Source organism: Vigna unguiculata, chromosome 6, assembly GCF_004118075.2.
Source record: "Vigna unguiculata cultivar IT97K-499-35 chromosome 6, ASM411807v1, whole genome shotgun sequence".
Lineage (NCBI taxonomy): Eukaryota > Viridiplantae > Streptophyta > Magnoliopsida > Fabales > Fabaceae > Vigna > Vigna unguiculata.
The window spans coordinates 4,855,027-4,927,115 of NC_040284.1; positions in this window are offsets into that span (position 1 = coordinate 4,855,027).

Sequence of the window (72,089 nt, forward strand, 5' to 3'; positions counted from 1 at the left end):
CTTCCCAAACTTCTTGACTAGTAGATTCAAGTTCTCATTATCACTAGATTCAACAACCTCTTCCTCGATTTCATCACTCTTCTTAGAGCTAGCCTTCAAGGCTATGGATCTACCTTTTTCTCACTTGTTTCAAGCTCACATAGCCTTTGCATTTCAATCTCATACTCTTTAAGCTTGCCAAACAACGCAGTTGTTGTGATGATGGATAAATCTTTAGATTCAGATATGGCAGTCACCTTTGGTTGCCAATTTCTATAAAGACACTTAAGCACTTTGATGTTTAACTCCTCTTTGTCTAATTCTTTGCCTAGACCCATGAGATGGTTGACTGTGTGAGTGAACCTCTTTTGCATCTTGAAAAGCTCATACTCTTGAATCAAGGCATGCTTCCTTGCTCTCTTCACTTCACTTGTTCCTTCATGTGTAACCTCTAGGACATCCCACATTTCCTTTGCATTCTTACATTAGGAGACCCTAAAAAATTCATCCATACTCAAAGATGAAGTGATGATGTTCTTGGCATTGCAATCATATTGAGCTCTTCTCCTTTCTTCATCAGTCCATTCACTCCAAGGTTTGTCCACCTACTTATTTTCAACAACACATTTAGGAGTATATGGTCCATTAACTATTGCATCCCAAATTCCTTTGTTTATAGATTCAATTAAAATTTGCATCCTTATTTTCCAAAACTGATAGTTTAGGTCAGAAAACATAGGTGGTCTATGAATATAGGCACCTTCAGCAAAAGGAAGTTTACTTTCAGCCATTTCAAAAGATTTTTTATCAAACTTGAATACCTTTCAAGAACCTTGCTCTAGATACCAATTGTTAGTTTTGAAATGGTGAGTTTAGCCAAGAAGGGGCGGTTAAATTGGCTTTATAAAACTTTTTCAAAAGCTTAAACCTCTGTTCAATTGAATCTAATAGACTGGAAAGTTTTGATGTAAATGCAGCAAACCAGTACACTTCCAGTCGATTAAAATTTAAAACAACAGACTAAATTGTTCTTGATGCTATGAAACAGTTGATTAAAAAGACAAATGAGTCGGCTAAAATACTGCAGAATTATGCAGAATGCAGAATTCGCAAATTCAACTCAAACAACAATCTTTTACATACAAGACTTGTTCCAATCAGTATTTATAACAAGTATAAAGCCTCAGATTACACAAGAACGCATTAAATCACACCAAAGATCAAATTACTTGGTTTTCTTGAGTTTTTAAAGAGTTTCAAAGAGAGTGAGATGAGGGAAAGAAGAATGCACAACTATGTTTATACTGGTTCACTCAATCACAGAGCTACATCAAGTTTACCAGGACACCCTGAGCCTGGTTTCCACTATATTCAAAAGTTTTACAAATCACACACCAAGATTACACTTTTGAACAACAAAACTCACAAGATTTTTGACTCACACAAAAATCTTGACAAACACCCTACAAGAATCACACTTGCAGACCTAAAATCACATAAGGCAAACCATCCAGAGACACAAGAACATCCAAACCTGATGGTGACTGTCCCTAGCCAACCATACATGTGTTCTTCAAGCTACTCACAAGCCAAAATGCCTCCAAGATCAACAAAGATCAACCAAGATCTTCAAAACACGAGTTCCAACTGTGTATTGCAGAGAGAGAGAGCTTTCCAGAGAAGAATGACAAAATTTCGTGCACAAAACCTCATATTCGCAACTTTGCTCGCGAAAACATATTTTATATAGTCTGGTTTAAGTGAAAACAGTCGATTGAATTTTTGTACAGTCAGCTGATTTCACCTAACTTAAGTGAAATCAGTCGATTGAAAAATAATTCAACTGACTGAATACATTCATACCAGAAACTATATACAACAAGTCTTTTAACCTATTAAAACCCATTTTAACAGATTAAAAGAGACACACTAAGGCACACAAGACATCTAACATATGTAATATAGCCTACCAATAAGATATAACACTAACACATTACATTTAACATGTTATTTACAGATTTAACACACTAAAACTTAATCTTCAAATGAATCTTCATCAATCTTCATCAAACACCTATGATCTTCATGTGCATGGCTTTATCAATTCTTTGCTTCAAGCTTGCTAGTGCCAACACCCAAGTCCTCTCACACAATCAAGTACTCTCAACCATTTGAGCTAGTACTTTTCCACATCACAACAATCAACATTTAATGTCATAAAGGCTCCCACTACCTGCCTTTATTATTTAATTAATTAAATTTTGGGGGTCTTACAGAGCATGCTTTGGAGAGTTGAATGAAAGGTTGATCCTAACAAGTTTTGTAAACATTAAGTTAAGACCATTAGGATTCCATTTCATTGATTTGTAAGACTTGTACTAATCTTTTTATTAAGTGGCTTTTGTTTTGTGCAAATACCTTGCGTGAGATCATATCTAACCAATACTATTTTCGTCATTTTTCTCATAGACATGCCAAATTGTATGAAAAAGTGGAAAAACACAACAAAATTAACCACTCACAAGCCACCTTACAGAGGAATAAGGGAAGAAAACATAGAACAAAAAGAAGAAGAACTCTTTATGAAGATAGTGATTGATTTCATGAAGATCAAATACTAATGTATAGATCGAGAATAGTATGTTGTGACTTGTATCAAGAAATAATATCTAAAAGTCATGTAAAAGGTTCATAGTTTTTAGGAGAAAATGATCCTAAAATGTATTTTGAATGGAAGCTAAAGGAGTAATTTTTTTCAAATGTGTACACTTTTGAGGACATTATTAAAGTTAAACTCGTTACTCTTGAATTTGAACAATATACCTTTGTGTGGTCAGACCTAAAATAAAAAAGAAGTGCTTAATGGTAGAAAGCTAGCCATTATTACATGGTCTAACCTTTAAATGTGTATGGGAGATATATTTGTTCATTCCTTTTACAAGAATGAATTGTGCTTGAAACATTTTGTCCAGTAGATAAGGAGTGTAGAAGAGTACTACAAAGAATTGAGAAGAGAAAATAAAGCATTGAGAGAAAAAAGAAAACATAAAAAGAAGTTAAAGGAAGAGAGGAGAAGAGAAGGAAAAATAAGAATTACTTTCCAAATCACATTTTGAGATTATTGAAGAGGAATCCTTAAAGCGAGATTTCAAAACTTTTACTTCTTCTACTACTACAAATTAAGAATGATAAGAGTCCATCTTAGATTTTTATAATTGTAAGGTGTTTAAGTTAAAGTTGCTCAAGAAAACTCCTTTTGCTTTATTCTTTATGCTTTTTACTTTCCACTCTCCTCCCCTAAGATCCACATCATCTTCACTCTCCAATAATATGGCGCCACCTAACTTATGCTCTTTAATCCTAATCAATCCTACAAAACACATAAACTTAGATTAGCATCCTGGCTTAAGTCAAGTCAACTTTAGTCAATAAGTCAAACTTAGTCAAAGTTCAACAAGTCAACTAAGATTAAGTCAACTAAGTCAAATGAAGGAAACTATAATAATCAGGTGCAAAATAAAGATAAAGATGAAGGACTATAAGCCCTTCTAGACATACTCATTGTGATCCTTTTAGGGAGAACTTCCATGGCATCGTGTGTGGTCAAGCCTTCATTATCCTCCCCTTCTTGGATAGAATCCGACCACAAATTCTTATACCCTACATTGAAAGGAGAAAGATCACACATACTAAATGAGTTACTTATGTTATAAGTAGGAGGCAAGTCTAAATCATAGGCAATGTTATTGATCTTCCTAATGACTAGGAAAGGGCTATCCCCTCATGGGAGGAGCTTGGACTTCCTTTGAGTAGGGTCAAGCCTTCATTATCCTCCCTCCTTGAAGATGTCTTCCCTTCTCCCTTTATTATCAACCTCTTGATGTTTCTTGACCATTTTCTCAATAGTTTCCTTGAGTTGTGCATGCAAGTGTTGGATCATCTTAGCTTTTTTTTCCCATCTTGGCAAGTCCATGCCTCATGGGTGGGGAGGGGAAGAAGATCTAAGGGAGTCAAAAGATTAAACTCATAAACAACCTCAAAAGGAAAGTGGGAAGTAGTGGAGTGCACCACCCTATTGTAAGCAAATTCAATGTTAGGAAGAAGTTCCTCCCACTCCTTAATGTTTTGGACTATCATGCACCTCAACATTTAACCCAAAGTCCTATTCACCACTTCGGTTCGGCTATCACTTTAGGGGTGACAAGTTGTAGAAAATAGGAGTTTGATTCCAAGCTTCTCCCATAATGTCCTTTGCTTTCATATTTTTGCCCATATTTAATTTTTATTTTTGGGTATTTAATTGAACTTTAGTGCTTAAAAGAGTGATTTATTTGACAATTATGATAATTAGACTATTTGAGCTTGTGTGATAAAAACGTCTTAAAAAGTGATTTTTAATTGCATAAATTATTTTTGGATATTTTAACGTTTATTGATGTAGTTGAAGTTAAGATTAAGATCATTTAAAGGTGGGAAAATAAATTGATTGAAGTTACAAAACACCTTTAAATAAGGCTAAAATCAGCAAGTTCTGAAAAAATCACTTTTGCATCCCATACATTACTTATACACTCCCCTATTTCCAAATGGGCCTCACAAAACCTTCTTCTACACCTCTAATATGTCTATGTTCACTCATCTTTCCACTCATAAACTAAGGGGCACTCAAATCATGCCATGTGGCAATCCCTAACTTTTAAATCATGTCATTAGGCTCGTCGCTGGTAGCCACCGCGCTGTCAACCTTGCACTTGTGTCAAGAGCCACCACGAATAGAACTCCTTCGCTAGAGATAGCGCGGATCTATACAGATCGTCATCGCGAAAGCACCAGCCAACTTCGTCCACACAATGCAGATCGCCACCATCTTCTCTAGCGCAACGAACATCCACACACAATCACTACACCTTCACGCCGTGAAACACCATGGTAGTGCCTACACCTGTACCATGAGCTTTAAACGCCACCGCAAAATTAACTTAGATCTGCAAACCCAGATGGCATCAATGGCAGAACCCTAGCACCTAGGCAACCAACAACCACCATTGCAGAAACGTGAGCTCCATTCTCACATCAGATCTCGTCCACCATTGTAGCAGCGCTTCCATCACGTTTGGAGCGGCAACTACAGCCTTCATGATGCAGAAGAAGCACACCTTGGCAACTCCTCATTAGACAGTCAACGAGTCAAATATGGTCAAACAGTCAAAGGCTGGTCAAACATTGCAGATTCTGGTCAAAGATAGTGAAATCGTCAAACAAGAGGGGCAAAATTGGAAATTGGACAGAGGTAGTCAAACAAGTGGGAATGGCTACGAAATCGATGCTCATATTCATTTACGTTGTCGATCATTAAGGTTTCATGTTTCCTTTCTCTTTTCTATTTCTCGGTTTGAACTTCATGGTAGGAATGAAGTAACTTGTGCGTTTGTACTATTGGGGTTTCATTGTTCAATTCTTGATATGTATTCTTGTTTCATAGTTCTAGTTGCTTTTCTGGTTTGTGTGTTATCATTCCAAGTGTTGTTGTTACACAAGTTTGGTTACGTATTGCATTCATGATTCCATTGTCTGGAATAATGTTTAAAAGGTTAAAGTTTGCACATGATAGAATGAAGAATTTGTTTTCGATTGATTTACTTGTGATTATAATTTATGCTTAAGGCTATTTGGGAAACTCTGTCCGAATGACTGAGTTTACTCCTTGTTTAAACTGTTTCAAATGAGTCCTACTATGGTATTGCAGGTTTGAAGCATAAAGGAATTAAATCTTGAAACTTGAGGGAAATGATTGGGTTTATTTTTATATTGTGTGTTAAGTTTGTGGTGTAATGAATAGTAATATAGTTGGATCGCTCATATGCATACTGCGATTTTTTGTTCTAGAAATAGTAATGTGTGATTTGATAAAAGGAGTTATGAGATAGTTCTCAAAATAGTTAACAAATTTTATCAGGTTCTAAAATATTTGGAAAAATTTTTCTGTTTATAATTTGAGATATATCAAAGATAATTAATTAAAAATCTTTATTTAATTATTCAGCAAATTAATTCTGTCCAATTTCCAATTATGACCCTCTTGTTTGACCATTTGACCAATCTTGACCAACTTTGACCAAAATTTGTCCAGTTGACTATTTGACCAGATTTGACAATTTGGCTTGTTATTGGCCAATAAGAGTTTGACATGTGTCAGATTTCTCTCTCTTCCAAATCAGATTTCTCTTTCCTTCATTAGGCTTTTGCTGTGTTTCATGAAGGAAGGCAACTACAATGGTTTGCTTCACGTGTGTGTGGTGGTTGTATTTTCATGGTTGGCAACAACGTGAAACTGGATATGCATTTTTTATGGTTACGTTAAGATGCGTTTTGCACCTCCTTTTGTGATGTTCTTCTTCTCCAGCGAGGTTTGTGGATGGCAACGGAAGTTCATGGTCGGAGAATAGTGTAGGTGGCCAGCGTTTCGTATCAATGGAGACGACGTAGTGGCTATCGTGGTTGTTGGTCTGGTTCGTTGCTTCCAGTGAGAATGGTGGCAGATTTGTTCATGTTGCAATGATGAAGGATGGAGGTGCAGTGGTTGCCAATGGTGGTCCGGTGACGTGGCTGCTGCCAAACGTAGTTTCTACCATCAATGGTTTGCTCCGACGTGGCTGATGGTGGCTCCATGGTGAGGTGCGTGAAGGATGGTGCCATGGTGGTTAGGGTTTCTGATTAGTGAGGGAGAGAAGAAGATGATATGTGGCACCATTTGGTTGGCTGAATTTTGAGTTATTGGATCATGACACGTGTCAACATGTGGTTGGACAAATTTAAAAGTTGGGGATTACCACATGGCAGCATCTGAGTGCATCTAGTTTATGAGTGAAAAAATGAGTAAAACTAGACAAAGACGGGAGTATAGAAGTAGGTTTCGTGAGACCCATTTGGAAAGAGGGGAGTGTATAAGTAATGTATAGGGTGCAAAAGTGATTTTTCCAAATCTTGCTCATTTTAGCCTTAGCCTTATTTAAAGGTGTTCTGTAACTTCAATCAATTTATTTTTCCACCTTAAATGAGCTTAATCTTAACTTCAGTTGCATCAACAAACATCAGAATATCCAAAAAGAATTTATGCAACTAAAAATCATTTTTTAAGACATTTTTATCACACAAGCTCAAATAGTCTAATAATCAGAACTGTCAATTAAATCATTCATTATGCACACAAATTTAATTAAGTACTCAAAGTTAAACATCAAATGAGGGAAAAAATATGAATTCATCAACTCTCCAAGCGCAAATCGCCTAGACTCTACCACATGGCACGCATTTATGAATGATAAGACAATGTAATCATTACGACAATGCAGAAAACCCCTCATTAATGCTCCACAACTCCCAATAAAGCCTACCTAGCACGATAGCATCTCAAGCCTACCCAAGCCTGCCTAGGACGACAACACTTCACCAAGCCTGCCTGACACGGGGCAACACCCCAATAAGGTATGCCTAACACGACAACACTTAACCAAGCTTGCCCAACATAGTAGCACCTCATCAAGCATGCCTAGCATGGGACAACACCCTAATAAAGCTTGCCCAACGTGGTAGCATCTCAAGACTCACCAAGCTTGCCTAGCACGGTAACACTTCGTCAAGCCTGCCCAACACGACAACACTTCATCAAGCCTGTCCAGCACAACAACACTTCATCAAGCCTGCCTGACACATCAACACTTCATTAAGCCGGCCCAGCACGACCAATAACAAATACACATATTCTAGCCAACGACCAACTGGAACATTACACAACCATCTACAACTCGGCAGCGTGGTTAACCACCATCGCGAGTAACACATCTTACGCGCAAATCATACTTCCAAGATTGGGGATTTATGTACCTGCCCGACCTAATAGATAATACGGTCAACAAAGGCTCAATTTGCTTCACTATTAAAATAGGTTACAAGATACATCTATTAAAGGAAATATTCACATACTAGCAAATATTGGTAGTATGATTATGCTCTGATACTAAATATTCACAAGATATTTAGTATATCTAGTAAGTTATCACATTATAATTGTTCTTATCATATCATGATAAGTTATTATTTCATTGATATTGGTTAATATTTTGTTACCTGTTCTATCACACGGGTCTAAGGCCTAAAAGGTGTTATAAATACACTTACTATCCTCCAAGGAATACTCATTTAGAAATACACTTTCATGTGCTCATATTCTCTCGAAAAAATATCTCAATTCTCTTATTGACTTGAGCATCAAAGAATCTTTTATAGGTGAATCTTTTCCTATATCTCAATCCTTGGAGACATCCCAATGAGGTCTGTCAAAGCTTCCTGATCTTGCCACTTATTCAAAGACTCGTCTCAAGATTCCAATAAGAACAATTTTTTTTAAATATATTTTAAAATATTAAATTCATATAATTTGAAATTACCGTAGAAATAATTATAAAACATTAGAGAAAAGAAAAATCAAAATTATGGATAAAGTTAATTATATATAATTTCTAATTAATTTTTCAAGACACAGAGGACGATAAACAAAGTTTTAGAGTAAACTATATTCATACACATTGCATATTATTTTTTTTAAATAATTCTACATAAACTTCTCTTTCATTGTAAAATATTATTTTCTATTTTATACTCCATATTTATTATTCTAAAGTTTTAAAAACATTACCCTTAAAATCTTTTACGAGAAAGATCATTAAAAAGAATAAGAAATGCAAATGTGGTTTCAAAAATATGTGCTCCAAAAATATTATCATAAAAATTTACACAACATTATCACAATAATTATATTGTTAGTGTTTAAAAGAATTCAAACTTTTTAGTCTTATGATTTATGGTTTTTTTGAAAATTCTAGTCTTATAGACGGAAATGTTTTATAAAATTGGAGATTTCTAATAAAATGTAGGTTTAATTAGTCGGACGGTACTCATCTTTGTTTAGATGTGTCAGTTTGGTACCTGCTCTTGAAAAGGTGTAAATCGAGTCCCAAGTTTTGAAAAAGTGTCTCAATTAGGTCCTTCCAGAAAAAAAAATTAACGTCTATAACTTTATTCATTACTTTTATTACTAAATTTTAATATAAATATTAATACTTAATTTTATAAGTCATTTTAAATATCATTATCGTTAACGGCATCAATATTTTTTTCTGAAAAGAACCTAATTGAGACATTTTTTTAAAAGTTTGGACTCAATTGACACCTTTTTAAAAGAAGGTACCAAACTAACATATTTAAACGAAAATGAGTATCATCCAACTAATTAAACCTAAAATGTAAGTCGTAATTTAAATGTAAAACTTACGATGAAACGTCTATGATTACTAGGCATGTTAAAGCGGGTCAGGCTCGCCAGCCCGCCAAGAAAAGGGCGGGTCAGATTAGAATATCCAACCCGCCAACTTGTTATGGTTCAGCCCGTCTAACCTGCCAACCCTTTTTTTTAATGTTTAAAAATAAAAAATAATTTAAAAAATAAAATTGATATATTATATAAACAAATTTATATATAAAAAATTTTAAACAAAAAATTTTAAAAAGTTAAAAGAAAATTAAAAAAAATTAAAAAATTAAAAGAAAAAATGGTAGGCTAGCCTTTTGACCCTCCCTGAGAGGGACTAGGGGTGGCAAAACGGGCCAGCCCGACCCATTTTATCCCGACCCGTAGGTGGTAGTAAAAAATGGGGCGGGTCGGGCTGGCCTGTCAAACAAAAACAGGCCAATAATCACAACCCGCCTGTATAGGACGGGCTAACGGGTCGGGCCGGGTTGGCCCGTCCAGTTTTTTTTTTCTTTTTTTTTAATTTTTTAAAAGTTTTTTAATTTGTTTTCAAATTTTTTAAGTTGTTTTATTTTTTAAATTTGTTTATATATACATATAAATTATTATTAAAGTCATATTTAATCAAATAAAATATTTTTTTAACTTTTAATTGATTAGTTAATGTTTTTAATTAGATAAGTTAAAATAATTATTAAATTTACATATTAAATTATTAAATTATAACTAATAATTCAAACTTAATTTGTAGGTGTTAATGATTTAAATTACAATACTATTATATATTTATACATTTAAAATATATAATATAAAAAATTAATCTTTTTAATTACTTTTATTTTATTTTATTTTTTTAAACGGGTCAGGACTGGCTGACCCGTACTTTGGCCCGTCAAGTTAATGGGCTGGATGAGACGGGTCAGAACGGGCTGACGGGTTGAAATCTTTAACTCGACCTGTCCTTTTAACACGGGCTAACAAGCTGGCCCGTTGGGCTCAACACGTTTTGCCACCCCTAAGAGGGACAGATTGCAATATCCAACCAATTTTGTTGTGATAGCCAGCCTGACCCAACCCGTTTTTGACGGGTCAAAACATACTAGAATTATCGTTTTGACACCCTAATGATTACTAAACTTTACTGTGTTGTACTTAAATAAAATATATATAATAAATTTTCTTAAAATTAAACTAAGTAATTCTAAAAATAAAAATTTATAACTATTATGAAAAAGAGGAAGACGACATTTGATATTTTAGGTCGTATTTTTTATAAGTACTTTAAAGAAAAATATGTTCGAGTTAAAATTATCTATAAGTTGTTTAATATTATTTTCTTTAAAATGTATATTAAGCTTACTCGCATATCCACACAGGAAACAAACACCTAGTATCTTCCTCGTACAACATCCTAATACAATCACGTGTAACTCGTTCTTATATGTATGCAAATTAATGTGATTTAAATGAGTGGTTGTTGTATGAAGTAATGAGTATTGAACATACTGCATTCAAAATTTGGGGACCTGTGGTAGTATAGCAAGTATTTCGCACATAACTAATCACTAGCTTCATCCTGTTTCATTTTTATCTAGTCGTATAAAATACTTTTCATTTTTAATTGTTTATTTGATTTTATTTACTAGAATTATTATATTATTTTTAATTGATTCTTTATCCTTTAGTATTTGTATATGTTTTGTTTTGTTATTTTTTATTATTTGTCTTCATTATTAAAAAAGATCAGATTTTATAGTTAATATAAAATGATATCGTTAGTAACATTGGCGGAACTACATGTTGACAGAGGGGAGCCATGGCTCCCCCAATTCTTTTTTTTGAATTTTTTTATATATATTTATATATCTTTTAAAATTATATTTATATATTATTTATATTAAGTTTATATTATGAAAAATTATAATAAAAGATAAAATAAAATAAATTTAATGGAGATATTGATTTATAAAAGAGATTATCTTTTCACCATGTAAATTATCATGAAAGTGTAAAAAGAAATAAATACAAAGAGATAGATTAGGAAATAGAGGTCGAGAAACACATAGATTGATATTGAAGTATACATTCTGGCATGATATTATTTTATACTAATCATAACTTCATATTTACTAATACTAAATGTGATAATATCTCGTCAAATAAAAATTCAAATAGAAAATATAAAATTTTAAATACTCAATACTACAAAAATTTCATACAGATTTAATTAAAAATACTTAAATTTATAATAGATTTATAATTTAATTAACTTAAAAAATATAAATATTTTTTTAAGACAATATTAATTATTATTTTACATTAATCATAATATCATTTTATATTAAAATAAAGAAACTAGATAATCACCGTCAGGTTAAAATATTAAATGATATGAACTTATCAAAAATATAAAAAATTTTAATAAAAACTTAAAGAATTAATAAAAACTTAGCTGAAAATATCCAATTTTATAATAGAATCTAAACTTAAAAAAATATATAAATTTTTTTTTTCTAGAACAAACCGATTTATAATATTTTTTAATAAATTCAAATCTTAGTTCATTTTGTTGTGAAAGTGGTTTCTCCAGCTAGACCCAACCTTTTCTTCCATCTTCATTCTCAAATAAAGTTAGAGTCAAATTAAAAGAACTAAAATATATTACAATACATTTTCAGGCTTTTAAGTGCATCTTTTTGTTTAATTTAACAAATCTAAATAATAAGTACCTAAATTACCCTTTACATTTCCCTTGTTTATTTTTAAAAATATTTTAACAAAGAATATTCAGTAAAACCAAATTTATAACTTAAGTAGTTAGCCTTCCTTGATATTGTAGTATGTTCTGACTACAATAACAGAAATAAAAAGTATTTGGTGAGTCAAGTGTATTAGGCAAGAATAGATACATGGAATTATGATGACATTCAAAACTCAGTAAGTTTGCTTTTCGAAGCAACCAAACAATCTTACAAAGAACTGAAGCACACAGCCACAGAAATTGAAACTTTAGTCATAATCTAAATCATTTCCTAAAACAAAATCTTCATAAGGATGAATTAATCTTAAAATATTTTCTTGATACAGAGAAAATGTACAAAACTAACCACTCGTACCAGTCCAATATCTGATTTCTATTCTCCATACAGTTTCAAGCATTCAGAAGCACAATTTTCTCCTTACCCTTTTTTTTTCTTCTTTTTATAGCAAAATCTCTTTAACTTCTAGCTAACTCTGCACTCTTTCTGATATCAGATACAAATACAACACCGATTTGAGTCTCTATCATATATCAAGCATAAGCATATACATTGACGGACGTACATTGTTCACGAGGTACACTCCTAATTTTGTTAAAATTATTAAAAATATCTGAAAAAAATTGATTTGAACTCACCTTTCTATGATAAATATGTGCAGTTAAAAGTGTACAAATACACATTTTTATTTATTTATACTGACTTAGGATCTTAGATCTGGTAGTGAGAATATATATGTATATATATATATGTACCTGTGTATGAGACATATGGGGACCCAAAATCTATCTCTTATTGTGTAAAGGGTTGGATCCTGTGGGAACTGTTCTCTTCTGAAACTGAAACTCTGGAACTCTGGTGATTGGAGAGTTGGGCCATGGATGAAGAGGGGTTGAAGAGGAAGAGGATGAAGAAAACTTGTTGGTCCTAATGGCATGAGATGTTTTGAGGAAGAGAAGAACGGCGAAGAGAAGGAGTAAGTGGGCGTGCTTCATCTTCACAATTTACCAATTCTTTTGAGGGACAAAATGATGGGAACGCAAATTTGATGTGTGCTAAGATCGTTGTTTTTATAGACAATGACATGTGAGACATTGCTTGGTTCACTTCTATTTTTGTATGCCAAATGTGGTCATGTTTATGAAGAATCATCAGTTCCTGTGTGCATTTCACTGCACTGTCATGGAATCTCTGCCCCATGATTAATCAAACGGTTAATGACCCTTATGTGTTTGTGAGGATGCACTATTCAAAAAGAGAGACATAAATGTATTTTAATTATTATAAAATATTATATTTCATTTATCAATTAAACTACAAAATATTTTATCTATACACTTTTAAAAGTAATTTAACAAATAAAACATCTTTTATCTACAAAATATCCTTCCAACACATAGCAGATGATATATTATAGTTTAGTACAGAAATCTGATCGTTAAATAAAAAACATCTCACATATCTTTTACGAAAATGATATTTCACATAATTTAAAAAAAAATAAAAAGTAAATATTTTACAATTTAATTTAAAGATAAAATACAAATTTTTATAATAATTTAAAGACATATTTAACTAAAATAAAATTGTGATTATATGATTAACTTTTACTATGGAAATCACCAATAAAACATAGCTCAAGCAATATTAACTTTTTGTTAGTTGGATAAATGGAATCGATGGCCTTTTTTTTTTTTTCTTTTCTTCTGACTACTGGATCACTTTATCACGTTACATAAACTAAAAATAATACACACTATAATATCTAAGAAAGAAATATTCTTTAACTATAAAAATAGAAAGTATATTTTATCTTTTGTTGTTGAAAAACTCATGTTGATGTATACTTGGTCAAATGTGAAAGCATTTTGCAATGTATTTTGACTTCTTGGGAGGACCAAAACATAGGTGTAATTAGTTTCCTTGCATGTTGTCATACACATTTTGAAGTCACTTAAAAGGCAAGGCACTGCAACCCACTATTCACAAAATCTAGTTGACAAAAACTTAAAATAAAACAGAGAAAATAAAACTTCACTTGATTCATTTTCATAATAATAATTTTTTCCAGTAATATGAAAAGGTTATATGTTAATTTTTTTATGATTTCTAAAAATTATTAAATTTAATTGAGTCGATCAACAACTTAGAAATATTTTTAATTTTTTTAGAAATAAAAAATATTGTTATTTTTGTTAAATTTTTTATTTATTTTTAAATAACTTAAATAAGTATAAAATGTATTAAAGCTTCTATTTTAATTCAATAAAGTTAGATTGATATCTCTCAGGAGAAGTTTTTGTGCAAACTGTAGTTAAAAATCATTTCCAGACATACTACTTTGTAAAATGTAAACAGAGACGTGTAATAGTAAATATGAAACTTATTCTTAATTTTGGTGTAATAGAAATGAAAAGTAGGAGGGGCGTTTAGGTCATAAAAAATAAAGATGGTAAAGAAAAAGCACGTGGAAGTTAGAATAGTAATAAATGGTGAAGTGTGGGATTTAACTTATGACAGGAAAACCTTTGTACGAGATAGGAATTAGACCAATATGGGGTGGTCAAGCAGATCCGAATTTGGTGGGTCTAAGCAAACGCGTGGATTTCCAAGGTTCCACGAATTTCATGGACTCTGGTTCCCCTATATAAAAGAGTCTCCTCCAAACCCATGTTAGTTGAACTAGGTCTTTTTATTTTTTGTTTTATGTTTGACAAAATTAGCTAGATAGATGGCTGGAAGTTTAAAAATTAGTTGATTACTAAGTTATTGTACTAATTTATTGAATTATAAATATGTGATGAGTTATATATTATTGTTGTAACTAATAATTATAGGAGTCACCAATCTTTTAGATATGGAGATATGAATATATTTAATAACAATTTAATTAATTTTGAAAAAATCATATAATTCAAATATTTATGTATATGTGTATGGTTATAATTGATCGAGTAACAATTATTTGGTAATTAATTATTTTTTTTTTATTTTGAATGTCTTTTGAATATTTCAGCTTATATTCAAAACGAACTATAAATAAATTGATTTTATAAGGAATACTACTTAATTCAGATACTCAATTATGTACTCATAATTTTTTTTTTGCTCTTACTAACTTTAGCATCGGATATAATTTCATCCATATTATACACTCACAAAAATAAAAGTAGGGTAAACTAGAGCACAAAAGATCTCATCCATCAAATCAGGTATAATTTCACAATATCATACACTCAATTCAACCAAGCATGTTATGACTTTTCAGGCAATACACTACGACACGACTCGACTCATCCGGATACGTATAGCCTGGTCGGATTCAGCGGATGCTTGCACTTGTGGTGGATACCTCTGCTCACCCCCGAGCTATGTGTTACAAGTGTTACAATGAATCAATTTCCCTCACCACAATGTTAGCCCTTAATGAATTTCAGGCCTTCTACTACGCTCACCACAGGAGTCAGTCCGCTCTAAGTGAGACTAACTGGCTCCTTAGAGTGTCAGGATGCAATCCTTACCTAGTTATACATATGGGGCACCACCATGGACACCCACTAATAGGGGCCATGGAATTACGTCTCGACCACTGAAGCGCAACCCCAGAGGTCTCACCTAGAGACTCCAAGGAATTACACACTAACACAGACCAACAATCATAAATCAACAATCAGAGAATACTAATCATGATTACAATTCCATAACAACACCTGAAAATAAATCCTCATTCATATCACATGTTGAATCCATACCACTGGTCATTACCACCCATGAGTATAGGGCCTCATCTCATATCAATACCATGTCTCTTTAATTCCAACCCACTCATTCATTTCACATGCCAAGTTCCCACAATATCCATCATTCACCATTCATGAATTACGTCATGCATACATAGCGATCCATTATATATATTTCTCATCATAACAATCATACCCAACAAATACCAATCATCCAAGAGAAATCAAGCAACCAAATAGCACACTGCCTCGTCCAGCCCCTTGCTCAGGCTAAAGGGTCTTGCTCAAGCGAGACGTTCTCACTCAGGCGAGTCCCCTTCGCCTAGGCGAGGGCTAAAAAAAGGAAACAGGAACCAACACGGGATCTCGCTTAGGCGAGACCCCTCTCGCTTGGGCAACCTTTCGTGTAATAGGGTTTGGGCGAGTCCCTGTCCATCTCGCCTAGGCGAGCTGGCTCCGTTGGGCGAGATTAGCAAGTCTCGCCACTGTTTTCTTGCAACAGTCACCCACACCAAAACTAGAACAAAGCATTCATCCGTTCACAATTAACATATCATTGCATCAACCACAGGAACTCGAAATAATAGCCAACAACATGGAAACCAGTAATATAGTAGTAAGCCAGAGCTTCCCTACCTGGAAAAGGGTTAGCGGAGACATCAACGGCACTACAGTGAGCATTGCAACTCTAGGAATGAACTAGAGGGCTGAAAACAGAAGAGGAGACGGGACCAAGGGGTGGATTAGTACGAAACCCTAACTGGAAAAGTCAAGGACGATCAATGGAACCCATACGAGCTAGAAAGAGATACTTACGCGGAGTAGGAGCTGGATTTGAGTTAACTCGAAGGGGACTTAGGGCAAACCCTAGCAGAGCGTTCTGTGAGGGAAAGGAAAGGTGACGAATGCTGATTCTTCTACAAGAGTGAAAAGTGTGAGTTAGGGCAAACTGGAAATGGTTTTATCATTTGTACCAGCCCTAGGCCCAATTACAAGGGGCAACCCTTTACTTTACGGCAGAAAATAATAAAGCAACTTTAATGGGCCTTACATCTATCTTATTATGGTATTTATGAGAAGTAAAATCATTCATCATCAATTCCCGATATAGATTCATTAATTGTCAAAGTCTTTAAAGCTCATTTGGAGACTCTCCTTTAGGAAAACAAGGAGAATGCTTAAAAGGTAATAACCAACATACAAGACAAACTTGATAATATGTGGAGCTCTTGAGGGACTAGTATTGAGCTGGGTTGATTCAATATCGAAACAAGTTGCAAGTCGTCAACGAACAGCTTGACATTCTAAACTAGGATCAAACAAGACACCAACCACGTATGACCTATAGGCATGAACTCAACAAATCGAACATGTTGCTAAGTCTTAGGCCAACCCTGACATCAACACTTGCTAAGAATGGATGATGACTTTTTTTGTGATATTTGGTCCTAGAATGTGGCTCAATGATGAAAAGTTTGATGGGTCGACAACCTCTTGCCTCAAGACCTAAAAGTCATTGTAGGCTTTTCCTAATTACTCTCAAGAGACCAACCCTAAAATGGTATTATTCTTTACCCAAAAATTTGATAGATTCTCACCCTAGTTTGTTGATTGCAAACCCATAATTGCAAGATCAACCCCTCTACATAATGTTATACATGGGGATATCGTGTCACTAGAAGAATACCACACAAACCTTTGAGAGAAAGCATGTAAGTAAGTATGAAAATACACCCTTTGAATTATAGTCGAGATGTTATCCTCCAAGAGGCATTTAATCTCAAATTAGTACAATTCCAACAACCTGCACTCCCCTATTTGTTGATCCAACCAAGATGTTTAGTTATCACCAAAACCAAAGTCATAATGCAGAAGAATATCATAAAATACATGACCTCATAGAGGAACTTGTTCGATCAAGGGCCTTGGGACACTTTGTGCAACATGGCCAAGCCAAACAAGACCGAGGGTGAGGGTGCTGGAAAGCAAGGTAAAGGATTTTGTGGTTCTTCCCATGGTTGAGGGTGGGGGGTGGAATCACCAAGGTCGGGTGACACTAGAGCCTGGGCAAGAATAGAGGGAGTAACCTCGACAAAATTCCAGTGATGATAAAGGATGTAACACTATGGCAAAAGAATTTGTTAGGAGAGACATCTTTGTCTCTGCAAGGAAAAAGACACATTCGAATATGATAAAAGTTACTATTGTTGATTTTAAGAGGACAATGTGTTTGTGTTTATGTTGCTTAAGAAAGTCTAAAGAAGATCTACATTGGACATTAAGATAATGAGGTTATTTAGATATGAAGGTTCACATCAAAAGACTCAAAGAGAAAGAAGAGCTTATGGCTTCAAGTTAACAAAATAAAGAACACAACAAACAAAGATAATAAGCTGAAAAATGAAGTAAAAGATGAAAAGAGAAATGGATGGAAGAATGGGGAAGGAAACACCCCTATTTTAGGGATGGATGATACATTTTCTTAACAATCATTTCCAGCAAGTGCACTAGTGCGTAGTAGTATCAACAAATGTCGTATCCATAAGGATTTTGCAAGTATATTGAAAACTAGTTTTTAGATTTTTTGGATTTTGATAGAGAGTGTATGTAAATATAGATAATAGTAATTATATTGATTGAGTGGGGTAAAGGCTATGATTGGATTTCAACTCATTTTCTTCTACTACAGTACTACTATCTTGTCTACTTAATATGTAAATCATTCAATGTCTTAGGAGTACTCTTTCTATGTAGATTTAGGCCCATTTCTACAGCCTAGAACCTAAGGACTTCAAATCCAGTGTGATTCCTCCACTTCTAATTGAATGAATCATTGCTTTACTATGAAAGACCTTTTCATCCAGCACACCCTCTAGCTCTTGTGAAAGCCTCTAGCAAGAGTGTGATAATTTGATTGAACCTTAGTTTGAGACCAGTCTTTGAACTCAATCTAAACTAGTGAAATAGGATGAGTTGTCAATTCCTCCAAAAGTTGAGACCATTCTTCCAACTCAATCCAAACCAATGAGTAAGATGAGTGATCAAGTCATCCAAGCAATAAACACAAATCAATCCAAAAATTATTGAATGAAAGCATAGATAAATACCTAAGAAGTAGGAGTGTAGAGAATTAGAATTGATTAAATCCAACCTGGACACGAGAGACTTCAACTACTCATAGAATATTGCAATACAATTTCAGCAACATCTACACACACAATTTATAGTAAGAGCATCTCTTTTGTGCCTCACAAACTCATTTCTAATCTATTATTACATTTCTAACTCTCCATTCAAATGCTTAGCCACAAAGGTTTTCTTCTCTATAGGGTTTTCTTTTATCTTTGTCGCCTTTGTGGCTCAACACCACCTTCTTGTCGCACATCCATGCATCGCCTTAAGTGCTATAGGCACCATTCTCTTGTTGCCCAGCCATGCATCACCTTAAGTGTTAAGCACCATAGCCATGCACCGCCTTACGTGTTAAGCACCATTTTATTGTGGCTTAGCTCCAAAAGTTACATTCTAAATCTTTCCTTGACTGCCTTACTAGAGCTCAACCACGAATTTTGGGGCTCAACTGCATCATCTTTAATTCTCTGGGAAATTGTTGCAAAATCATTAAAAATTCATCAATTTCCTTTTTTTTTCTTCTTAGTACCTCATTCTTTAATTATAAGATATAAAGAGTTGCTCACTTACAAATATGATCAATTAAAGCATGATAAGTGTCAAATTTATATGGAAATTTTACATATTCTAGACACTTATCAATGGACCAACCCTAAGATGAGTGGTGGTTTCACCACTTGAACCTTGGTTCAAGATAAGACTTAGGGAGTTCAAGAACACTCAAATATCACTCATTTAACTCACTCTGGAATGGTTGAAACATAATTACTTTACTCTAAAATATTCAACCCTTTACAAGTGGTGATAGGTCATTTTAAATAGGCATCTTTGGCAAAATCAAAGAGTATCTTTCCAGAAGCCTAAGGATTAGGGAGAGGGAGAATATTCTCCACTCATTACAAAATCATCAAAAAAGTGAGTCCTCTCTCCTTCAAGCGTGCATGGTGGCCCCCATTCACATATGCTCTCTTATCTACTTTTAAGATGCCTCTCTTTCCACTTCCAAGGGGTCTTCATGGTGAAACTACGGGTATGGTGAGAACAATCCCTTGGGATAGGCTCCTCCTAATCCCTTCATTCTTCTAGAAGGTGACATCCTCAATAAGGGATGTGCTACTAGCAACCCTACAAAAGACAAGAAACGACTTGAGTCTAGTTATTTAAGACAAAAACTTAAACAAACTAATAGAAGAAATGTGAAGAAACCTCCCTGCTAATCACACTTATTTTCCTTGAACACTTTCCTCCACCTTTGGTAGGGGTTAGGGGCTCATCATCCTCCCTTCTTGGAGAGAATTCGACCACGAATTCCTTGAGCTTTTCTTGATTGAATTTGACTTAACTTGAGGAAGTAATTTCTCATTCCTTTCATGAGGCCTCGTCCATCCCCTGGACTTGAAGGCACCATCATTTCTCCCTTTGTGGTTAGGACCTTAATTGACTTTCCCTTCTTTCTTGGTTTGTGCATGTAAATGGAGAGGGAAGAGAGGAAGAGGTTTTGTAGGTTTAATCATGTGCTTTACCACAAAGAATGAATGGGAAGGAAAGTGATAAACTCTCTTTTGTGGGAAAGTAGGACTCTTGTGCAGGCTTGTCATTTTTCTTTCTTTTCTCTTTCTTTTCTTTTGTTTTTCATTTTATGTTGGTCCTCACTAGTCTTTTAAGATGATAGAAGTGCTAAAGTGACCTTTTTCCCATGAGAGGTGAGCTTATTAAATTTCCATGGTGATAACACTGTCATGAAGCGATCAAATTACCACTACTTAACTTTAGCAACTTCAGTATTTCCAAGTTAGTGGTGAACAAACTAGTTAGAGTTAAGATAACCTTGAGTCGTCTCTCAATGAATACAGAATTGATTTCAAATATTTGATTCTTATAAAAATGCAATTAAAACTAGTAACTATAAAAATGTGGAGTTTTGATATGCAAAGAATAAATGACACGCAAATAAAAGATTATAAACATAGTAATAATAGATAGGTCAATTCCACTACTCTTTCAAAATAGGATTCATCATTGGTTTCCTAAAGATTATTGTTATTGATTTCTTGTCAAAGATTTTAAATTAATCAATGTAACTTCTTAATTAATTTGTTGACGTCCTCACTTTTAACCAAAGTAACTTCTCGATCAAAAGCAAGAACTTTGTAGATTAATCCTAGTAAATTTAACAAAAGTAACTTCTCAATTAAACATTACTAGTCTTAATCATGTCTATTCTTTTACCCCTTATATCTAGTAAAAAGCTAATTAATCAAATTAACTTATTGATTAATTCTAATCTAAGTTTTTTTACCTCTAATCAAAGTAACTTCTCAATTATTAGCAAAAACTCATGCAATGATATGAAAGTTTTTAAAATTAATCAAAGTAACTTCTTAATTAAAATTTAAAAACCCCTACACTCATACGATTGTTATGTTATGTAGATTTAACACTATGCTAACTTGCTATAATGTAAAATTCATTACTTTTACTAGATTAAGAACCAAAAGACATAGATAAAAAATAAATCTCAACAAGAATCAAAAGAACAAACACATTAATTCATCTAACCTCAGAATCCAGTTAAGAAATTACAGTGGAATCAACCCTAAAAGCTTATCCCTCCATGGGTTGGATGGAATACATGATAAATGATGAATGAAAGAAAAATAGAAGAAAAGGAAGAACAAGAGATGTGGTGGACGATGGTAGCTACCAAAACCAGAGAGTTGCTAAGTGTCTTTTTTCTGCTCCTTTGGATCCCTTTATATAGGCTTCGATTGGACTTGGACTTTATCTGTTCTATTGCTGAAATCTTTTATCTTTATTTAATTAATTAACAACTTAATTTCTGTCAAATTTTCAATTCTGCCCCTCTTGTTTAACCATTTTTGCAATATTGACCAGAATTTGACCAGAGTTGATTGTTCCATTGACCATTTGACCTGTTTTGACTAGTTGACTGCCCTATGAGAAGTTGACACGTGGCTGATACTCTCTCTCCAGAATTAGGGTTTGCTTTCTTCCCGTTGGTTGACATCTGCTGCAATGGCTTCAAGGTGCAGATGCATAACGTGGTAGTCAAGGAGGTCCTGTTCTGGTGTAGTGAAGGATAGTGGAGCGTGACAACAACGGTTCTGATCCAGGCGAGGTTGAAGACGCTATGGCTGTGGATTCAATGTTGCAGGTGCGTCATGGTGCAGATGCAGTTCGTGAGTTGCGCGGATCCCGTTGCTATAGGTTGATGGTGGTACTGCCATTGAAGGTGCACGTCACTGCTCCATTTCTGATCAGGTGAATAGAGGTTGCTGGTTGCGCGAGATGGAGGCGTGCTTGTTCGTGTGTGGGTCTGTTGCGAGATTCTAACAACACAAATTTCTATCTTGTTCATGAGTGTTGTCGCGATGAAGAAGATGCAGATCTGATATAGGCGAGGTCCTACTTCTTTCTCGCAACGAGATTCATGTATGAGGAGGAAGAGATCTGCAGCTGCGACAAGCCTGATTGCAGAACCTCAAAGTGTAATGACGTTGGTAGTGTTGGTTCTGCATGGACGAATAGGTGTAGATCTGTGAAAATGATGGAGGTTGTGCTGGTCACGGTGGTGGCTGCGTGAAAGCGTGTTGCAGTGTAGTGGTGGGTGGACTCCGACATGGTGACAGTGGACGACATGGAGGATGGCGGCGTGGCAAGCTCTAATTGGTCAATTTAGTGAGTGGAGGATCATGGCACGTGTCATCATGTGGTTGGACAAATTAATTAGTGGAAGATTGACGCATGGCATGATCTGGTTGAGTGGAGTTTAAGTGGTAGCAGGGGTGTAACTTAGTAAAAACTAGGGGTGAAGAACAAGTTTTTTTAGGTGGTCCAATTGCAGAAGGAGTGTGTAAAATAAAAACTCGGGGTGCATTTAGCTCCTGAATTATTCCTTTCTAGAATTTTCTAATTTTGGACTTATTTTGTAACTTTGAATATTTCAAATCCACACTTTTAATGACCCAAATTAAATTCCAATTGCATTAACAAGCGTTAAAATATCTAATAATATTTTATGCAACTAAAATCAATTTTTACACCATTTTTAACTTACGTACTCAATAAATTCAATAATCACAAATCCTAATTAAATCAATCCTTAAGCAGAAAAATTCTATTAAATCACCAAATTTAAACATTAAATGAGGGTAAAAGTTTGAACTCATCATATGGCCTACCAAGCAAAAGATGTGTGGCCTCCATGGGAACAACATCACAAAGTACCTCAACTTCTCCCTTCTTGCTTATCCATGAAAACTTATAAGGTTTGCCATGAGGAATTGTTTCTAAGGCAAGCTTTTCTACCACCTTGGTGCTAGCCATATTCGCATTACATCCTCCATCAATAATTAAAGAGCATACTTTATTTCTAATGAGGCATCTAGTATGAAAATGTTTTCGATTTGAGATGGCTCAAGATCTTTTTCAACTTGGCCTAGCATGCGCCTCACTATCAATAGGTCTCCCTCACACAATTTAATTTCATTAATCGCTTCTCTTAAAGGAGAAGGGGGAGAGGAGTGTTCACACCCTACCTCAACACTTGACTTTAAGGTCATGGTTTTCTTTGTTGGGTAATTCAAAGTAAAGTGCCTATATCCCAAACACTCAAATTATTTTGTAGAAGTTGAGTAGTGGGGAACTTGACTACTAGGTGAATTTTTTCCTATGAGGTTATGTTTCCCACCTTAGTGCATTGGTTGTCAAGCTTGTCAATTTGAACTTTAATTGTGGGCTCTTTGCATGTAGGTTGATTCTACTCGAACTCTATTCTAGGATCCAGATCGATTTCATATGTATCCTTGTTAGGGGAGGTTGTTATCTCCACGTGGACGTATTATTCTTCATCTTTCATCGAGGCTGGTAGTTTTATAGCTTCCCCGTAATAGCATTGAGAGGAGGAGATTTCATGGATTAGGTAGCTTAGGCTTGACCACACATGACACTATAGAAGCTCTCCCAAGGAGGATCACAAGAAGCATGTATAGAGGGGAGACTTTTATTCCTTCTACTTTATCTTTGTTTTTCATTTCATTATGTTGATTTCCCTAAGTTGACTTGGTTGACTCAGCCTTTGTTGACATATTGACCTTTGACTAGGTTTAACTTGTTGAATAGAGTTATCACAACCTAACCCAACATGCTAATCCATGTTTATGTGTTTTGTAGGTGTAATTAAGCTAAGAAGACTTAGATGATGTGACGAAATCTGATGAAGAATTGAGTGTGTTCACTTTATATTTTGAATATGGTGATGAGTTGCTTAAGAAAACCTATTGAAGATTTCCACTAAACATTAAGATAGCAAGCTATCTAGATGTAAAGGTGGACTTCATAAGGTTTAAAGACAAGGAAAGTAATGAATTGATTCAAGAAACAAAACAAAGCGGTGAACATGAGCTTAAAACTAAATTCAAACAAGAGAAATAAACTAGAAAATGGAAAGCATAGAAGATGAAAATGGAAGGTAGCACGCCACTCATAGGTGAGGACCAAAAGACCAAGTCTTTCCTAGAGATGAGTGAGGAACCTAACACTTGCAAGCAAGATGAGGCAAAGGAGAGCCTTCACTCCTTGGAGGAGAAGGCCTCATAGTTTTTTGTGGTTGAAACACAAGTGTATAAACTCAAAATAATCAACTCTTTTACAAGCTAAAGAACACCCCTTATATAGAGAGTTCTAGAGGCCTCTAGGAAATAAACAAAAGTGTAAAAGGATTACATATCAAATAGAAAACCCTACATTCTAGAAGGTAGGTCAAAATGGTGCAACAAAAGGAATGAAATGAGCATTCCCATGAGGATTCTCAACCAAGGGTGGCATCTCTATGTGGTCTAAGTATACCACAAAAGTACATTTTCTTTTGCTTTTGCTTTATGCTTTTACTTCTTGCTTTTTTCCTTTCCTCTCTAATCCACAAAGGCTCCATATCATCTCTATCTTCATGCGTTTGCATTCCATTCCACACACATTTACATTGCATTTGAGGAAGGTCTCTCTACAATAAATAGGAGCCTCCTAAGCTTGTGTAAAGGTTACTCTTAATTTGAATGGTAAATGCCTTGATGTTGAGAGCACTCCACACATTTGCCTTATCAAGAGTCATGCTAGTTAGGAATCTCCTTAGATCTCCTTTAGCTTCCTTCCTCTAGGATAACTTCTCGTTCCTAGAACTTCATCTCTACCAAACCATTCCATTTCTCAAGGGTTATCAACCTTGCTTCCACTCCAAATTTCGTTGCACCTATGAAGCTTCTCCTCTCCCAATCTATGCAAAGGGCTCCATCATGTATTCTAATTTTAAAAGCTTTTAGGAAGACTTTAGTGTGACTAACATCTATTGTGATATTAAACAAGGATGAGGTATTATGTGATGTAGTACCCATGGAAGCAACCCATATACTTCTTGGTAGGCCATGAAAATTTGATAAAAAGACTTTTCATGATGGCTATACCAACAAGTTTTCTTTTAGCTTGATGAAGGATTATCTTGTTCCTTTTTAAGATTATTGAATATGGTGTGAGTTGATTAAGAAAGCTAAGTGAAATCCCCACTGGACATTAAGATAGCAAGCTATCTAGATGTGAAGGTTCCTTTCACAAAGCTCATGAGAAGAAGATGATGGATTGATTCAAAACAAAAAGGAAATGGAAGGCACATAAACCATAGAAATCCAAGAACAATTAAAGGAAGAAGAAAACATAAAATGGAAAGGAAAGAAATGGTAAAAATGTGAGAAGCACGCCACTACAAGGCTAGGCTAGAAGCCATGGCAACCTTGAAGATGAGTGGATGTGTGCCGCCACTTGCTATGCAAGATAAGGCTTAGAAGTATTCACTCCCAAGGGAGGAAACTCTCACAAATGGTTGAGACACAAAAGTGTTTTTACTTCAAAATGTTCAACCCCTTTTACATGTCTAGGAGCACCCCTTATGTAGAAGAGTTTAGGGGCCTCTAAGCAAATAAAAGATACCTAAGGATGTCTCTACAAAAACCTAACCCTAGCTTCTAGAAGCTAGGTCAAATAAGGTTACAAAAATGAGATACAAAAGAGCCAACTATGGTGTGTGCAAGGCTAATTTCGTTCTAGCATAAAAGGAGATAAAGAATGTGTCTCATATGTCTCCAAAAGTGGCCAAAGTGTGCTAAAAACAAAGGAGACCAAAGGTACATAGGTACACTTGCTTCATGGCTTTTACTTTATGCTTTATGCCTTTGCTTTACTCTCTCTTCCACATCATTTATGCTCCCCAATCACCATGCATCACCTAGCATTGCTTTCTTACTCCTAATTAACCTACAAAGCAAATAAACATAGATTAGCATGTTGGCTTAAGTCAAGTCAACTATAGTCAACAAGTCAAACCTAGTCAAAGGTCAACAAGTCAACTAAAGTTGATTCAACTAAGTCAACTTAGGGAATCAAAAATAACAAACACAAATGAAAGGGATGAAGGATTAGTGAACTTTCTTTCTAAACATGCTTAGTCTTCTTAAGCATGTGCCTTCATCCTTGGTTGGGGTCAATCCTTCATCATAGCTTCCAAGGGAAAAAGGTCACACTTCCACCTCTTTCACCCAAAGAAGTTAATGAGGATAAAAAACAAATATTTGGGAAAAGAAAGGAAGAGAAGATTATCTTAAGTCGTAAAGGGTGAACAAAGATACCAAGAAGAGCTTGATCCCCCTCAAAGGGGTCAAAAAGGTAATGTTTGCCCAAAAACAAGTTTTTCTTACTTATCCAAGTGAGTCTTCTTCCTCCTTTCAAAAGCCTCACTCTAAGTGTCCTCAAGACTTATCTATAGTCTTAGATGAATTCAAGAATGTTTTTCAAGATCCTCCAAAAGGACTTCCACCCTAAGAGCTATAGAAAACCAAATTAACTTCATCCAAGGTTCATTTTTTCCTAATAGGCCGTCCTATAGGACCAATCCTGGGGAGGCTAAAGAGATTCAAAGACAAGTGAATGATTTGCTTGAGAAATAATGAGTGCAACATAGTATGAGTTTTTGTGTTATGCCCGTGATCCTAATTCCTAAGAAAGATGGAACATGGAGAATGTAAATAGATTGTAGGGTCATAAACAACATCACCATCAAATTTAGGCATCTCATTTCTCGGTTAGATGATTTTCTTGATGAGTTACATTGTGCCACCATATTTTCCAAGATAGACTTGAAGAATGGTTACAACCAAATTAGATTGTATGAGTGGTTATTCATGTCTTTGGCCTTGACCAATGCACTTAGTACCTTCATCAGGCTCATGCATCATGTGCTTAAAGAGTTTTTAGGCAAGTTTGTAGTGGTCTATTTTGATGACATCCTCATCTATAGCTTGTCTAAAGAAGACCACTTACATCCTCTAAGGAGTGTGCTAGAGACCCTAAGGAAAAAAATCTTTGTATGCTAACATAGATAAATGCATCTTTGGAATGGATCATATGATCTTCCTAGGGTTCAAAATTAGTAGACATAGGGTCCACGTGGACCAAGAGAAAGTGGTGACCATCAAAGATTGGCCTACCCCCAAAAGTGTGAGTATGATAAGGTATTTTCATGGGTTGGCTAGATTTTATAGGATATTTTAGCACCATAGCCGCACCCCTAAATGAATTGGTCAAGAAAGGTGTAGACTTCAAGTGGGGAATTGATCAAACAAAGGCCTTTGAAACTTTGAAACAAAAATTGATCAATGCACCACTTCTAGCTCTTTCTAACTTTGTCAATGTAAGACCCGAGAAAATTAAATAGTTAATTAAATAATTATTTAATAAATGCAGGTAATATAAGCCTTTAAGGCATTTAATGCAGAGTGATATGATGTGGAAAGGTACTAAATCAAGTGGTTGAGAGTACTTTTATTGTGTGAGAGGACTTGGGTTCGAGTCTTATGTATGCCAATTGTGTTTTATTTTAATTTGTGCATTATTTGGTTGTTTTATTTGAGTGTGAGACGTGATAATGTAATCCTAAAATCAGAGGAATTATCACAAATATGTATTGGTTGAATTAGTTGTGCACTTGACTTGTTAATTGATGGGTTGAGGGTTCAAACCTTGCTAAGAACAAATTTACTCTCTTTTTGCCATATTTTCCTTGGCATGAATATGAACGGTTTAGGAACCCTAGCAGCTAATGGAGAGGCAACGTACGAGTTGGAAAATAATAGGTTAATGCTCATTTGAATTGCCTTAATCATATTTTTTATTTAAAAATTCGTTTTAGTAAATTAAAGGGGTAATTAAGAGAGCATTAAGATAGAGAGAGGGAGAAATTAGAGAGAGTGAGGTCTGGAACTGCGTGTGAATCATTAGGCAGAAGAGTTCTCGTGAGTTGGTACTGGTTGCAGAGAGAGAGTTGGAAGTGAAGCCATTGTGGGAGGAGAAACAAAGCTTGGGAGAGTCATTGGGTTAGATACACGCATCAAATTTGAATTTGTGCAAGGATTCCAGGTAAGGGGAACTGTTTACATATGGTTTCTTAAGTATGATATATTGTGCTTGGATTCTGAACAAAAATTGCATGAACCCTTTCTGTTTACACTGTTTTCTGCGAAATTATGGGTTTCTGCCCAGAAACCGCCTGACGGCCATGAAGTTACCGTCAGGCGGTGCATCATAAATTACATGTCTTTTTGGGTTCGCAGATGAATCGCCTGGTGGCGATGAACTACCGCCAGGCGGCATAATGTGGATTGCACCAGTTTGTGATGTTTCGTGCAAGAGTCCTCGCGACTTCTGGAATTTGATTTGGTTGTGTATTTTATTGATGATTATGTTGTAGTCTGAATGGAATTAGGTGCTTGATAACACTTAGATATCATGGGACGTGAGTGACTCTTAAACTATGAGAAAAGTTGAAATGAGGGAAAGTACGAAATTGATTCCGCAGTCTAATTGTTAAAATTAGGAAATTCTATTTCTAGGATTGTGAACAAGTTCGACCAAGGTTGGGGTGACACGAGGTGATGGAGAAACAAGAGGTATTGGCATCAGGAAGCAAATGGGAAATTTCCCATTTTCTGATACGCCACCTGGCGGTGCATGATCTGCCACCAGGCGATAGCTAGAATTTTCCAATTTGGTAGTGGACAACGCAGTAAATTGGGTTTTTGAGAGGCTGGTCTGTTGGGGTAAGGTTTAAGGAACGAAAAGGAGGCTCTTAAATTTTGTTAGATTAAGTGAATGGGAAGACATGGGAGTAACAATTGTTGGATATATAGTTGGGTTTTGGTGTGGAAATGGTAAAAATAAAAGAAAGAAAGGGTGTTTCGGATGGGGAGTGCAGGTTCTGGGAACATAGTCTCCTTAAATAAGTGCTGCTGATATTTGGTAGGCATGTTATATTTGGGTTGAGTATTGTTTACGATGGTATAAATGTGTTTAAGGATATTGAAGGGAAGGGAAGGTTGGCATTGCTGTATTGTATTAGAAAATTATGGTTTGATAATGTGATATTGGATGGAGTATCCATTTTTCATAAGATGACTAGGTCATAATGTAAATATAGAGTAAGTGATAAATTGTGTGAATTGGAACGTTTGGATAGTGAAAATGAGCTATAGGTCATCAAATGATGGGAATGTGATTAGGAAATTTGGATCAGGTTTTGATATAGTAAGGTGCTAATTGACTTCAGATGTAATTTGGGTCTAAGAACAAACCACTTTTGGGTGTCAAAAAAAAACCAGTGCAGGTCACTACTGATATAGCGCCTAGCGGCACGAGCAGGTGCGCCAGGAAATAGGACCAACATGAGAGATTCCTGCACCATGTGGCGCTTGGCGGCAAGGTGGGATCTGCCAGGCGACAGACCTTGAAACAGTGGGTCTGTCTGGAGAGTGGCGCCCGGCGGCAAGGAGTAAACTGTCAGGCGGTCTGGACTAGTTTTGCCTGGAGGTGCTTGGGGTTGCGCTAGGTGATAATTCTGCAGACTATGTCTTGTGTGTGTGTGTGTTACGTTTAAGCAAAGATGCTATACTTAGATCAAGAGATACTATGCCATGAGCGGGTAGGTTCATGGATGGTGGTGAACATGTGATGATATGAGCGGGGAGGTCCATATCTAGTTACTCTCGTTTGAGGATACGATCGAGGTAGGTTCATATGTTTCGTGCTCACACTAGAGAGATGCTGCGTGCAGGGAGATACGTAACTGATAGATCACATGTGTTTGAGTATGGGCGGGCCAGTCCGTATAGCAGGACTACGAGCGGGGAGGTTCGTAGAGCAGGACTACGAGCGGGGATGTTCATAGAGGCAGGACCACGAGCAGGCAAGTTCGTGTGAGCATCATATTCCTGAGTCCAGGGCTAACCATTTGTGTGATTTGAAGGCTGAAAAGCCTTGGGGTTTAAGGTCTTGGCCAAGAACTAAGTAGAATGAATAAGATGGGTGTATTACTTATCTTGTGTTATTATATATGTTATTTTTATTTTATCAGCTCACCCTTTCTGTTTGTATTTGGCGATGATCGTGTGATTTATTACACGGGAGCAGATGATGATATAGGTGATGGTGAAGATGCTAAGGCGACGGAATGAGGGCTAGCTAGGAATAAAGCTAGGAATTTTTACTATGCTTTCATATGTTTTCATTATGATTTTTCGAAATTTGGAAATTGTAACGACATTGTGTTTTAATTTCATTTGAATATTGGCGCCTTGGATATTAATTTAAATTTTTGCCGCGTTTGGGAGTAATCAAATTACAACGTTTTAATTTCTTTTTCTTATTTAATTATTTTATTAGGTAATATTCCTTAGGGATGTTACAGTCAAGACCTTTGAGATTGAGTGTGATGCTTCCAGTATAGGTTTTGGGGTTGTGCTTCTCCAAGAAGGACATCCCATAGCCTATTTTAATGAAAAGCTCAAGGGAAGTCATTTTAACTACAACATATATGATAAAGAGCTTTATGCTCTTATGAGAACCTTGCAAACTTGGCAATATTACCTTCTATCTAAAAAATTTGTGGTCCATAGTGGTCATGAACCTCTTAAGTTTTTGAAGAGTCAAGGTAAGCTTAACAAAAGGCATGCAAGGTGAGTAGAATTCCTTGAACAATTTACCTATATGATCAAACATAAACAAGGAAAGGCTAATGTGGTGGCAAATGCTCTTTCAAGAAGGCATGCCCTCATTTCTATGCTTGAAACCAAGTTTCTTAGTTTTGATCATATTAAGTAATTGTATGCCAAGGATGTTGAATTCTCCTCAATCTTTAGTGAATGTCACCTAGGGGAAAGCAAAGATTTTACCTCCTCAATCAATACCCTTTTAAAGGTAAGAGGCTTTGCATTCCCTAAGGTTCTCTAAGAGCATCACTCATTAAGGAAGCACGTGAAGGAGGTTTAATGGGGCATTTTGGGGCTAAAAAAACTCTAGAGGTCTTAAAAGAGCTATTTTATTGGCCTCACATGAGAAAACATGTAGATAATCATTGTAAATCTTACATAGCATGCATGAAAACCAAGTCCAAAGTTCAACCTCATTGTCTTTACACACACTTCCCCATCCCTTCCATGCCTTGGGTAAACATCTCCATGGATTTTATTTTAGGGTTCCCAAGGACAAGAAATGGTAGGGATTCCATCTTTATGGTTGTGGATAGATTTTCAAAAATGACCCACTTTATTCCATGCCACAAGGTGCATGATGTGACTTATATTGCAAATCTCTTCTTTAAGTAAGTTGTGAGATTACATGGCATCCCTAGGACCACTATTAGTAATAGGGACACAAAGTTCTTGAGCCATTTTTGGTGGACATTATGGGGGAAGCTTGGCACCAAACTTCTCTTTTCTACCACTTATCACCCCCAAAGTGATGGCCAAATCGAGGTGGTAAATAGAACTTTGGGTCAAATGTTAAGATGCATGATAGTCAAGAACATTAGGGAGTAAGAGGAGCTTTTCCCTCAAATAGAATTTGCATACAATAGGGTTGAAAAATCCACCACTTCTCTTTCTCCTCCTTTTAAGGTCGTCTATGTGTTCAATCCCTTTACCCCTCTAAATCTTCTTCCTCTTCCCATTCATGAAACTTGGACTTGCCAAGATGGGTAAGCCAAAGCCAAAATGGTCTAAGACTTGCATGTACAAGTCAAGGAAACCATTGAGAAAAAGGTGAAAAAATATCAAGAGGATGGAAACAAGGGAACGAAGGAAGTCCTTTTCAACCTACTCAAAGGAAGTCCAAACTTCTCCCAATAGGGGATGGGCCTTTCCAAATCCTTAGAAAGACCAATAACAATGCATATGAGCTACACTTACGTTCAAGTTGTAACATAAGTAACTCTTTCAATGTAAGAGATCTTTCTCATTTTGATGTAGGGCTTAACAATTTATAATTAAATTCTCTCCAAGAAGGGGATGATGGTGAAGGCATGACCACCTCACCTAGCACCATGGAGGCCAACCTAAGGAGGGTTACAAGAAGCATGACAAAAGATGAGGCTTTTCCATATTTATCACTTTTTAGCATTACTTTAATTTGAATTCCATGAAGTTGTCTTGGTTGACTATTTTAAGTTGACTTGTTGACCTTGACCTTAGGTTAACTTGTTGACTCAAAGATTAACATAACCTAAGTCAACATGTTAATCTCATTTTACTTGTTTTGTAGGATGATTAAGAGAAGGTGCAAGGGAGGACAAGTGGCACATCTGAATGGCATTTGGAGAGCACATGTGGAGGAGAGAATATGATCAAAGCTTTCTAGAAACATATAAAAGGTGCATTCACCTTGCCTTGGCCAGAAGGCTTCTAGATGGTGTCCATTTGCTCCTTTATTGACCTACCTTCTAGATGCTAGGTTTTTGTTATTTGTTATGTAACCCTTTTGAGACTATTTTGTTTTGCTTAATGTAAGACACGTGGAATTTAATTAATTAATTAATAAATGCGGGTAGTGGGAGCCTTTATGACATTAAATATTGATTGATGTGATGTGAAAAAGTACTAGCTCAAGTGGTTGAGAGTACTTAATTGTGTGAAAGGACTTGGGTTCAAGTCTTGTGTATGGTCATTGTGTGTTATTTAATTATTATTATTTTTAAATATATGTTGATCATGTTGTTAGATAATATAATCATTGAATTATATTATTCATCAAGAAATATGAATTGGTTGAATGGTTGAGCATTGATTTGGAATTGGCATAGTTGTGGGTTCAAGCCTTGGAGTACCCAAATTAAACTTTATTTTTGCTAAACTTAGTTTTGGCTTGAATATGAAAGGGTAGATGAAACCTTAGCAGCCAAGGAGGGCTGAAAAACCATCATGAGACAACTAATGAATGGTAATTAACATAAGAATAATGCTATTTTTCGTTTTGCCTCATTAAACCCACATTAAGACACCAATTAGAGGCCAATTAAGAGAAAAGGAGAGAGATTTTGTGGCTGGTTTTACTAGATTGGTTGAGGGAGACAAAAATCAGAGTGAAATGAGTGTGTTGGGTGAATCATTGAGGCTGATTTGAGGAGAACTAAGGGAGGCTATTGGAAGCAAGGGAGAATCAAAAGTCATTCAAGCTTTTAAGCAAAAGGATCCAGGTTATGGGAGCTGGAAATCGTACTATTATTTTGTATTGTATAATTGCATGAACTATATGGTGAATGGATGCATATAATCTGTCAAAAGTTGTATGAAATTCGTGTTTCTGGGATTTTTCCAGAAATCGCCTGGCCAGTGGTGGCCATGCGACTCATCTTTTCTGTGTTGATTTTGGGTTCTTGAGGAAGAACCGCCTGGCGGTAAACTCTCGACCGCCAGGCGACACATGATTGATGCACCAATTTTGGGTTTCTGTTTGATCTGCTTGGCAGTGATGGATAACCGCCAAGCAACACGAGCCATATTAGTACGATTTTGGGGTTGTCTGAGTTCTAGGAAAATTCTGATCAGGGGGAAAGCTAAATGAAATTGTTAAATGATGTTTTGATGACAAACAACATTCAATTTCAACTATTTGAGGGCATGATTGAATGGAATAGTGGATTGATATTTTTAGGGCTGGAAATTTGGGGTTCTGTTATCCCAATGAGGAATTGGTAGTTTAGTCATACTGGAATGAGTGAAAGAATACATTTGGGACAAGAATCATATGCTATGGGGCTGAGAAATTGATTGAAATTAGAGTTGTGTGCTTGACTTAGGAAACTGCAGGAACCGCCTGGCGGCTCCTTGGTTGCCGCCAGGCGCCATACCAAAAAATTGGATTCGTGTGTTACGGTGAGCAGGGAAGGTTAGGAAGTAATGTGGAGTGTGCGAGGGCCAAAGGGAAATTTTAGATATGATGGCTGAAGGCTACAAGTATAGGAAATGAGGGCAACAAGGTTACGTATGATCACTAAGCTATAAATGTCTTGACCAGGTCTGGATGCTATAATAGTGGAAATTAGGTAATAAAGTCACGAGATTGGGTCAGTGAGGAGGCAAATTGAAATGTAGAGTGGTAAGATTTGGGGAATGGCTCTAGTTGGAATTGTAGTGTGAATGCTGTTGAAGTATGATGGATATGTTGTATGGATGTCGGCAGAGACTTATGCAACAATTGGAGTATATAATATAGTGTATGTGATATAAACTTACTAGTGGTATATTGTGCTATGACCAGGTTGGAATTGTGTTAGTTTCCTTAATTGTAATCGTAGATTATGAATCTAAATGGTAGTAAAAAAAAGAGATGGGGTAATAAGATTAAATCACTTGGGAGTTGATTAGTTAAACTGGTAAAGTTTACATTGGGTGTTAGTATCTATTGCAAGTGTGCCATTAGAGTTGGAGAACCTAAATCAGAAATTTTTGCTGTACTGATACAACACCTGGCAAAAGAGTGGATCCGCCAGGCGATAGATGTGAAAACAGAGATCACCTGGATCGCATGCGCCTGGCGGCATGAGTGGTTCCGCCAGGTGATAGCTACAACGTAGCTGTTTTTTAGGCGCCACGCGCCTGAAGGTACATGTCCCTCGCCAGGCGAACTGAAGGTTTGATGCGCCTGACGCCTAAAGTGTTGCGTCAGGCGATACCGTGAGCTCGGAATGGCATCCCTTGAGTTGAGCTTGGGATGGCGGATGAACACGAGGAACCCTTGAGTTGTGCTCGGGTTGGCGAGTGTTGTCGATGTGAGTGTGCTGGTTGTTGCTAGTACGGATGGGTCCAGATAGATTGCCCTCATCAGCGATTAACTAACGAGTTTGGTAGTCTTAAGACTAGGGATGTCAAAAAAATCCGTACCCGCAGGTATCCGTGGATAAAACCCGCAACGGGTAAGAAATGGATATTAAAAATGGATACCCGCTACCCACGGGTATGGGTATTTTTGATACCCGCATGTTAACGGGGCGGGTACGGGTATCATAGTATCCGTACCCGTGGATACCCGTGCCCACTAAACTTTAATTCAGAAAAACACCCTTATATATATATATATATATATATATATATATATATATATATATATATATATTAGTAAAAAACATTATGAGTCTTCATTCAATAATGGTGGTCAGATTCTTACCCCACAAATGAGTAAATTACTTCCATATACTGTGGAGACATTGATGTATCTCTTAAGACTGATTATGGACCAACATGGAAGGTAATGAAATTAACACTTTTACTTAGATACTTTAATTAAGTGATTGTTAGAAATTTTTACTGAACTTCTTATGTTTTAAGGCTCTTCTAGATTAAAATTGGACAACATGAAACTTTATACAATGTTGCAGGAGGTGAACATTGATGAAGTTAGTAATTTCTTTAATATTTTATTCAAAAATAAACTACAATATAAATTGGTAGTGATTTTTTATTTGTTTGTTTTTCAAGAATCAATCGGAGAAAGGGGACTTGTTGATCCAAGCACTAATTATGGTTAAATATTTATTTTTTAAAATATTTTTGTAAATACCCGCGGATATCCGTGGATACCCGCGGATATGAAAAAAATAGACGGGTACCCGCATAATGGATACCCGACGGATATGGGTATGGATACAGGGCGGATATGGGTTGGCCCACTTAACCCACCAACATTTTTTTACAATTTTTTTTTAATTTTTTTTAATTTTCTTTTAATTTTTTTAATAATTATTTACTACTCCTATTATATTTGTTCACAATTTCATATTTTTAAATGCTAGAATGTTGCTTAATTATATTTGAATAGTTTGAATGTTTAATTAATTTGATTGTCAAGTTATATATATGTTGATACTTTAATCTTTAACTATAATCTTTATAGTAAATTACTCAAGTAACCGTCTTATAATTTTTTTTTCTAAATTAACATGAAAAAAATGTATAATTTTTTTATTTATATTTTGTTGAATAGCATGACAAAAAATTTGTAATATTAGTCATGCTTTCTTAGACTAATGGATACTTTCTTGGAGATAATTCTTCATATATTGGTGGTGAGCATGATCAAAATATTGGTTCTTGATTTTTAATATGATTGTCATCTCATGGGTTACTTAAAAATTTATTTAAATATTTGAATACTAAAAAAATAAATAAATAACTTTTTTAGGTGGGTTGGTGAGCCAACCCACTTAACCCACCAACCCGTAGTGGGTTGAGCCAGGTTACAAAATTTCTGACTCACCAGAAAGTGAGCCGGGTTGAGTTCATTCATTTTCAACCCGGCTCATGGTGAGCCAACCGGTGTGAGCCGGGTTGGCTCACTTTGACATGTCTAACCCGTACCCTACCCGCCCCGTTGACATCCCTACTTAAGACGTTAGGACCTCTGTTTGTATTTGGGAACTCCACCTGGCGTTGCGGTGTATGATCTGTAGCATGGTTTCCCGCACATGCTCTATCGGTTGTGGCCGATAGGTATGGCAGCAAGGCACCTTGAAGTAGTCACTAGAAGATGTAGAACACGAATAACATGGTTGTGGCCATGTGATATGGAATCAAATGAGGGAATCCCTCTGGTGCGATTATATGATATATGTATATAAGTGTGTTTAATATATGTATATGTAATTATATGATTATTCTGTTAAGCTCACCATATCTACTTGTGGTTGGCGATGATCGTGTACGCGGTACACGTGAGCAGATGATGTTGTTGCAAGTGGTTCTGGTGAGGCTTAGCTACGGAGCGAGGACAGCTTGGGAAGCTTTTATATTTTATGGTTTTGAAATAAATTGTAAAAGCTTATGACATGGTTTATATTATTTCAGTTTTGTAATTTATGGATTTCAGATTATTTACTTATCTAACATAGTTTTAAAAATTTCTCGCGTTTTTGGGAAATGAGGTTTTATTAAATGACGAGTATTTATTATTTTATTTATTTTATTATTTAAATCCGTAATATCCTGACGGGATGTTACACTTAAAGGCCCCTAGATACTTCTATTTAAGGGAACCTCTAACACTTGTAAAAGAGTTGAGCATTTTGGAGAATTTAAGACATCTTTGTGTATCAACCTTGTGAGAGTTTCCTTGCTTGGGAGTGAATATTATTAAGCCTTATCTTGAGCCTAGGCTCAAGTGGTGGCACCATCCACTCATCTTCAAAGGATCCATGGCTTTGACCTCTCCTTTGTAGTGGTGTGCTTCTCACATTCACTAACTTCTCTTCTTTCCATTTTATATGTTTTATTCTTCTTTGTTTGCTCTCAGGATTCTAAGTTTCATGTGCATTTCGTTTTCATTTTACTTTTAGAGCTTTGTGAAATGAACCTTCACATCTAGATAGCTTGCTATCTTAATGTCCCATGAGAATTTTCACTTAGCTTTCTTAATCATAATCACCATATTCATGAATATTAAAAGGAATCAAGATAATCATACATCACTACAAAACAAGTAAATTTAGATTAGCATGTTGGCTTAAGTTAAGTTAATCTTGAGTCAACAAGTTAACCTTAGGTCAAGGTCAACACACCAACTAAGAGTAGTCAACTAAACCAACTTCATGGAAATCAAAGTAAGACAATACTAAATAAAGACAAAGATGGAAAAGTCTACCATTTTTTTGTCATGCTTGTACCTCTCCTTGGGATGGCTTCCATGGTGCTTGGTGTGGTGGTCATGTCTTAATAAAGATAGGTCGAATGTCAACACAAGTCGGCATGGGATGAAAGGTGAGATGGGTCAGATCAGGCTAAAGGTCAAGACAGACTAGCATGGGCCCAAGGTCAAGCCGGGCTGGCCTGAGCAAAAAGTCAAGATGACCTGGCTTGAACTAAAGGTTGAGACCAATTGTCTCGGGCCAAAGGTCATGACTGGCCGTCCCAGGTTAATAGTCAAGACGGGCCAACTTGGCCGAAAATAAACATCGATCAGCCCTGACTCGAAAGGCAAGACAATTCAAGTTAGGTCGAAGGTCGTGATGGGTCGACCTAAGCCGAAGGCGAGATAAGCCGACTTGAGCCGAAGGCGAGATAGATTAGCTCGACGTGAAGATCGAAACTGGTTGACTTAGGTTGAAGGGTGACACAGGCTGGCCTAGATCAAGGTTCAAGATGTGCTTGCCCAAGCCGAGAGTCTTGACAGGTTGGACTCAGCCAATGGTCGAGACGGGTTGGGTCGGACCGAAGACACAAGTTTTACAAAATTCATTTTAAATTGCTTTTATAAAAAATATTGATTTTGGATTTAAAACTTAATCCAAATATTTGGATTTGAATTTTAAAAAAATCAAACTAATTATGCAGCAAAAATATATTTGGATCTAAAATTTAATCTAATTATTTGGATCTAAACTGGATTTTGACTTGATCTTTAAAAATCCAATCCATGTACACCAATGTTTTTTATCTATCCTTTATGTGTTTCTATTCATGTTGCACCAGATCATCCAGCCCTCTTACACATTTCTTTGTGTGAATTTGTTCATCTAGTACCAACATAATATGAGAAATCTTTAATACACTTATCTTGGGTGTTCATGGTGACATATTTTTTCCATATTTCTACCTTCATCTGTTTTATGTTTTCAAATTTACCTTGTTCGTGCTCATCTTTATGTGTTGGCTGCAAGCTTATAAACAAAATAACACAATATTTTAAAGTTTGCCCCACAATCTTTGAGTTACATGAAATCTCCTGTTAAAAAAATTCTAAGGTTTCACTACAAAACTTAACTATAAACACGAATACACAAACACTTGTATCATTCCTTTTCAATTTGTTATAAAATTGAAAACTCCGGTATTTTTTAATTATCGCCCCTAACTACAAATAAACAAGATATATGATAACAATAATAATCCTTAAAGAGAAGATATAATACAAACTCTGACACAGATAATTCCACAAAATGAAAGATACAAATGTTAATGCTTTCCACAAATAATAAATTACACTCCAATTTAGAATATTTCTTGTAATGATTTGGTGTTAAACTCTTAAAACTTTGACCAATATAGATTTCAATAATATAATTGTTGCTTAGTAGAATTTTCAGTGATAATATCACTTTGTACTAGATCATGTACTCGGTCATTTTTTATTTTTTATTTTCATATGGATTACGTTATTCTAATATCAAGTCTTGAAAAAATTGTTCCAACCGTACCGAGTTTTTATAAATTTTCGTATTATAAAATTTAAATCCTATAGTTCATATATTAATTCATTATAAACACTGAATATTTTTGAATCGAAAATTAAAAATAATTTCAGGAATTATGTAACAAGAAGATTAAATTTACCAATTTTAGAAACAAAGAGGCTTACCAAGCTCTAAAAATATCGAGAAAAAAAAGTTAAGCACAATCCAATTTGAAGAAGGTAGAAAAGACAATTTACCTTAAACTACTACGTGTAATCATGCGTTTACTCAACGAAAGATTTGAATAATTTAAGTTTTACAATCTGAAAAAGAGAAGTTTTACCGGGTCAAACCTTTGGCATTGTCAAAGAATATCAAAATCTAAGTTCGCACTAAAATTCCGTGGTCCGACACAAATGCAAACTAATTTTCAAATATGTGTTCATTGTCATAAGCATTTGTTTTCGCCAACTTATGAAGACATAGCACGATACGCGTTCTTCGCATTATCATTTTTACACTGATTTCCCATTTGATCGTACACATCAAATAAGATAATGTTTCGCCATTTATTTATTTTTCTTAGGTGGTTGACATAGTTTTATTTTTTAGGCTAATATTGTAGAAAAATATTGTAACTAATGTAAAAAATGATGTATAATTTTTATTGTTTTATTTGAAAATGTATTAGATAACAATCATATTTTTTTTAAAGATCTCTAGACCATCATTTACAATAATGAAGGGATTAGTTTCGTTAATATAATTGGTGAGGTTGTTTTTATTATAATACTTTTCAATAAAAATGTAAGGCCCACTTTTTTTTCTCCTTATGTTTAAGGCCTAGTCGTAACTGTTGGGTCTAAGGTTAGTTTATAGGGTGTCCCAAAACCCCACTTCTAGCCCTAACTCTCTCATTCTGCTGTTTTTCAGAAAAATGTTCCTTTCCTCCCTCTCACAACTGAAACACAGAGCTTTGATAGAACACGATCGGAACACCCACTATTACACTCTAACGTCTTCTCTCGGTAAGTTGAACTTGAACTTTACCCTTTTCTTTCCATTTCAGTGTTTGGGTTTACCTTGGGTTGACGTGGAAACCTTATGCTAGCCTATGTGCATCTGTTTTGCACTGGTTGGAGTTACAGTGCTCCCCTCTTCTCCTAGGACCGTTGTGCTTACGTTTTAGCTCCACTCCAGGTAAGGGGAGCTAGGGTTTCATGCTTTTAAGTTATTCTTGCTTGTTGTTCCTAAATGTTTGTATGGTGTTGTGATGGTGTGAATAATGTATGATGTGAGTTTCTGGTTTGAATTTGTTGGCTGCACGCATGAGAGCAGGTGGGTTCTGTTGAACTCGCCCAGGCGAGCTGGCTGATCGCTCAAAATGCAAAGCTCTCGCTTAAGCGAGGAGCTCTCACCTGAGCGAGAACAGCTGCAACCCATCCCTCTCTCTATTTTGAGGGTTCGCCTAACCGAAGGCCTCTCGCTTGAGCGAGATGGACTAGCTTGAGTGAGACCTCGACGTGCCCTCTATTTGCAATCTCGCCCAGGCGAGAGCTGGTAGCTTGAGCGAGGGGTTCCTCTCGCCTGAGAGAGAGCTCCTTAGCCTAAGCGAGATTGACAGATTTGATTGGATATGTTTATGTTTCAAATGATTGGATAATTTATTGCTTTAAGAAGTTTAAGTATGATGCCTTGTATGTTCTATATGATATAATGGGACTGAAATTGATGAGCTTGGTATGAATAAGTGCATGAATCATGATTGGTTGATTGGTTGGATATTGGCATGAGCTTGTTATGCTTCATAAATCTATGGTTGGTTGGTGAGACATGGCTATGGTATGAGATTGACGTAATTCCATGAAACTCTTGGTGAGATTTCATGATGGTGTTGGATGTGATGAACGTAATTCCATGAACCTCTTGGTGAGATCTCATGGTGGTGTCGTATGTGATGGACGTAATTCCATGAATCTCTTGATAAAGTTCCATGGTGGTGTCGTAGTGTATATAATTAGGTAAAGATTCAAGTAAGAATTGCATCCTAAAACTCTAAAGAGTCAGTTAGTCTCACGTAGAGCGGACTGGCTCAAATGGTGAGAGTAGCAGGAGGCCCTAGTCTTTGGCAGGATAATGGCCTTAGATGTTTGAAGGCTAACATTGTGCGTGGTAGGGTGAAACCTATTGGCAATGGCTCTATAGAGCAGTAGAGGCCACCACAAGTGCAAGCATCCAGGGAATCCGTTCGATTATATGTATCCGGATAAATTGAGTCTTAGAGTTTTGTTGTTTGCTATCACATGTTTGGTTGATTAATGCGTTCTTGATTTTTAAATTGCATGCTTAATTGTATGATAAAAACCTTTTACTCTAGCTTACCCTTCTTGCTTGTGTCAGTCTTCTTGTGTGGTTTTTTTTCCTTTTTGCAATGATCACCAATTCCTTGGTATGAGCAGATATGGAAACCCCTGGTGATCGTAGTGACAATAGGGATATTGCAGCTTAGATGGTCATGGGTTGATGTTGGACTCATGTTTTTGAAGGACCTTTGTTATATTGTAATCTCTTGCTCTATGAGCAAGCTTTTGGTCATCTGTTGAAACTTTCATATTTTGTTCTAGCATTGGATAGTGTCTCTATTTTCTTGTTGGTATATTTGGATGACTGTAAAATCCTTTATATTTTAAATCTCGTGCTCTTTGGATATTATACTTTATGAGATGTTTTATTTAATTAAATTTATCTATTAAATGGGACGTTACAAAAACTAATAAAAATAATTTTTGTTATCTTACATTATATTATTTTTTATATTAATCAAAATTTTGATAGAAACTTAATTAAATGAATAAAATATTATAGTATTTATTGTGATATATTTAATAGCCTTATATATTTTAGGAGTCGAAGCAAAAACTAATTTAAATAAATATTACTCTTTCAACTATCTGAAACGCTTTTTAAGAACAAAGCATAATAGTAGTTTCAACTTTCAAAGTGAATAATACGATATAAGCAATGAATTACTATAAGGATGTTATTTCTACGAACTTGATATCGAAATATTAATGTTGTCTATAAGAATAAAAAATTTCCTTAACTCTTAACTGGAAACTTGTTTCAATAATAATAGTTTTACATTACTTAATAATCCAGATAAGTAACAATTTAAATATATATTTTTTCTTCGATCTCTCGATATGTTTTTTAAAGAAAAAATATAACAAAGTTATAGATTTCACAATAAATAATATCTCAAATGTGGCAATTAACCGTAATAATATTATATATAAGGGAAAATACCTATTATAAAGTCTATTTAATTTTTCTAACACAGTTTTAACTTGCAAAGCCTATTAGATTTTTCTATTTCAGAGGTCTCAAATAACTGATTTTCATTGACTACTGAAAAAAGAAATAAACATAGAATTTTAATTTAGATTGTGAAATAGTATTCATTCATAATTTTGTTCTAATATTATATCTTTTAAGTATTATACATAAAAAAAATGTATTTATCTCTGGATTGTTCTACGTTTTGTGAATATAGTTAGAAGATGAACCAAATTTTCAATGGTTAGTCAACATAATTGGTGAATACTTCCCATCAATATAGTTATAGAAAAAATAGAATAACTTTATATGACCAGTGTTATGCTATAAATGGGTGGTTTCTTACTTAATTCCATGTATTAGATTGATGGTTGTGACGTTGAAAGTTGAATTAATCTATATTAAGATCTTAATGATCATCAAATGTGTAGTGGAATATAGTTATGTGGCATTTTAGGCTTCACCGTCAAAAACAACAACTCTGTATTATTGAAGAGTTTTTTATTTAAGAATTTAATTTGTGATGCATAGAGAGGGTCATATAAGAGGGAATGCTTTCTATCTCATGCTTGTCTTGGTCGGACATCATTATGTATAGGAAAGTTTGTTTGGGTCATCCAACTTTTTCACTTCCTAAGATATTCACACCACTCCTTCATGTTACTAAATAGGTTTCATTCTCATTTATGAATTGATCGTATTATTATAGACAAAGAATGCAAATAAACTTATTAGTAAGTATGGTTTGAGTTTGTCTCAATTTTTTATGAGAATTTTTCACACAATTAATTGGGTATAAATACTAATATTAATAATATTCAATTTTTTAAATTAAGTATGATATATATATATATATATATATATATATATATATACATTTGTTTTGCTTTTTTATTCAATGTTCGTTCTAATATATGTTTTAACCGATTAAAAGAGTTATTTTTTCTTTTTCTTTTGTTATTAGTTATGTTTTATTGGGAGGAACTTTCTTTCATTTATTCACTACACAAATTTTTATTTTCATTCCCAATAATTTGCTTTCTTTATTATTTACAAAGTTAACTTAAATCAAAGATACTTTATTACAGATTATGAAGTGTTGCGTTTCATGAAACACTAATTCTAAATTCATTGAATTAAATTATTTTTAGAATACACATTTCATTATTTTTAGTTTTTTTTAATATTTTTTATTTTTATTTTATTTTTAACTTAAGAATGTTTCACTTTCTATTTCTATTTCAAGTATTCAATTGTATAAATCTTAATTTATTAGGTAATATAAAAAGTATATTTTCACACTATAAAAAAATGTTTTACTAATAACCAATTTTAGAGACTAATAATATTTTTTATTTATAATGATGATTATTTTAGTAGCTAATAATTATTTTATTTTAAAAATTAGTATCTAAATTAATCACTACAGTGATTAACATTTTACGATTTTTTTATAATATCAACTCTTAATTTATTATATATCATAAAAATATATCTTTAACATTTAATTATTTTTTATTTGAATAACCTTTATTCTAAAACATTTTATTATCTTATTGACTCATTAGATATTTGCTCAGTTTACTTAAATTTCTAATATATTCTACCACTTATTACAATATTAATTATATATGGGATTTCTTCTTTTTTTTTTAAATATTTTTGTTTTCTGGCTCTCAATTTCTAATAAAGTATTGTTTATTATTCAACTCACCTTCAAATTGTTTCAATTTTTTTGTTAAATTTTTGTTGTTGTTGTGTCTCTTTGCTTGAATTTTCCATAATGTAGTAGCTTTAATTTATGTTTGAACCTAACTCTAAAGTCACAAGTGTAATCCTATCACCATAATTCTATAAAGATATAATGTAATAATTTATTGTGATCATTATAAATTTAAGTTCAAAATATTGAAAGATATATGTTTAAATTTTAATTAATTTATTTTAATTTTTATTTGTATAACTTTAAATGATGTATTATAATATTTAGAAATGTAAAAAAGGATCATACCCACCTTTCTTTATTATTATTCCTATTAATAGATGAACATAAACCAAATTTACCCTGTCTTATATAATCGTTGAATCGATAAAATTACATTACATTTAAAATATATTAACATATGAGTTATTTGATCAATTTGTTGTCAAACTTTAATAAAAGTTAACAAGAATAATTATTATAAAATTTTACTTTTTTATATAAAATTATTGAACTATAAGATTTACTGAAAATTATATTAATGCGATTTGATGCATATAATACTGTTATCTAATTTTAGGTTTGCAATATGCTTACGCCCTCCCTTTTCATATTTTAATTTCTTAATTTCACTCCCAAACTCTAAATATATTTATTTTTCCAAAAACTTATTAATTTTCTTTTCTATATATATATATATATATATATATATATATATATATATATATATATATATATATATATATATATATATATATATATATCCTTACTTAAGGCATAAACTATTATGTTTTTATTACAGTATAATATGAATTAATAATTAAATAAAGATATTTAAAACAAATATATGAGTATCATAACCTTAAAAATGAAGAGCTTTCGCAAATAGTTAGAAAAATAGAAAGGATTAGCAGCTTAATGAATAAAATTAATTGGTTGATATATTCAAAGAAAGGATAATGAAAAGGTACATGCAATGATGAAAATAGCTCTTATCAACCTAAACGTAATTAGTGCTTGTGTTATAATTCAACATCTAACGGTGTCATATCATCAATTAATTTCATACATATTTCTCAGGGCTTCAACACAAACTATTATTCTCCTTTATGTAACCTACCATACTAACAAAACTTTCTTAATTTCAATAATCATTATTCTTCCACGTACATAGATTTTCTTTCATTGATAATGATTTTTCATACGTACCTTACTTTTCTTTCTCTTTTTTTAGGAGACCCTTATGTGCTTTCAATGTGTTGTGTTCTGTAGACTCGGAGGACTCATCAGATTGGGAGCGCAATGTGATTATAGTTAATGAAGAATCTCGGAGAAAACAAAAACATAAAGAGGAGCGGTGGCGGATCTTGACCAAAAGTGTCGGAGGGGTCAAAGCAATATAATTTTGAGATCATTAGATTCGATCATTAGTATAATGCTTCAAAAAATGACTTTTCTACCTGAACTTTTTTTATCATTAGTATAATGCTTCAAAATATGTGAAGAGGTAGAATCTATCTTACTTTAGTCAATAATTTCCTTTTCATCATGTAACGTCCCATTTAATAAATAAACTTAATTAAATGAAACATCACACAGAATAATATAAAGGACATTGTCATGAAGTATAAATGTCACTTCTTACAGTTATCCAAAAGTTACTAGGAGAGAAACCATGGCACACCACAATGTCATTAACAAAACGGAATAAGTGTTTAGCAATAACAAAAATACATGCTCAAGGAGTAGGATAATACATAGGCCATAATTCCTTAAAAGAAAACTTGGAGAAAGGGGATCCAACCCAAGATAAGCTACACAGTGGAGTTTCCATCACACTGATGACCATGAGGGGTTCCCACATCTGCTCACATCAATAAATTGATGATCATCGCAAAAGGAGAAAGCCACACACAAACACACAAGCAAACAGAAAGGGTAAGCTAGAGTGAAAAAGGTTTTATCATACAATTGCAAACAGTTTAAAAGACAAAGATACATTAAACAACCAAGCATGTGATGACCAACAAGCAAAACTCTAAGACTCAATTATTCAGATACATATAATTAGTCGGATTCACTGAATGCTTGCACTTGTGGTGACCTCTATTGCTTTGCAGAGCCATTGCCAATGGGTTTCACCCTACCACTCACAAGGTTAGCCTTCAAACATCTAAGGCAATTATCTTGCCTAAGACTAGGGCCTCCTGCTACTCTCACCACTTGAGTCAGTACGCTCTACGTGAGACTCATTGACTCTTTAGAGTTTCAGGATGCAATCCTTACTTGAATCCTTACTAAATTATATAATGAGGCACCACCATGAAACCTTCGTGGAATTACGTCCTAACCATGAGGCACCACCATGAGCTCTCACCAAAAAGAGGTCATGGAATTACGTCCTGACCATGAGGCACCACCATGAGATCTCACCAAGAGATTCACGGAATTACGTCCTAAACCATACCAAAATCATGTCTCACCAACCAACATAAAATTATCATGCATACCAATCTCATTCCAATATATACAACCAACCATCCAACAAATTCATACTTTCCATTTCATGTTTATCATAGCAACATCTCATCCCCATTTAATCTCATACAATATACATGGCACCATACATCATGCTTTTATGGTAAAACACTCTATCAGGCGAGCAAGCAACCACATCAGAGAACCAATCAGAACTAGAGCACAAACTTGTCCCAGTCTCGCTTAGGCTAGAAGTCCTCGCTCAAGCGAGAGAGGTTCTCTTGCTCAGGCGAGCCCTTCTCGTACGCAACAGCCAAGCATTCGAAGCACAATAAACATATATCAATATTCATGGCAAATACAACAGCACCCAAGCACTTTAAACACGAAACAAAGCTAAAACAGGCAAATATGAAAGAAACAAGCAAAACCTTAATGTCCCTTACCTAGAAAACGCTAGCCAAAGACACTGATACTTAAGCCAAAGAGCACTACAACTCCAGGAACATATTCGAGACATGGAAAATAGCGGAACAAATTTAAAACGAGTTTATTACAGTGAACCCTAACTGAAATCACGAAAATCAAACCAGAGGAGAAGAAGTAGGGGTTGAAAACCAACTTACGTGGAAGAAAAAAAGTTTGAGCGAACTTGACAAGGGGTAGAGACCAAACCCTAGCAAAGCTTGCAGCTGCAGTTTCTAAGAGGGGAAAAGGAGTTATTTTTCTGAAAGTGGGCAGAAATGAGAGGGTTAGGCTAGTTTTGGGGTTTTGGGCACCCTATGGGCCATCCTTAAGCCCAACAGACCAAGGTAGGCCTTTAAACTTTAGGGAAAAATTTAAGTGGGCCTTACATTCTTCTCAACAACAAAAATTTTTAACCTCAAAAATTAAGACTTACCAGGAAAATAGATACGGATGTGACTTCCCCATATCCTCCTCTGGCTCCCAAGTAGAGTCACCGGTCCTCTGATCCCATATGACTTTGACAAGACTGACTGGTTTTCCCCGAGTTTCTCAACTCGACTATCCTCCAAAGCCACGGGTGGTACTTCCATAGTAAGGTCCTCCCTGATTTGTACATCCTCTTCTTCCAACACATGAGAAGGGTCAAACACATACTTCCTCAACTATTACACATGGAACACCGGATGTAGATTTGCTAACTGAGGAGGCAAGGCAATCTCATAAGCTACAGGCCCAATCCTCCTCGAGATTTGGTACGGGCCAAGAAACGTAGGAGAAAGCTTCCTTGAGCAGAGAGCCCTTCGCACACCAGTGGTTCGGGTCACCCTCAAGAACATGTGATCTCTAGCCGTGAATTCCAAAGGTCTCCTCCTACGGTCCGCATAGGCCTTTTGTCTACTCTAAGAGGCTTGTAACTGATCCCTTACCATTCTCACCTGCTTTGTAGTTTGTTCCAACAACTCTGGTCCAACTAGCACTGCCTTTCCATCTTGATACCAACATAGAGGAGTCCTACACTTCCTTCCATAAAGAGCTTCATATGGCGCCATGCCAATACTCGCATGGAAACTATTGTTGTATGTGAACTCGATCAAAGGTAAAACTTCATCCCATGCACCCAAATGATCCAACACGTATGTCCTCAAAAGATCCTCAAGTGACTAGATCGTTCTCTCCAACTGACAATCGGTCTGGGGATGATAGGCTGAGCTTATAGTCAACCTACTACCCAAAGCACTCTGCAAAGTCTACTAAAATCGGGAAATGAACCACGGATCCCTATCTGAAACTATGCTCGACGACACTCCATGCAATCTTACTATTTCCTTGATGTATAGCTGGGCCAACTTGGCCATAGGCATCCTCAGGTTCATTGCCAAGAAATGAGCACTCTTGGTCAATCGGTCCACCACAACCCAAATTGTATCGTGACCTCTAAAGGTTCATGGCAAATGGGTTACAAAGTCCATAGTTATGCTATCCCATTTCCACACTGGTATGTCCAAAGGCTGTAGAATTCCACCAGGTCTCAGGTGCTCAACCTTCGCCTTTTGACAAGTCAAACAAACGGATACAAACTGTGCAACATCTTTCTTCATACCCTACCACCAGAAGGTTTCCTTGAGATCCTGATACATCTTATTCATGCCAGGATGCAAGCTAAGACGACTCTTATGCCCTTCCTCAAGGATTAACCTTTTCACCTCAGCATCATCAGGTACACACACTCTATCCTGGAATCTCAGTACACCATCACTACCCAAGGCAAACTCCTTTACTTCATTTGTTCCCAGCAATTCTCTCACCCATATCAAACTGGCGTCCACCAACTACTTCTCCTTAACCAAGTTTAGAAAATCACTAGATATAGTCAGAGTACTACACTTAATGAACTCAGATCCCAATTCAACTTGTAGCTTCATGTCTTTGAACCTCTCTAACAACTCCATCTCCTTGATCATAAGGTGTGCAATATGCACTGTCATCCTACTCAAGGCATATGCTACCACATTTACCTTCCCCAGATGGTATAAGAGCTCAAAATCGTAATCCTTCAAGAATTACATCCACCTCCTTTGTCTCATGTTCAGTTCTTTCTTATCAAACAGATACTTGAGACACTTGTGGTCATTGAACACGCGAAATTGGGCACCATAAGATAGTGCCTCCAAATCTTCAAGGCAAACACAATAGTTGCCAACTCCAGGTCATGAGTGGGGTAGTTCTTCTCATGCACCTTAAGTTGTCTCGATGCATATGCTACTGCCTTATTCTCAACCAAGACCTATATAAGAGGTATCACAGCAAACCTCAAAGGGTTTTCCAACATCAAGAATTACTAGTACTGGACCACTCGTCAACCTTTGCTTAAGCTCTTGAAAGCTTTCCTCATGCTTATTCGTTCAAGCAAACGGTTGATCCTTCCTAGTAAGTTGTGTCAGAGGCACGACTATCTTGGAGAATCCTTCTATAAATCTCCTATAGTAGCCAGCCAAACCCACGAAGCTCCTGGTCTCTGTCGCTGACTTGGGACTTTCCCACTTTACTACTGCTTCCACTTTTGCTGGATCCACAGCTATACCCTATACAAATATTACATGTCCCAAGAATTGTACTTCTCTCATCCAGAACTCGCACTTGGACAACTTAACATATAATTGCTTCTCCCTCAGAATACCAAGCACTAGCCTCAGGTGCTCTGCATGTTCCTCCTAAGTCCTAAAGTAGATGAGTATGTCGTCTATGAAGACTACGACAAACTTATCTAAGAAGGGCCTGAAGATCCTATTCATGTGGTCCATCAACACAGCGAGAGCATTGGTCACACCAAAAGGCATAACCATGTACTCGTAGTGCCCATATCTAGATCTAAAGGTTGTCTTTTGTACATCATCTAAAGGCTAGAAGTCCTCGCTCAGGTGAGAGAGGTTCTCTTACTGAGGCGAGCCCTTTCTCGCCTAGGCGAGAGCTCGAACAGGGGAACAATGGCTTTCTACAATTTCTCGCTTAGGCGAGACCTCTTCGCCTGAGCGAGACTACACCTCACTCAAAACGAAGGCTCGTCGCCTGAGCGACAACTCGAGCAGAAAACCTTAGCGAGTTTCTGCTAATCTCGCCTAGGCGAGACACGCTCGCTTGGGCGAGAATACCAGCTCCCACCACTGTTCACGAATGCAACAACTAAGTATTCGAAGCACAATCCACATATATCAATATTCATGGAAAATACAACAGCACCCAAGCACTTTAAACATGAAACAAAGATAAAACAGGCAGATATGAATGAAACAAGCAAAACCCTAACTTCCCTTACCTGGAAAACGCTAGCCAAAGACACTGACACTTAAGCCAACAAGCACTACAACTCTAGGAACAGATTTGAGACCTGGAAAATAGCGGAACAGATTTTAAACGGGTTTACTACGATGAACCCTAACTGAAATCACGAAAATCAAACCAGAGGAGAAGGAGTAGTGGTTGAGAACCAACTTACGCGGAAGAAAAAGGTTTGAGCGAACTTGACAAGGAGTAGAGATCAAACCCTAGTAGAGCTTGCAACTGCAGTTTCTAAGAGAGGAAAAGGAGTTATTTTTTTTGAAAGTGGGCAGAAATGAGAGGGTTAGGTTGGTTTAGGTGTTTTGGACACCCTATGGGTCAACCTTAGGCCCAACAGACCAAGGTAGGCCCTTAAACTTTAAGGCATAATTTAAGTGGGCCTTACATATCACTCTTAAAGGATTAATTTATTCTTTCATTCTTTATCAATATACCTTTTTTGTAAATAATACTAAAAAATAATTGATCATAATCTAGTAAAAAATTGAGACATGTAATTATTAAAAGAAAAATATATTCATCATTATTAATACATAATACATTATTATTTTTCCTATATTCATAAAAAATGAATATACAAAAAGCTTATGAGATAAAAAAATATAATGTTTGCATTATTAAGACAAGAGACGGGAAAGGAAGAGGATAAATGAGAAATATAATGAGTTTATGTCTAACTTTTTTTTTCTTTAGAAACAAAAAGAAGACATATGAGAGTGAGAGACTATTACAATTTGTGAAAAACCAAATAGACAATGAAAAGGAAAATAAAAATTATGTTAATAAACATTTGGTTTAATTATTCTTTTGATTCATGTTTTCGTTTAAAAATGTTAAGTTGGTCCTCCAATTTTTTTAGTCTCAATTTGGTCTCAATTTTTGAAAAACTGATGTAATACGGTCTTTTACGATAAATTTTTAAATTCGTCGAAATAGATCAATGATCTTTTCATTAAAATTAAGACTCTTAATATGGATGATCTTTTCATTAATCCTATTGTCAATTTTTGAATAAAAACAGGGACCAAAAGAAAAATTAAACATGAATATTTTTATTTTTGATTATATTTAATTTTATGTTTTATTATGTATTCACATTAAATGTTGTGTTTAAATAAAATAAATAAAAAATACACAATTTAATTTTTATTAATTTCTAATATATATTGTCTACAATTTAAAAAATTTAATAAATTTCAAATATATATATATATATATATATATATATATATATATATGTACTGCACCTAGGCGGACCAAGAAAACCGCACGGCCAAACTCACCTACACGTAACCCCACAAATATAATAACCAAGTAAATAACCGATCAAGCGGAAACACATAGCGGCCCAGGCCGCCTACTTCAAAAGATAAGATGTAATTTGTTGATAACACCAAACTTAGAATATTGTAGACAAGGCACCTGGTACCAACAAACACTATCTCAGGACCTAGGCTTAGCCCATGCCCATCTAGGACCCAAACAATGGCCCAGTCCATAGGAAAGGCAGACATAATTAATGACTCTATAAATACACGTGGACCTCAGCAATTAAAGGTACGCTTTCATTAATTCCTTAATCCAAGATTTGACTTTTTGAGAGCTTTTTTGTTGACTTGATCATTGGAGCCCTCTCCGTAGGTAACCCCTTAAGGGTCCAAACCGTATACACTGATAGATGGCATGTGCAAGCCGAGAAGGAGCCAACTCGAGAGGTCAAGGATTGAGGTAAGGCAATATTTGTGTCCCTAACATCTCTTATTTGTTTCCGCAGGAACAATTGGCGCCCACCGTGGGGTACGAAGTGATAACTTACTAAGCAATCCGAATATTGTCGAGAATGGTCTCCACCCGCAGCAGAGCTGGAATCGTGAAGCACCCTAAGGCATGCCCTACTGCGCCTGCTAATGTCACCTCGGACTTGGCCGCCATCCTTGAAGGTCAAGCCAAGATGCAACAAGAGCTTGTCGACCTAAGAAAGCGCAATGCTGATGAGATATGAGTGCTTAGGCAAGAGAACTCAAGGCTGAGGAGGAAGATCGAGGCTGACCCTACCCAGAAAGTGAAAGGCAAGGAATCATCAGAAGGCCCCAGGTCCCCAGCCTACCAACCCAGCGAGGAAGAAAGTGAATATAACCCTACCCCGCATACTTTCACCACCACCCAACCAACACCCATCATCTCTACCAACCACACAAACACCCATCATCCAACCACCATCCCCAGGCACCCCACCACAACCAACCCTGCTGCCACCCTTGCCACCACCCATATCCCATCTCATCACTTCATTAGTACCTTTCCTACCCACATCCGCCATCCCATCCCATCTCACTTGTTACCTCGCCAACCACCTAGACGCCGCCACCCTTTCATTGACGTTATCACCAACACACCTCTCCCCACTCAGTGGGAACCCTTCACACTGGACCGCTATACGAGAGAAACCGACCTCGACGAGCACCTCAAAATATACATAACCCATGTGGCCCGCTATACATCCGACAACGCCGTTTTCTGTAAAGCTTTTCCCACCACTCTCAAAGGCCCCGCCCTTGACTATTTTGACACACTCTCCCACATGTTTACTACACGCTTCGCTGGTAGCCGCCCCCATCAGGCCACACCCCTATCCCTCCTTAACGTCAAACAAGAACGAGACGAGACGTTGCACGCCTTCATTGATCGTTTTAGCAAAGCTGCCCTCGGCATACCCAACCTCACGCAAGAATGATCTTGCAATGCATGGCTCTCACCCTCAAATCAGGATCGTTTGCTAATAACGTCTACCTCCACTCCCCCAGCCTCCATGCACGAACTCAAGCTACGCACCGCGGATTACATCCGCATGGAAGAGATGCAAAACCTATACACCAAGTTCTGCAATGACTACACCCGCTCAACCACCAGCTCAGAAAAACCACCTCCACGACCTCATTCTAGGCCCAAAGAGCCTAGACAACCACGCTCCACCAGATACACTCCGCTAAGCGTCCCCAGATCTTGACTTCTCGATGAAGCCCTCTATGTCGATCTCATCCCACCACCTCGCAAAACCTACAACCCCCCCCCCCCAATGCTTGTTGGCACAAGCAAGCTTGAAGCAAAGAATTGATAAAGCCATGTGCATGAAGATCTTAAGTGTTAGACAAAGATTGATGAAGATCCTCTTGAAGATTAAGTTTTTAGTGTGTTAAATCTGTATATAACATGTTAAATGTAATGTTTTAGTGTTATACATTGTTAATAGGCTATATGACATAGGTTAGATGTCTTGTGTGCCTTAGTGTGTCTCTTTTAATCTGTTAAAATGGGTTTTAAAAGGTTAAAAGGCTTGTTGTATATAGTTTTTGGTATGAATACATTTAGTCAGTTGAATTATTTTTCAATCGACCGATTTCACTTAAGTCAGGTGAAATCAGTTGACTGTACGGAAAATTCAATCGACTGTTTTCACTTAAACCAGACTATATAAGTTGTGTTTTCGCGAGCAGAGGTGTAAATCTGAGTTTTTTCTGAACGAAATCATGTCATTCATCTTTGGGAAGTGTTCTCTCTCTACAATACACAACTGCAACTCATGTTTGAAGATCTTCGTTGATCTTGGAGGCATTTTGGCTTGTGCGTAGCTTGAAGAACACATGTATGGTGTGCTAGGGACAACCACCATTAGGTTTGGACGTCCTCGTGCCTCTGGATGGTTTGCCTGATGTGATTTCAGGTCTGCAAGTGTGATTCTTGTATCTTGTGGTTCTAGATTTTTATGTGAGTCAAAAATCTTGTGTGCTTTGTGTTCAAAAGTGTAATCTTGGTGTTTGATTTGTAAAACTTTTGAATATAATGAAAACCAGGCTCAGGTTGCCCTGGAAAACTGGATGTAGCTCTGTGATTGAGTGAACCAATATAAAATCAATTGTGCATTCTTCTTTCCCTCATCTCCCTCTCTTCTAAACTCTTTAAAAACTCAAGAAAACCAAGTAATTTGATCTTTAGTGTGATTTAATGTGTGCTTGTATAATCTGAAGCTTTATACATGTTATAAATATTGATTGGAACATGTCTTGTATGTAAAAGATTGATGTTTGAGTTGAATTTTTGAATTCTACATTCTGCATAATTCTCCAGTATTTTAGCCGACTGATTTGTCTTTTTAATCGACTGTTTCATAGCATCAAGAACAATTTAGTCTGTTGTTTTATATTTTAATCGACTGAAAGTGTACTGGTCTGCTGCATTTACATCTAAACATTCTAGTCTATTAGATTCAATTGAAAAAGGTTTTAAGCTTTCGAAAAAATTTTATAAAGCCAATTCAACCCCCCCCCCCTTTGGCTAAACTCACCATTTCAAAACTAACAATGCCGACATGAGAAAATAATGCGGATACCACAGAAATAATGGCCACACTAGGAACGAATGCAAAGCGCTCCAAGAAATAAGAGGTGTTAGGGACACAAATATCGCCTTACCTCAATCCTTGACCTCTCGAGTTGGCTCCTTCTCAGCTTGCACATGCCATCTACCAGTGTATACGGTTTGGACCCTTAAGGGGTTATCTGCGGAGAGGACTCCGACGATCAAGTCAGCAAAAGGGCTCTCAAAAGGTCAAATCTTGGATTAAGGAATTAATGAAAGTGTACCTTTAATATCTGGGGTCCACATGTATTTATAGAGTCATTAATTATGTCTGCCCTTCTTATGGGCTGGGCCATTGTTTGGGTCCTAGATGGGCCTAGGCTAAGCCCACGTCTTGAGTTAGTGTTTATTGATACTAGAGGCCTTGTCTGCAATATTCTAAGTTTGGTGTTATCAACAAATTACATCTTATCTTTTGAAGTAGGCGGCCTAGGCCGCTTTGTGTTTTCGCTTGACCGGTTATTTACTTGGTAATTTTATTTGTGGGGTTACGTGTAGGCGGGCTTAGCTGTGCAACTTTCTTGGTTCGCCTAGGTGCAGTACAAAATATATATATATATATATATATATATATATATATATATATATATATATATATATATATATATATATATATATATATATATATATATATAATTAAAAAAATCGAAATTTGGGGGGAGGGGGGCAGGGCACTCTCTTCCCCTAAAGAGATCGACGTCTGATCAAGAGGAACTATAATAAATATAAGAAATGTGATAAAAATAAAATACAAAAATAATTAAAGAGAAAATTTTAAATAAGATTGTAATTATATTCAAATGGTGTATTATTAATTTTACTACTTTTTATTATTTTATTATTATTTTTTATTTTCATGTGAATATTTGACTCTTTCAATTTACTAGGTAATTATTTTTTGAAAAAAAACAAACTTATATTTATTCTTTTTTTCTTACTTAATCAATTTTCACTACGGTTCAACTATTTTGATATCTCAAAAGTTTTTTTACTTAAACAAACTTATATTTTTTATCTTATCATACTCTTAATTATAAAATTGTTTTCTTTGAACAATTTGGATCAATGATGTATGAAATCATTTTTAGGACATACATTTGAAATAATATTTTTTTTATTCGTTATTTTTCTAATGTGGAATATTGTTTTAATGATTTTTTATATAATTATTTGTATTTTCTAGCATATTCTTTAAAATGTAATTTTTCCATCGGCATTGTATAAAGACTTTTCATTTAATAAACTAATGTGATTGTTGTGAAGTTCAACAAATGAAAGATCTATCTATGTCTAAATTCAAATTATTATCAATTTAATATTTTTTATGTGAGGTTTCATTTACGTAGTATATTATAATATTTATTAATGTATTTAAAAAGATTTCATTATAATTTAGAGACCCAAAATAAAGAGACATTTGAAATATTTTTTAAATTTGAATAGTGTTCCTGCAGAGAACAAACAAGATAAGTTAGGCACAGGTGTCACCTTACTTATACAGTCCGCTATCTTCTCAGTTGGCCTCTTCCCGGTTGGCACGTGTCTGTTTGGACCTAGGAGGGGTTACCTACAGATGGGACTCTGAAGCTCAAGTCAGCCAAAGCTCTCAAAAAGTCAAATCAGGTGATTAATGGAGTAATGAATGTGTACCTTTAATTATTGGGGTCCACGCGTATTTAAAGGGTATTAATTATGTTTGGCCAGGTCATGGGCTGGGCCCTAGTTTGGGTTGTAGGTGGACCTGGGCCCTAGCCCAGGCCCTTACTTTGATTATTGTGCGCTTATTGGATATCACGGGGCTTTGATTTCACTAAGTCTTTTGGAGTGGTCTGATCTGGTTACTTCCCTAGTTGGCTTATGTCGTCCTTGTCCGTGTATTGTCCTAGGTTGGTCGTTCCTTTTGCAACCTTTGTTATGAGTTTAGGCCGGTTTAGGTCTATGCCGGCCCGAGCCATGTACCTTAGTTGTTTCCGGCATATATGTGGGGATTTTTCATTGTTACTTATATGGTTAAGTTGGTCAGGTATGGTACAAATAGTTATTTTTTATTGCTATTAAATTTTATTTATGCACAATTACCATTTATTTATACAAATACTGTTACTTAATATTTTATTTATACTAATATTGATGCACACTCAAATATTGATGCGTATAAAATTCATAAGATTAGTTCCCTAAATATTGATTCCTCACATATTCAACAAACTATCCAGCATTAGGATCGAGTGTTAACAGCATATGATATATTGAGATCTATTCCTAGCATCACCGTATATCAAGTATCATTGTTCAAATCAGATTTTCAGAAATACTTTCTAGTCAGATCTAAAAATCAAAATCAAAACATCTATTGATCAGATAGAAGTAAGCATTAAGAGCAGAACAATAATACCAATATTGAGTAAAACAGAAATGCTATATATAAATATCACCAGATTACATCCAAGTTCGAGTAGATTACATTCAATCCCAAGGAAAGAGATTAGCCACTCATGGTAGCTATCAAATCCTAAGAACTAAAGAAGAAGAAGAAGAAGAAGAAATATGATATGTGTTATGCTCCTGGTAGTAGCTCTGCAGCACAGATGCACTCCTCTTCCAAAATCTCCAGTTGATTTCACTTTCAGATGCAGGGAGAATTTATACCCACGAAGGTCTCGCTCAAGCGATGTGAGTCTCGCTTGAGCGAGACAGCATTCTTCATGCTAAAGAAAGCTTCTCGCTTGAGCGAGACGTGTTGAAACCAATGTCTCGCTTAGGCGAGCAAGAGTACTTCGAGCTGAAGAAAGGATCTCGCTTAGGCGAGATTGGCAGCATCTGGGCTCGCCTGGGCGAGAATGGCGGAAAGAGAGGGTCTCCAGTCTCGCTTAAGCGAGAGTCTGCGTCGCTTAAGCGAGAATGGCGGCAGTGGCTTTAGCTTAGGTGAGAATGCTTTGGTTTGAGCGACCTTGACAGTATTCCTTCCCTATTTTCTCTATTTCTTGCTTTCTCCTTCACTCTTCTTGAGTTTTCTTTAATCTTTCCTGAAAAACACACAAAATAGGATCAAATGATTTCTTTAAATCAAAACTTGGAAGCATGTGATTGAAACTTAGATTTAGGGAGAATCAATATGAAATGAACACAAATTTAAAACATAAGTGCCTGAGTTTGTTATGAATTTTTATTGAATTTTGGCACTTATCAGTGCTGGCGAATTTGGATAGGATGTCAGCTCTGATGTTATCGGTCCTAGGAATGTGTTCAATGCGGACTTATTCAAAAGCGGATTGGATGACCGCGTGGACCAGATGGTAATACTGTAAAAGGATAGGGTCTTTGATCTGGAATTCGTCATTTAGGTGACCCAGAGTAAGCTTGGAGTCGGTTTTGCACGTTAGAGTTTTGACGCCAACTTCGCGGGCTAGGGAAAGGCCGGCGAGGATGGCTTCGTACTCGGCTTGATTGTTGGATGTTTTGAAGGCAAAGTGGAGGGATTTCTCAATGAGGATATCGTTGAGTCCTTCTAACACGATACCAGCACAGGCACCTTTCAGATTTGAGGAACCATCTACATGAAGCGTCCACTGGTCCTCTGTGGGTGTCTGTTGGAGGTCATTAACAAAATCGAGGAGGCATTGGGCTTTAATGGGGCCATGGGGTTCATAGCGAATGTTAAATTCTTACAGCTTGACGGCCCAGGATGACATTCGTCCTGCCAGGTCTTGTTTTTGCAATATCTTCTGGATTGGGTAGTCGGTTTTGACGGTGATGTTGTGGTTTTGCAAGTATGGGCGTAGGCGACGAGCTGCGTGGACCAAAGACAAGGCCAGCTTTTCCACCATTTGATATCTGGTTCCAGGATCTTGTAGCGTTCTACTAACGAAGTAGATGGGATGTTGCGTGCCCTCTACATCTTGGACAAGCGCGGCAGTGACGGTGTGGTCGGTGGCTGTGATGTAAACTAGTAGGGGTTGGCGAGTGTCCGACTTGTGTAGGATAGGTGGTGAGGTAAGGGTGGTTTTTAGTTTCTGAAAAATTTGTTCACAGTTGTCCGTCCATGTGAACTGGGCGGATTTTTTGAGGAGTTGGACTATGGGTTGGGTTTGTTCAGCCAGTTTGGGCAGGACGCGGGAAATGGATGTAAGGCGTCCTATGAGGTGCTGGACTTCTTTGATGGTGGTGGGACTGCGCATTTCGATAATCGTGTTGCACTTTTCAAGATTGGCTTCTATACCACGCTAGGTTAACATGAATCCAAGAAATTTACCGCAGGGTTGAAGTGAAGGTTGTATTGGCGTAATGCGGAGAAGATTGCTGAGAGGTCCTGGACGTGTTGGTGATGGCTTGGAGATTTGATAACCATGTCGTCGACGTATACTTCGACACATTGTCCCATTAGGTGGCTGAAAACTTTGTCCATCAACCGTTGGTAGGTTACTCCGGTGTTTTTAAGACCAAAGGACATAACTCTATAAAAATAATTGGCGTCGTCCGTGATGAAGGCGGTCTTGTTCATGTCGGATGCAGCCATAGGGATTTGGTTGTAACCGAAATATGCATCCAAGAAGCTGAGTACTTTATTCCCTGTCGCGCCATCAACAAGTCGGTCGACATTGGTTAAGGGGTAGGCATCTCGAGGACGGGCCTTGTTTAGATTTGTGTAGTCTACACACATTCGCCATTTGCCATTGGCTTTCTTCACCAAGACTACATTAGAAAGCCAAGTGGTTTATTCAGCTTCTTCAATGAATCATGCGCTCAGTAATTTATCGGCCTCGGCCTTAGCTGTTAGGCGTCGTTCTTCGTCGAGTTTGCGTTATTTTTGGGAGATGTAGCGGGCTTCTTTGTAAATGAATAGCTTGTGGGATGCTACTAAAGGGTCTACCCTAGGTAAGTCAGTGGCTGACCAAGCAAAAAGGTCCGTGTTGCCGACCAGGATAGGTGTGATGATGGCACGCTCATCAGAGTTCAATCCGATGCCTAGGTTGATGGAGTGGCCATTCGAAAGTTCTAGAGGGGAGCTTTCTTCGATAGGTTCGAGACGAACATCCCAACCCACTCTAGGGTCTAGATCTTCGTCCGATAGAGCGACGCCGAAGCCGAGTGGTCGCTCAATGTGGTTGGTTTGCTGGATTGGGAGTTGTGGGCATAGGCTGGCCATGTAGCATTCGCGTGCCAGGCGTTGGTCACAATGGACGGTAAGGATGTCGCTAGAAGGGGAAGGGAATTTCATGGCCAGATGAGGGGTGGAGACGACGGCACCGAGGGTGTTAAGCGAGGGACGGTCAAGGAGGACATTGTAGGATGTGAGCGCGTCAACGATAAGGAAGCGGATGGGAATGGTTTTAGTTTGGGCTCCATCGCGAAACATGGTATGAAGGTCAATGTAGCCACGGATGGAAACTTGTTCGCCAGAGAAGCCATAGATGGGTTCGTCGTATGGGACCATGGCAGTGTCTGGGAGCTGGAGTTTTTGATATGTGGCCCAGTAGAGGATGTCAACAGAGCTGCCTTGGTCAACAAGGACTTTCTTGACGGCGTAGTTTTCGATTTCAATAGTGATAGCCATGGGGTCGTCTTGTTGGTGGTCAAGGCCGTGAAAGTCGTCGTCCGTGAAGATGATGGGAGGCATGTGGCGTCTGTGATGGGAATGGGTAATATGTTTGATGGATTGGATATGGCGGAGGTGTTTCTTTCTGGCAGAAGAAGTGGATCCCCCACTAGCGAAGCCATCAGAGATGGTCTTGATAGTGCCACGTAGGGGAGGATCGACGGGGGTGATGTCGGTGCGAGCCGGTTGGGGATCCTGGTTAGCGGGTTAGGCGGGGCGTCTGTCATGGCGAGAGTCGTGTGGAGGGTGCTTATGGTCAGATCGAGGGAGGTGACGGGCTCGAGAAAGGTGATCATCTTTGCGGATGAAGCGGCGAAAGTGACTAGCACGGACCAATTCTTCAATTTTATCCTGGAGTGCTTTGTAGTCTTCTGTAGTGTGGCCATGGTTGCGGTGGTAGCGGCAATATTTGGTCATATCAGCATTAGGGGGTAGTCGTCTTGCATGGTGGTGGAATGAGGTCAGCTTGCAAGGCCTCATCAAGGAGACGGGATCTGGGTACATTAAGGGGGGCATATCTGGTAAAGCGGGGTTGGCGGGGCTCGCATGGGCGGGTGTCGGGGCGGAGGGGTTGTGGGGTGGGATTGGTGGTGGTAGTTGCATAGTCATTACAGAATTTTGTATGGAGGGTCTGCATTTCCTCCATGCGAACATAGTCGGCTGCACGCAACTTGAGCTCGTGCATAGAGGCGGGTGGGTGGAGGTAGACATTATTGGCGAAGGGGTCGGGTTGGAGGGTGAGGGCCATACATTGGAGGATCATTTCTTGGTTGAGGTGTGGGGTTCGAAGGGCTGCCTTACTGAAACGATCGATGAATGCCTTGAGTGGTTCACCGTGTTCTTGTCTGATGCCCAGGAGGGAGATTATAGTAGTCTGATATGGGCGGCTGCCAGCGAAATGGGTTGAGAACATATGGGAGAGAGCGTCAAAGTTGTCGATGGAGTAAGGTGGTAGGGTTGTAAACCATTCTAGAGTCGGGCCCTTGAGGGTGGTAGGGAAGGCTTTGCAAAAGACTGCGTCTTGGGATGTGTACAGGGCGACATGGGTGATGTAGACTTTAAGATGTTCGTCAGGGTCAGTTTCACCGGTGTAGCGGTCCAATATGAAGGGTTCCCACTAGGCGGGGAGGGGGGTGTTGGCAATGAAGTCGGTGAAGGGATGGCGACGTCTGGGCTGGTGGGGTGGTAGCGGATGGGGGGAATGGAATGGCGGACAAGAGTGGGAAAGGTGGAGGTGAAGTTGTGAGGGGGGTGTGGGTTGCAGGGAGGTAGTATGGGTTGTAAGGTGGAACATGGGTAGTATGTAGGGTGGTGGGTATATTGTAGGGGACCTGGGTGGTGGGGAGGGTAGCAGCAGGGGTGGGGGCTGCGGTGTGCCCTTGTTGGGTGGAGGGGAAGTGAGTGGGATGGGTGGAGGGAATGGGTGTTTGTTGGATGGTGGTGAAGGTGTGAGAGGTGGGGTTGCATTCGCTTTCTTCTTCTGTGGGCTGGACGGTCGGGGACCTTGCAGCCTCCTTAGCTTTTCCCTTCTGGGTGGGATCGGCTTCGATCTTTCGCCTGAGGCGAGAATTCTCTTGTCGTAGTGCCTCCATCTCATCAGCGCTACGTTTCTTCAGATCTGCTAGCTCCTGTTGCATTTTGGCCTGGTCGTCTAGGATGGCGGCCAGGTCAGGGGTGATGTTAGCGGGTCCTGAGCGACAAGCATCTGCTTGCTTGTTAACTCCAGCTCTACTATGGGTTGAAACCATCTTCGGAGGGAAATGGGTACTGAGGTGTTGTCTCGTGCCCCACGGTGGGCGCCAATTGTTTCTGCAGAGAACAAACAAGATAAGTTAGGCACAAGTGTCACCTTACCTATACAGTCCGCTATCTCCTCAGTTGGCCTCTTCCTGGTTGGCACGTGTCTGTTTGGACCCAAGAGGGGGTTACCTGCAGAAGGGACTCTGAAGCTCAAGTCAGCCAAAGCTCTTAAAAAGTCAAATCAGGTGATTAATGGAGTAATGAATGCATACCTTTAATTATTAGGGTCCACGCATATTTATAGGGTATTAATTATGTTTGGCCAGGTCATGGGTTGGGCCCTAGTTTGGGCTGTAGGTGGGCCTGGGCCCTAGTCCAGGCCCTTAGTTCGATTATTGCGGGCTTATTGGATATCAAGGGGCTTTGATTTCGCTAAGTCTTTTGGAGTGGTCTAATCTGGTTACTTCCCTAGTTGGCTTATGTCGTCCTTGTCCGTGTACTGTCCTAGGTTGGCCATTTCTTTTGCGACCTCTGTTATGAGTTTAGGCCGGTTTAGGTCTATGCCGGCCCGAGCCGTGTACCTTAGTTGTTTCCGGCATATATGTGGGGATTGTTCGTTGTTACTTATATGGTTAAGTTGGTCAGGTACGGTACAAATAGTTATTTTTTATTGCTATTAAATTTTATTTATGCACAATTACCATTTATTTCTAGATATTTGACATTGAATATATTTTGTTTGATATTGAATATTTGATAATATCATAACTTTTTTCATAATTTATTTATAAAAGTTAATTAATTAATATTAAAACAGTAAGAAAATGGATATGAACATGGATAAAGGGTATACCTATTATCAAGTTAGAACAATGGTAGAACTTGGACGAAAAAATCAAGAGTGCTAAATTATATTTTTTTATATATAAACTATTTTTTATAATTAAATATAAAACCCTTCATTTCCTTTGCTTAAACTATTTTCATATGAACTCACATATGGACTTTTCAAATTTTAATCTTTCTAACTAATTGAATTTACATAACATGGTCATTCTAATTTCTATTCTAATTCTAGGTTTTTCAACTAATTCATTATGTGCACTAGAATTCGGAATGCAGCCAAGGATACATCCATAAAATTTTCCATATGCAGCAAAAAACACAAAATCCCTAAATTTCATAATTTAGGGTTATACTAATTTGGGGGAAATATAATTAGGGTTCATGTCAATTTCATAAAAGAATCCCTAAAATCATAATTAGGCATACTAATATGGGAAAAACTTAATTTGAGAGAGATATCATAATAAGGAATCATAAATACACAAATCATAATAGGATATTAACCTCGATTCATTAGAGATACAATATGTTCTTCAATCTCTTTCTTCTCTGATCTCTATTTCTCGATCTATCTCTTTACCTATCTTTCTACTCTCATATTTTCGTGATGATTTACTATGAAATAACCTTGTGGCTAGAGACAAAACACTACTTCCTTTTACTAACCAGGTCCATCAAATTGATTTTTATTTTATTTTTTAAACAATATATACATATAAATAAATAATATACAAATAGAATAGGTAAGAAGGTAAAAAAAATTACTAAACGTAATAAAAATAATATAATAATATATAAATATAATTTTAAAAAATATATAATATATATAAAAAATAAATTTTAAAAATTTTGGGGAATCCATGGCTCTCCTATGTTGTAGAAAACAAAGAAATATACGAAGAAATGGATTGTGTAGAATTGATTGTGTATACAATGTTACCAGATGTGTGTTATATACACGCACAAAGCTAACCCTAGAAGCCACAAGTAAATGAGCCAAAAACATGGATATATGTTAACATCATCCTCAAACCCAGAATGCTATGGCTAAATGCATTGAGAGTTTGTCAAATAAAAAACGAAAGTGTAAAATAGAGTGTGGCTTGGTAAATATATCTATAACCTGTAGAGCTGAAGGAACAAATGACAAAGATATAATGCCAAGTTGAAGATGATCACGAGTAAAATGGCAATTTGTTTTAATATGCTTGGTTCACTCATGAAAACAGAATTGCCAGTAATATGAATAACACTTTTATCGTCACAATGTAGAGGTGTAAGACCTTTCAAATTGACACACATATCTACAAGTAACTACCGCAGCCAAATAATCTCACAAGTAATCAAAGCCATGGTGTGATACTCAGCTTTTGTGGACGATCGAGATGTAACATCTTATTTCTTACTCTTCCATGAAATAAGTGAATCACCAAGAAAAATACACCACCCAGTAGTGGATTTTCGATCATTAGGATTACCATTCCAATCTGCATCACAATAGGCACACAAGTCTAAAGACGACGTAGAAGAAAGCAAAAGAGACTGAAATTGAGTGTCCCGAAGATACCTGAGAATAAAAAGAACAACACCCCAATGAACTATTGTGGGAGCTAAACCAAATTGACTAACAACATGAACATTATGTTCAATGTTTGGTCGAGTCACATTAAGATAAACCAGACTCCCAACAATAGTTCGATATAAAGTAGAATCAGTCAAAGGAACACCATTCGATGGAGAATATCATATGTAACATCTTGGTCGGATATTACTAATTTAATTAAAATAAAATAAGATACCATTAAATAGTCGTATTAATTATTCATCTTACTCAAAATGCGAAAAAAAATTTCATCTTTATTAATCGTGCCTAATGAAAACAAATTCCAAAACTAATATTCAATTAAAAGAGTACAACTCCAAGTTCATATTCCACTGAAAATAAATGAGATAAATACAAGTCTTTAAAAAATATCTCCATGTAAGCCCTCTCTTCGGCTCTACTCTTCAATAGCTCCACCTGCAACATCCTATGCTCTCGTAAAACAAGTTACACGATCATTGCCAAACACAAACAGATAAGGTGAGCTCATGTAACAGTATAAATGTATAATTTAATACATAGAAGTTCACCCCAAATTACTTTATTTCAGCCAATGCTTAACCAAGAAACCTTACTGCCCTAAGGTTTCCAACCCACAACTTCTAGACCATGGACCCAGGATATATATGCTTCCACGAACCTGCCCGCTCGTGGTTCTGCCTCTACAAACCTCCACGTTCGTAGTCCAACTCTACGGACCTCCCCGCCCGTAGTCTAACACACATGATCCAACAGTTACGAACCTCTCCGCTCACAACAGCCCTCAAGTGTGAGCACAAAACATACGAACCTCCCCGCTCGTATTCTCACATGAGAGCATCATAATATAAACCTCTCAGCTCATATTATCACGTGTTCACCACCAGCCATGAACCTACCCGCTCATGACACAATCAAGCATCTCCTAGTCCAAGTTCACATCTCAACACATTAAAACGAAATTAAAAAAAAAACACACTGCCATATACAAGATACACATTCAAGATGGTCTTAGGGATTTCAATTCTTCCATGAACCTACCCGTTCGTGGTCTAACTCTACGAACCTCCTCGCTCGTAGTCCAACTCTACGGACCTCCCCGCCCATAGTCCAACACGTGTAATCCATCCAGCTACTAACCTCTTCGCTCCCAGCAACTCTAAAGTGTGAGCACGGAACATACGAACCTCCCTGCTCGTATCCTTACATGAGAGTATTAATATGAACTTTCTCGCTCATATTAACCACGTGTTCTATCACCAATCACGAACCTACCCACCCGTGATACGGTCAAGCATATCTCAGACCAGGACCAACACAAAAAGCCATGCAAAACATATCACAAACGCACCTTGCCACTGCACCATCACCTGGCGCAGCCTAAGTGTCGCCAGGAAAAATGGCAGTGTAGACCGCTTAGCGGTTTCACAACACCATCGGGCGCCACGACACACATGGCTTCCCTATTTCTTGCTATCATTTGGCGGTTCACTCTGCACCGCTAAACGCTACACCAGTAATGTGACACTATTGGGTTTAGGTACTCTAATTCAGTTCCTAGCATCCAACAATTCAATTCTAAAACATCTATAAACCAAAATACGCATTCATATACTCAAATTTACAGAATCACAACTCATACGCATCATTCAAGTATAAGCACACATCTATCCCTTTATAAATTCATATAAAATCATAAAGACAAAGTGTTATACGCAACACAATCCTAAACAATCAAACAATATACAAACCACGAAGAACAAATAACCATTGCCCCAAAATATCGCACAGACAATAAAATAGTAATACTAAGATAAAACAATAATAAAATAATAACAATAATAATACTAATAAAATAAAGTAATAATAATGAAACAATAATAATGATAATAAAATCATAAATAAAATAAAATAATGATAAAAATAACAATAATAATAAAATAATAAAATAGTAATCATAATAAAATAAAATAATAAGAATAAGAATAAGAATAAGAATAATAATAATACTAGTAATAATAATAATAATAATAATAATAATAATAATGAAAATAATGAAAATAAAATAAAATAATAATAGTAATAGTAATAATAATAATAATAATAATAATAATAATAATATAAATAATAATAATATAAATAACAATAATATTAATTATAATAATAATAGAAATAATAATAATAATAGTAATAAATAAAAAATAATAATACTAAATTAAAATAAAATAAATAATAATAATACGAAGAAGAATAATTATAATGATAATAGTAGTAATAAATAATAATAATAATAATAATAATAATATTGAAATAAATTAATAATGATAATAATATTAAGGATAATAATAATAAAAAAATAATGATAAGAATAATAATAAAAATAATAGTAAAATAAAATAACAATAATACTAATAAATAATAATAATAATAATAATAGTAATAAATAATAAATGTGTCGTATTTAGAAGAAAAACTCTAAACATCTTGCAAAGACAAAAAGAAGAATCATAATAATCATCGCAGTGATGGAGTCACAAAAAGAAATAAAACATTTTAAAAATAAAAAATATGAAAGAAAGCAATTGAGAATTTAATATATTTTAAGCTTACAAAAAGGTATAAAATTTCACATCGAAATACATTATGAAGTCTTAGATATTTTACTTCACAACCTCATTCTTAAAACAAATATCCACTTTAGAAGGATGTGAAAAATGTAAAGAAAGACATTTATCACAGGGAATCGAAGGTGGTGTTGGTTACCTTTCCTAAGTCTTGCTAAATTGTTGTCTACAAAAATGTCTCTCTCTATTCAAGTAACTCATTCTTATTTTTACCAACTCATTGTCACAAACACTAGAGAAGTTCGTTTTGCGATAGAGAATCGTGATTCATAGAAATGTCGAAGAAAATGTTAGTTATATATATATGCCATTTACATTGACACTTCTTGAAACTGCATTATCTCATCATTTTGTTGTGGAAGGTTTGGGTGTATTGCGTTACTTTTTGGATATTGAGGTTGATTTTTCTTCCAAAATTTATTTTTTGTCTCAGTCCAAGTATATTGTTGACCTATATGAGCATGTTCGGCTTTTTGACAACAAGATTGTTAATACTCCTCTTGAGACAAGTGTACGATGTAAAACCTGGAAAAATTAAGTAAATAAATAAGTATTTATTTAATAAATGTGAGGGAAGGAATCTATAAAGTAATTAATGCAGAGATTTTTGGCAAAGGAGTAATGGAAGCTCAAGTGGTTAGACATGCTTGGTGTGTTTGAGGGGATTTGGGTTTGAGTCCTGCGTACACTATTAGTGTGATGTTTCAATTATTTAATTTATTTTGGACACATATATGAACACGTGTTGTGACGTTATAAGAGTATGTGTGCATGATATGTCAAGAAACATTTATTGGCTTGATGGTTGGGCATACATTGGTTAATTGGGTGGATGATAGTTCAAATCTTGGCTAGCGCAAAATACTCAAGAGGAGAGCTGGTGACAATATCTTTTTGGTGCAGAAAGAATTTCTCTTTTGAAACATTTGTGATTCCTTTTTTAATATTGTCCATTCACTCTTGTTCATTCTTTCTATTTCTTATCTATATTGCATTCTTGTTCATTCTCTATCTTGACTGTGCCTAAGTTAGCCAAGATGACACAAAAATCCAAGACAAATATAGTCCAATGGTACCTTGCGTTAAGAAGAGGTATATGTTGTTGGCACAAGCAAGCTTCAAGTAAAGAATTAATAAAACCATGTGCATGAAGATCATAGGTGCTTGATGAAGATTGATGAAGATCCTCTTGATGATTAAGTTTTAGTGTATTAAATATGAAAATAACATGTTAAATGTAATGTGTTTGTGTTATATAATGTTGGTAGGCTATATGACATAGGTTAGATGTCTTGTGTGCCTTAGTGTGTCTCTTTTAACCTGTTAAAATTTAATCTGTTAAAATGGGTTTTAACAGGTTAAAAGGCTTGTTGTATATAGTTTCTGGTATGAATGTATTCAGTCAGTTGAATTATTTTTCAATCAACTGATTTCACTTAAGTCAAGTGAAATCAGTTGACTGTAAGAAAAATTCAATCGATTGTTTTCACTTAAACCAGACTATATAAGTTGTGTTTTCACGAGCAAAGGTGCGAATCTGAGTTTTTATGCACGAAACTTTGTCATTCTTCTTTGGAAAGCTCTCTCTCTCTCTACAATACACAGCTGCAACTCGTTTTTGAAGATCTTGGTTGATTTTGGAGGCATTTTAGCTTGTGAGTAGTTTGAAGAACACATGTATGGTTGGCTAGGAACAGCCATTATCAGGTTTAGATGTTCTTATGCCTCTGGTTGGTTTGCCTAATGTGATTTCAAGTCTGTAAGTGTGATTCTTACAGGGTGTGTGTCTAGATTTTTGTGTGAGTCAAAAATCTTGTGAGTTTCTTTATTCAAAAGTGTAATCTTGGTGTGTGATTTGTAAAACTTTTGAATATAGTGGAAACCAGGCTCAGATTGTCCTGGTAAACTGGATGTAGCTCTATGATTGAGTGAACCAATATAAAAACAGTTGTGCATTTCTCTTTCCTTCATCTCACTCTCACTGAAATTCTTTAAAAACTCAAGAAAACAAAGTAATTTGTTCTTTGGTGTGATTTAATGCGTTCTTATGTAATCTGAGGCGTTATACTTGTTATAAATATTGTTTGGAACAAGTCTTGTATGTAAAAGATTGTTGTTTAAGTTGAATTTGCGAATTCTGCATTATTCATAAATCTCCAGTATTTTAGCCGACTGATTTGTCTTTTTAATCGACTGTTTCATAGCTCCAAGAACAAATTAGTCTCTTGTTTTATATTTTAATCAACTGAAAGTGTACTGGTCTGCTGCATTTACATCCAAACATTCCAGTCTATTAGATTCAATTGAACAAAGGTTTAGGCTTTCAAAAAAGTTTTATAAAGCACATTCAACCCCCCCCCCCCCCCCTTCTTGGCTAAACTCACCATTTCAAAACCAACAATTGGTATCTAGAGCAAGGTTCTTGAAAGGTATTCAAGTTTGATCAAAAATCTTTTGAAATGGCTGAAAGTAAACTCCCTTTTGCTGAAAGTGCCTCTATTCATAGACCATCTATGTTTTGTGGCCTAAACTATCAATTTTGGAAAATAAGGATGCAAATTTTCATTGAATCTATAGACAAAGGAATTTGGGATGCAATAGTTAATGGACCATATACTCCTAAATGTATTGTTGAAAATAAGCAGGTAGACAAGCCTTAGAGTGAATGGACTGATGAAGAAAGGAGAAGAGATCAATATGATTGTAATGCCAAGAATATCATCACTTCATCTTTGAGTATGGATGAATTTTTTAGGGTTTCCCAATATAAGTGTGTATTTTTTTAACTGAAAATCATTTTAACGTTGGCAGGAGGCAGAGAGGAAAAAGAAAGGAAAGGGGTTTGAACAAAGTGGGTTTCAGGACATCTTGAACTCCTCTTCTTCTTCAAGTCCTCTTCTTCTTCAACTCCTCTTATTCTTCAATCTCGCATGAAGCTCCTGAACCCTTGTTGTTGGTGTTGACTACATTGTTGTTGTTGAAAGCTTTTTTGTTTCTCTTCAAACCTTTGTTGTTAGATCCTGCATTGTTGAAACCCGACTCACTTGTTGAAAGTTGTCTTCATCTTTGAACCTCTCTTGTTGAAAGTTTGTTAAACCTTGTGTATGTTCCAATTTTCAGTAAGTTTTGAAAACCCTAAACCTAATTTTAATTTTTTTGTCTATTTTTAATTAGGTTTTTTTATCATCCCTTTTTTTGTGCAGTTTCGATCATTCGTTGCAAAAGAGTGGTATTGGTTGATTGGTAAACACTCTATCGTTATGTTTTGCCTGCAATGGTTATGTGTTCGTGTTTGTCAATGACATGGTCAGTGATGGACACCATGGCAGTAGTCAATTAAAAGTCCTCACTGTTTTGACATGTTTAGCTATCAGATCTTTTGAATGTGAAATACACATATTCTGCGTTTACACTTATATGTATGCTTATTAATAGAAAGGATGTAATATTGCATTTATATCAGTTTTTTGTTCCAGTTAAATGTAATTGAAACGTATTTAAAGAGTGGTACAAATGTTGATGCAAGAAATGTCATGAATTTCTGAGCAAGATGAAAAACTGAAAAACACATAATGTAGGTTAATACATATTTGACCCCTGGTTGACACTTATGTTTCATAATGCACTTATATTTTATTCTCACCTAAAAAGAGGACAAACCCATATAAGTCTTTGTCCTGATTATTTAATCACTTTCAAGTAGAAATATTTTATGTTTTCACTTGATTCAAATCAATCTATGTTTACATTCATTGCATAAATTTGTAACTATGCATAGTTAACTAAAGAAACTCAATTCCCAGGGAAAAATGATACTTGGACTTACCATTTTTATTACTTGCATGATGGGGTACACTTGCCAAAATCTTAACACTATTCTGGGTTACATGTACATAAAAAAGGGAAGGACAACAAAATTATTCTTCAAAATGTTGTGAATTTCTAACCATGATGAAAACGTGAAAACCACATGACGTGTGTTAGCACTTATTTGGCTCCTAGTTCACACTTACTTTCATACTGCACTTATATGTTATTCTCACCTAAAAAGAGGACAAGTGCTTTAGCTAATCATGGTTACATGTACATAAATAAGGCAAGGACTACAAAATTATTGTTCAAAATGTTGTGAATTTTTGACCATGTTTAAGAAGTGAAAAACAAATATCATGGGTTAGCACTTATTTTACCCCTAGTTCACACTTGCATTTCATACTAGACTTATATGTTATTCTCATCTAAAAAAAGGACAAGTGCTTTAACTATTCACAACTACATGTACATAAATAAGGTAAGAAGTCCAAAATTATTCTTGAAAATATTGTCAATTCTAACCGTGTTCAGAAAGTGAAAAACACACAATGTGGATTAACACTTATTTGACTACTGGATCACACATGCTTACCATACTGGACTTATATGTTATTCTAACCTAGAAAGAGGAGAAGTGTTTTAGTTATTCATGGTTAATACGACAAATAACTTTTTCATCCATTT